This window comes from Camelina sativa, chromosome 9 (assembly GCF_030686135.1).
Source record: "Camelina sativa cultivar CO46 ecotype springtype chromosome 9, ASM3068613v1".
In the NCBI taxonomy this organism is placed as follows: domain Eukaryota; kingdom Viridiplantae; phylum Streptophyta; class Magnoliopsida; order Brassicales; family Brassicaceae; genus Camelina; species Camelina sativa.
In genome coordinates, this window is record NC_141888.1 from 6,294,450 (window position 1) to 6,363,324 (window position 68,875).

Here is a 68,875-nt window from a genome sequence, read left to right on the forward strand (position 1 = left end):
AATAGAGGCTGGTGGTGCCACGGGAAATTCAAACATGCAATCGATATCCAAATTAAGTTTGCAATCATAGCAATGACAAAGAAGGCGCTTTGTATTTTTACCGCAAATATGGTATTTCGGGTCGGTGTGATCAGGAGCTCCGGTTGTGAGAAGATTAAGACGATGTCCATCATGAGAAGGGTGGTAGAATATATATTGTAACTTGAGCAAAAATTCACATTTCAAGTGAATATTAAACTAGCAAGAACTGCATGAGTAGGCATCACCATACGATCAATCGCAAGCACTGTATTCCAAACCATCACGTTGCTCAACGACGGATAAATAATGTAAGTGACCTCCCAATTTATAAATATAATGAGCCATGGCGGTGCAGAGGTGGAGAGAAGACAAATTAGTGTTTTGGGTAATTGCACTTTGGTTTCGTGTAAACAATGGATCAATATAGTTGTTTCTTTATATACTTTAATTATACCAATGCTACTTGTACATTATCGACGCTGACAAATCTATAAGTCGTTAGTCTTTGTTTAATTTAAACACTTTTAGTCTTTGTTTAATTTGTATACGGCCAACCGAAGGAGGATGATGTGCTTTCGGCGAATGGAAAAAGACTGCAGGTTGAGGCGTGAGTATGGGAAAGTCCGGTGGAGTTTTTGTTGGTTCTCAGGGGGAGCCGGCAGAATCAAATCGGGAGTCGGGATATAATGTCCCGATTTTGATGGGTCCGTCGGGTACAGAGGAAGTCCGGTCAGCTCCGGTTGTGGCAGTTGTCATGTCGGATACAGAGGGAGTCCGGTCAGCTCCGGTTGTGGCAGTTGATATGTCGGGTTTGGAGATGGCCTAACGGTTGTCCCCGGTAGTTTGAATCAAATGTATACAATTTATCATGAATTGTCTTCTATGGAACTGCCGGTGGGCGAATAAACCCAACTTCCGAAGAGCGATTCGGTATTTATTGAAGAAGAATCCAACTGACATCTTGGCTTTGTTCGAAACACATGCTAGTGGCAATAGAGCGGGTCAAATCTGTCAAGGGTTAGGGTTCGAGAATTCATTTAGGGTGGATGCTGTGGATCATAGTGGGGGAATATGGCTCCTATGGCGGTCTGGAATTGGTGATATGGAAATAGTCGAATCAACGGATCAGTTTGTTGTTGCAAAACTCAGTGCCGAGACGGAGAGCGTGAATATGATCGTGGTTTATGCGGCTCCGTCGGTGAGTAGGCGCAGTGGTATATGGGATAAGTTAACTGCAGTTGTTCAGAATTTGGATGGCCCGTTATTTATCGGCGGTGACTTTAACACTATTGTACGATTAGATGAGAGGTCGGGGGGTAATGGTAGACTCTCACCGGATTCTTTGGCGTTCCGAGACTGGATCAATAATCTGTCTTTAATAGACATGGGGTTTCGCGGGAATAAATTTACCTGGAGACGAGGAAGAGTGGAGGATACATTTGTGGCCAAGATACTAGATAGAGTCTTGTGTTGCCCTCACGCTCGGCTAAAGTGGCAAGAGGCACGCGTGACTCATCTACCTTTTTTGGCATCCGATCATGCACCACTTTATGTCCAGATGTGCCCTGATGTTGCAAAGGATCCAGGGCGGAAACCTTTTTGTTTTGAGGCGGCTTGGTTGATGCAGCCAAGTTTTAAAGAGTTGTTAGTGGGTTCGTGGGATGTCAATCTAACCACTCCGGAAGCGTTGAATGCGTTGAGGCTCAAGCTTAAGAAGTGGAATAGAGATGTCTTTGGAGATATCCAAAAGCGTAAAGATGGCATTGTACGGGAACTTAAGATAGTGCAAGACGCACTTGATTTGGCGCCATCAGATGATATGCTGAGTCAAGAGGAGGTTTTGTTGAAACAGTTCGAGGAGGTGTTAGAACAAGAGGAAGTTTTGTGGTTCCAAAAATCAAGGGAGAAGTGGGTCGCGTTTGGGGACCGTAATACGAAGTACTTTTATATGTCGACTGTGATACGGAGACGACATAACCGGGTTGAAATGCTCCGAAATGAGGAGGACCAATGGATTTCGGAGGCACCAGAACTTGAAAACCTCGCAGTTCAATATTATAAGAGGTTATATTCGTTAGATGATGTGCCTATGGTTGTTGATAGACTCCCGCAAGAGGGTTTTGCTAGTCTGTTAAGGGAGAATCGCGAATGGTTGAGTCGAGCCTTCACTGCAACAGAGGTGGAAGAGGCGGTTCGCAGTATGGGGAAATTTAAAGCTCCAGGTCCAGATGGATATCAACTTGTTTTCTACCAAGAATGTTGGGAAGTGGTTCGTGACTCAATGGTGAGGTTTGTTCTTGACTTTTTTAACTCAGGGCAGTTGCCTCCTGAGACAAATGATGCCCTTGTCGTTCTTATACCGAAGGTTGCCACACCATAACGCATAGTCTAAATCCGCCCAATCAGTTTATGCAACGTCTTGTTTAAGACCATTACTAAGATGATGGTTCTCAGGCTGAAGCGTGTTATTGGAGGTTTGATTGGTCCTGCTCAGTCCAGCTTCATTCCTAGAAGGTTAAGTATTGATAACATCGTGGTTGTTCAAGAAGCTGTTCATTCAATGCGGAGGAAGAAAGGTCGTAAGGGGTGGATGCTTTTGAAGTTGGATTTGGAGAAGGCCTACGATAGGATTCGTTGGGATTTCCTGGAGGATACTTTGCGGGTTGCAGGGCTTGATAACTGTTGGATAAAGTGGATACTGGAGTGTGTTAAGGATCCGTCTATGACTATTTCATGGAATGGTGAGAAGACTGAGCCGTTCAAACCAACTCGTGGGCTGCGCCAGGGTGATCCTCTGTCGCCATATCTGTTCGTTTTGTGCCTCGAGAGACTGTGCCAAATGATCAAAAATTCTGTTGCAACTAAGGAATGGAAGCCCATAGCCTTATCTCGTGGGGGTCCCAAACTTTCCCATGTCTGTTTCGCTGATGATTTGATTCTGTTGGCTGAAGCTTCAGTATCACAGATTCGCGTGATACGTAGAGTGCTGGAGAAGTTTTGTGTAGCTTCAGGACAGAAGGTCAGTTTGGATAAGTCAAAAATCTACTTCTCTGAGAATGTGTCCCGGGAGTTGGGGAAATTAATCAGTGATGAGAGTGGGATAAAGCAAACACGAGATTTGGGCAAATACTTAGGCATGCCAGTATTGCATAAACGGATCAATAAAGAAACTTTTGAGGAAGTTTTGGAGCAAGTGTCCTCACGTCTGTCAGGCTGGAAAGGGCATTGTCTAAGCTTTGCAGGAAGGCTTACTTTGACCAAGTGTGTCTTAGCTTCCATTCCGGTCCACACGATGAGTACCTTATGTCTGCCAGCTTCGGTGTTGAATGGTCTGGATAAGGTGTCGAGGTCGTTTTTGTGGGGCAGTACTCCAGAAAAAAGGAAGATGCATTTGGTGGCTTGGGAAGGAGTATGCCTGCCAAAGAGTGAAGGAGGGCTTGGAATCATGGCGTCCAAGGAAATGAATAAGGCTTTAGTAGCTAAAGTGGGTTGGCGAGTTTTGAATGACTTCACAAGTTTGTGGTCCAGAGTTCTGCGCAGCAAATACAGGGTGGGTGGGATTCAGGATCATCGTTGGATTGTCGCAAAACGTCCAAAGTCAGCAGTGTGGCGAAGTGTACTTGTGGGGTTGACGGAGGTAGTTATGAGGGGAGCTAAATGGGTTGTTGGGAATGGTGCTGTTACACATTTTTGGGTAGACCGCTGGATATCCGATGTTCCCCTGCGAGACATGGTGAGTTCGGCTTTACCAGTTGGTTATGAGGAGCTCAGGGTGAAAGAATGTTGGCGTGATGGAGAGGGTTGGTTGTTGGATAGGATTATGCCTTATATACCACAACACATGCGTCTACAGTTGGCTGCGGTGGTCGTGGATAATGTGACCGGAGCGTGTGATCGACTTTCATGGGGTGAAACTGCTGACGGTGCTTTTACGGTGAATTCAGCTTATTCATTGTTAGTACAGAATCTACAGCCTAGACAAGATATGTCGAGTTTCTATGATCGGATCTGGCATGTTCTTAGTACCGAAAGAGTGAGGTTTTTATCTGGTCAGTGGGGCAGCAGGTTATAATGACGAATGCCGAACGTTTTCAACGGCATTTGGGAGATACTAGTATTTGTCAGGTTTGTAAAGGGGGTGAGGAAACAATAATGCACGTGTTACGTGATTGTCCCTCGATTGCAGGCTTATGGAATAGAATTGTGCCGGTACGTCAACGGCAACAATTTTTATAGTGATGCGTTACTTGTATGGTTGTACAGGAACTTGTCTATGAAGAATGAGGCTACTGTGTATGCTTGGTCCACCATTTTTGCTTTAGGTATCTGGTGGGGGTGGAAGTGGAGGTGTGGGTATGTGTTTGGCAAAGTTGGGAAATGTCGAGATAGAGTAAGGTTTATCAAGGAGCAGGCAATTGAAGTTACTCAAATACATAAGCGTCAGCATGTCAGGGATGGAGTAGGGAACCGTGTTCAGACTATGGTTAAGTGGCACAAGCCAACAGAGGGATGGATCAAACTGAATACTGATGGGGCTTCTCGTGGTAACCCGGGGTTAGCTACGGCTGGTGGTGCTTTGCGGGACTCGATGGGTCAATGGTGTGGAGGGTTTGCGGTTAATATTGGTATCTGTTCAGCACCGTTGGCCGAGTTGTGGGGGTGTATTATAGGCTTCATATTGCTTGGGGGAAGGGAATAGTACGTTTGGATTTGGAGGTTGATTCGGAGTTAGTGGTCGGGTTTCTTCAGACAGGGGTTAGTGAGACTCACCCGTTGTCGTTCCTGGTGCGTTTGTGCCAAGGCTTTTTCTCTCGGAACTGGATAGTCCGCATTTCACACATCTATAGGGAAGCTAACCGTCTTGCCGACGGGTTAGCCAACTATGCTTTTTTATTACCTTTAGGCTTCCATGTTTTAGATTCTGTGCCAATTGGTGTTGAGACGTTTATTGAGGATGATGTCCGAGGAACTACGTTTCCAAGGCATGTCCGGTTGTAGTTCTGTTTTTTTCAGTTTAATAAATTACAGGGAGGCTTGACTCCTTGTCCCTTACCAAAAAAGTTTAAACACTACTTAATACAATTGTCTGCCATGTTAGTTTTTATAACTTCTTTATTTACTATGCTAAGCAATAGTCATGATCTACTACTCCAAGCTATTAATAAAAGCAATGTACCATGGGAATTCGGATTTCGTATTTTTTAGATTCAGATAATTTGGGTAGAAGAGTTTATTATTTGTTCGAGTTTTATCTTTATTCAGTTTGGTTTCAGTTCAGTTCGCTTAAGTATCGGGTTCGTATCGGTTTCATATCGACTTTTGGGAAGAAATTTAAAAATTTGTTTAATTTTACATATTAGTATAACACCTTGATTTTATGAATCATGGTGGTGCATGAAGAAATCTTAAAATAATTGATTTAATTACATGTGTTATTAAAGTATACTTATTTATCGATCAAACCATCACAAAAGTATTTTAAAATTAAGCATGTTTGACGTGGAAGAATTTAAGGATGAGTGACCTACTAGAAAGTGATTATCGATCTTGTACGAGTGACAACTAGACATGAAAATATGATCATTTGGTGATTTGTATGATCGGTAAAGGAAAATACTTGGGTTGAACCGTTTTGTTCACCTCGTCATTTTTTTTAATTAATCAGATTATGCCATCTAATAATTGGAAAAAATTATAAATTTATTATTTTTTCTATTTTCAAAAAAAACTAATTATATTTTATTAAGTTTTTATTTAGAAGGTTATGTGTCGGTTTAGATTTATAAATAGTATTTATATTTTACAGTTAAATGATATATGTCAGTTTGAGTTTACAAAGAAAATTTATGGTTTAGATTTATAAATTAAAGAGGAGTTAGAGTTTAGATTTTATAATTAAAAAAAATTATATGTCGGTTTGGGTTGACAAATGAGAATTAGAGATTAGATTTTACAATTAAAATAGATTATTACATATCGGTTTGGGTTGACAAATGAGAATTAGAGTTTAGATTTTACAATAAAATAGATTATTACATATCAGTTTGAATTGACTAATGAGAATTAGAGTTTAGATTTTACAATTAAAATAAATTCTTACATGTCAATTTGAGTTGACAAATAAGAATTAGAATTTAGATTTTATACTAAATGAAGTTATATATTGGTTTGAGTTTATAAAAAAGAATTTAAGTTTAGATTTTATATTTAAACAAGATTATATGTCGGTTTGGTTTGACAAATAAGAATTAGAGTTTAGATTTTACATTTAAAATAAATTATTACATATCGGTTATTGGATTGACTAATGAGAATTAGAGTTTAGATTGCACATATTGTGACACTTGGGAAAGAGAAAACCCAATTAAAAGAGTTGAAGATTTGAGATACAAGGTTTTAGACCGTAACTCAATTAAAGGGGATTGTTAGTTTGTAATTGAGTTTGGTCTTATTATGTTCTATAATTAAATGAATCTATGTGTCTCTAGTTAGTGAAGTGGTGTGTATACACGAGAGTGTTATTAGATGTGTTGTTTCAAGTTGAAACGATCTGACTCGTTTTTTTAAAAAAATAATAAATAAATAATAATAATAATAATAATAATAATAATAATTAGTGGTCTCATACCCACTAGCCACCTAACCACAATCACAACCAACAACGGAAACTAAGGAATACCAATATTTAATAATAAACCAACATTATAACATAAGCAATATCCAAATACGAAACAACAGGAAACATAGAACCAGCAACCTAGCAATGTTTCTAAAGACCCAACTTTAGCAACCTAGCAATGCCAGACAACAACCAATCAAGTTCCTAGAACATCCTCCTCTTCATTGCCTTGATTCCACGATCACATTTTGCCTTTACCTGCACCACAAACACAAATTGAGATGCATGAGTATTTGATAAACACTCAGTGAGGCAATCCTCCCATCTACTGGACTATACACACAATCAATAAGATCTCCACATGCCAAAAATAACAAACAATACAAACAAACCAGGCAATATGCAAAGCAAACACGTCATCGTCGTAACTGAGGAAGGGTGTCGACCGACACCAAGTGATGTTGATCGACACTGACACGTGCTTGACAAACCCCAAAACCCTAGTGATGTCGACCGACACCTCCACATGGTGTCGATCGACACTCGCTAAAGTTATCGAGCCGTCCTCGCGTTGGTGTCGACCGACACCCCAACTGGTGTCGATCGACACCGATGCCGAGCATCGATTCCCTTTGATCAGAAACTCCGAATCTCACCTCCAAGCTCCTCCAATCTGCTCCAAGCATTCCCAGAAGCAAAACCCAGCCACAACAGTCACAAAAACCAAAAGGGAACTCAACAAAAACAATCACATAAGCGTAAAATCACAAAAAGCTAGAGATCTTAGCTTAGATAAGCCATGGTCATGCAGGAAGATTCTGACAAATAAGAACGAAAACAACCCTCCTAGCAAGCTTCTAGATCCTTCCTAGCTTCAAAACTCCTAAGAACAGCCAAGAAATCTCCCAATCTCTCTCTAGAACCTCAAAACACCTTTCTCACTTTTGTTTTTCTTAAAAACGGCGAGACAACACCCAAAAACACGACCTAGCTCGTTTTTCCCACTTAATAGTCCGGTCCTGTGGTTTTCCTTAAACCAAACCGACCAAAATCGCCAAATAAAACCATATGGTCGAACCAGACAGAATTGGTGTCGACCGACACCACCATGGTGTCGATCGACAACCTCCCCCAAAACGCACAATTTTGGTTTGCGGGTGTTACAATTCTCCCCCACCAACATAGATTTGTCCTCGAATCTCGAACAACCATCAGCCAAGGACTCCCGTGCAACCATCTCCACGGTCCGCACTCCTCCGACCAATCTACGAAAGGTCACCTCTAGGCGATAGACTCACGCTCCAGGCATTATTTTTTCTCGACTTTTGGACTTTCCTTTACTCACAGGCCTAAACCTTGAGTTTTTATTGCCTCCTCATCATGCCTAAGCTTGCATGCCATAATGATGGCTCCTCATCGGGCCTAAGCCCGCATGCCATAATATATAAGGAAAAATCCAATATTCGTCTCTCGGGTTGCCACCCTACAGCGTGCCTCCGGATCGTCATCCGAAGTCGATATACCAACCATACTCCCAAGCCACAAAGTCTCAGAATATGGCAGTACTAGGAGAACCTAAGTCCCTCAAGAGTCGCGAGCAAACAATTCTGAACACGTCTGAGTCCTATCCCTATCCAGGTTTCCTTCCCGTGGCTCGTGTAAGACAGAACAATGTCCTACCAACCACATATCCCCTCACTGGAATACCTCATGACCACACTAGGATCATATTTATGCCGCAAGGGCCGCCACAAATGCCAATCAAATGTCCTAAACAGGACCGCCACCAAGGCCAAACAAATGTCCTAAACAGGACCGCCACCAGGGCCAAACAAATGTCCTAAACAGGACCACCACCAAGGCCAAACAAATATCCTAAACAGGACCTCCACCAAGGCCACTCATCCCGAAGGACCGTCACAAAGACCAATTGTCCTGAAAGACCATCACAAAGACCAATTGTCCCGAAGGACCATCACAAAGATCAATTGTCCCGAAGGACCGTCACAAAGATCAATTGTCCCGAAGGACCGTCACAAAGACCACTTGTCCCGAAGGACCGCCTCAATAGGCACATTGGCTAAACAGCCCACCACAAAGGCCACACAATTGGCTAAACAGCCCGCCACAAAGGTCACACAATTGGCTAAACAGCCCGCCACAAAGACCACACAATGGCTAAACAGCCCGCCACAAAGGCCACACACAGCTAAACAGCCCACCACAAAGGCCACACAATGTCTCAAAACACCGCCTCACACGGGAACAATGACTCAAAAGTCCGCCACGAAGGCCACACAATGTCTCAAAAGACCACCACACCCGGGCCACAATGACTCAAAAGTCCGCCACGAAAGCCACACTAGCCCCTTCAAGGCTCACAACCACTAAAAATGGACAATTCTAATTCCCATAAAACTTTCCATTTTTAGAACTTTTCACTTTTGGAATCTTTCCTCTTTTAAAAACTTCTATTTCAGGAAACTTTCCCTCAACACCATCACAGTCCCAAAGGATCTCCTTCTTCCGAAGTTCCTTGATCCTCCTCCCGAGAACCCTCACTGGTCTCGCCTCCAAAGTCATGTTAGGCTGAAGATCTTCAGGAATCTTAGCCAACAACTAATCATCCTCACGGAGACACTTCCGCAATATAGAAACATGGAAAATCTTGTGGAACGCACATATAACCTCAAGCAACTCCACCCTATATGCTGTCGGTCCCACCCGCTCAATCACTCTGAACGGACCCATATACCTCGGACTCAACTTAGTCTCTGTCAATGACCTGTTCGGACCCCGCAACATGGCCATCTTGAGGTACACTCTGTCTCCTACCTGAAACTCAAGATCTCTTCTCCTCTTATCAGCATAACTCCTCTGCATATCCTGAGCCTCCTTCATGTTTAGCTTGAGAACCCGAATCTTCTCTAAGGTCTCCTGAACAAAATCTACCCCAAACATGCTCCTCTCCCCCACCTGAGTCTAGCATAACGGTGTACGGCATGACCTCCCATACAAAGCCTCATAAGGAGCCATCTTAATACTCGCCTGATAGATGTCGTTGTAAACAAACTCTACCAGGTTCAGGTGATCTGCCCAATGGCCACCCCAATCCAAGACACACATCCTCAGCATATCCTTCACCGTCTGGATCGTCCTCTCCGACTGTCCGTCTGTCTGGGGCTGATACTCTGCCTGAAACGCTCTCCAGAACACCGAAGTGAACTTAGAATCCCTATCAAACACAATCTTCGCAGGCACCCCATGCAATCTGACTATCTCCCTCAAATACTTCTTAGCCAAGACCGCTGCTCCATCAGTCTTCTTAATGGTCAGAAAATGTGTTGACTTGGTCAACCGGTCAACAATGACCTAAATAGCATCAAAAGTTTGAGACACTGGTAATCCTACCACGAAATCCATCGTGATCATATCCCACTTCCACTCTAGAATGGGTAAACTCCTCAGTAACCCGCCTGGAACCTGATACTCAGCCTTCACTAGCTGGCACACACCGCACCTCGCGACCCAACTAGCTACATCCTTCTTCATCTCGATCCAGTGTTAGTACCTCTTGAGATCACGGTACATCTTAGTCGCTCCTGGATGAATAGAAAACCTGCTCGCATGAGTCTCTCTCAGGATCTCCTGTCTCAACTCCTCATCCTTGGGCACACAAATCCGACCGTGCACCAAGATAGTACTATTATATGAGACCTGATACTCTGAATCTGCATCCTTTGAGGTATTCACCAGCCCCAAATCCTTCTCCTGAGCCATCCGCACCCTACTCAGAAGATCTGCTCTATCAGCTGCCTCCAAACCCAACGGTTTCTGTGACACCGCACACAACCTTAACGCACTAATCTCTCCTACTAGAGACTCCATCTCCTGCTCCTGAGCCGAAGCTACCCTCTTACGACTCAGAAACAGAAAATTTGCAATCGAGTTAGCCTTACCTGGGTGATAAGCTATATCCAAATCATAATCTGCCACAAGCTGCATCCACCGCCTCTGTCTCAAATTCAGCTAAGGCTGAGTGAATATATATTTCAGGCTCTTATGATCTGTAAACACATGTACCTTTGCACCATAAATATAAGATCTCCAAATCTTCAGGACAAAAACTACAGCAGCCATTTCCAAATTATTAGTGGAATTATTGCCTTCATGCTTGCGCAACTGCCGCAAAGCGTAAGCAATCACCTTCCCATGCTGCATCAACGCACACCACAAACCAACTCTAGATGCATCAGTATAAACTACATAGGGTTCTCCCTGCTCAGGCAAAGCCAACACTAGCGTAGTAGTCAACATCTCCTTCAGGCTTGCAAAGCCCTCCTCACACTCCTGTGACCAAACAAAAGGAACATCCTTCCCTGTCAACTTAGTCATAGGACGTGCTCTGCTCGCAAAACCTTGCACAAATCTCCTGTAGTAACCTGCCAAACCAAGGAACTCCTGATCTCTGTGGCATTCTGCAGTCTAGGCCAATCCTAGATAGCCTGAATCTTCTCCGGATCTACAGAAACCCCCTCTGTAGAAACAATGTGACCCAGAAAACCCATCTCACGCTGCCAGAAACTACACTTGCTCAACTTAGCAAACAACTTTTGCTCCCGCAGCTTCTTCAGAACTGCCCTCAAATGCACTGCATGCTCCTCAGGACTCTTAGAAAATGTCAGGATATCGTCGATGAAAATGATGACAGACACATCCAGAAACTCCTAAAACACACTGTTCATCAACCTCATAAATGTTGCCGGCGCGTTAGAAAATGCCATGATATCATCGATGAAAATGATGACAGACACATCCAGAAACTCCTGAAACACACTGTTCATCAACCTCATAAACGCTGTCGGCGCGTTAGTCAACCCGAAAGGCATCACCACGAACCCATAATGCCCATACCTCGTCCTGAATGCAGCCTTCCTCACATCTGCCTCATCTATCAGAATCAGATGATAACCCAAAGCCAGATCTATCTTGGAGAACCAAGTAGCACCTCTCAGCTGATCCAACAACTCATCGATCCTGGGAAAAGGGTACTTGTTCTTTGCAGTGACCCGGTTCAAACCCCATTAGTCAATACACAAGCGGAAACTCCCACCCTTCTTCTTAACAAATAACGCTGGCACTCTCCACGGTGATACACTAGGACAAATGAATCCCTTGCTCCATTAATCCTCTAGTTACTTTCTCAGCTCTACCAAACAAATACTCAAGTATGCCGACATCAACTCGCCGCCACCTGAATATCAACCCTCTTGTTCGTCCAAGAACCTCTAGTAACTTGCCTCTTAGGAAAACTTCCACAAGATAGCTTATTCCAGAAATAGCTTTTCCACTTGGCAATTCTCCACAGCAAATCATCAATACGAGCGTAATAAAACAAACAAGTACCATACGTTCGCATATTCTGATTCGCCACATCAAACGCCTTGCAAGCCGCCAACTTAACCTACTTGACTTGTTTCCCTCCAGCAAGCTTACCAAAACCTTGAATCTAGCAACCATGTCCATCTCCAAAGAACTTCATCCACCATCGTCGCAACGATTAGTTAATCCTGACATTAAGGCTTCTCGTGAATCTTATGTACCTGGCAACCATGCCCTTGCCGGTTCATACCTGCTGCAACTCTCCTTCCCGGGACTCCAGCACCACCGGCCACCCATTCCTAGCACATCAGCCACACATTCATGACCGCACCTGATGTGACCTGAGGACACGGTCACGCTACGACTTCGGTACGGTCGCGGCTTGAGCTCTCGGCCAACTTTCAAACAGTAGAACTTTCCTCGGCGAAGGTTCTGGACTTCGGATCCAGGAGAGAATCAAACGAGAGAAACGGAGTTTGAAGGAATTCAAACGAGCCATTTGGGAGATACGTCGAGAAGCCACGAACGGATCAATCAGACGGTACGGATGCGGAACGAGCAAGCGAACGGTGCGGTGGGAACGATGGTGGAGACGAGTTGAGATGATTTAGAGGAGAACTCGAGGGCTTATGGAAGAGGACTCGAGGTTGCGAAGGGGAAAGATGGGAAGCAAAGTGAGGGGAATTACGAATGGATCGAGAGACGACACAAGAGGTTTGACTCTCCTCTTGATACGGTCTCTAACAAGGTCGAGCCCGGTTCGAAGCTTGTTAGGATTTTCTCAATGTTCAATCCCAGATTGAAGAAAGAGAAGAGTGAGACAAGTTTCAAGAATCTCTCTTGAAGAAAAGTTTTATTTTCATACAAGTCTAAAGGAGGAACAAGGGCTTAAGGAGAGTTTAAATAGCTAGGTCTAGATAGGAGCTTAAGGACACACGGATTCATCTTGATCCGCACATCGTCCTTTTGACGTGTCCCTTTTACAAAGAGAACACATCGCCACCTTTTAACTAACACGCTTAGCCACAAACACTCTCCAACGTTCACAACACAAGGATAAAAAGAGAATATTCTCAAGTTCAAAATTAAACCAAAAATAAGAGGGAAAGAGAGATAACCGCCTTGGCCTTGCGCATGAAGCAACTTAGCCTTTAGGCGTTTTGCGTTTAGTTCCATGCCTCGTTAAAACCTTCTCCGGTAAACCCATTGGGACAAACCCGGAGTGAGGAAAAAGAGTACACTTCCTTGCTTAACGACTTGTTCGTCTTCACTCTTGGGTAAGAGTGAAGACTAAGCGGACTGAGCCTTCGGAGTCTTCATGGGATGGCTGGCGTTGGACGAAAGATCGGACAAATAGGTTGAGCCGCTGCTTGGACGCCATTGCTGAGCTCCTAGAACGTGTGGTGGCTCCGGAAAGGATTGTTGGAGCCTTGGCCGCGCCTGAAGAGGTTGCCCTGGTCGCGTCCGAAGCGTCTTGGTCAGGCGTCTCGGTCTCGTCCGGCGTGTCTTGGTCTGCACCGGTCATCTACAATTGTTCCATCCTCCTAACCTAAGATGGAAAGTCCTCAACATCTGCAGCCCTCGGCTGCACCCCGCCACATGCAGCACAACTGGAGCCTGCACTGGTACCCCCCCCCCCTCAGTAACCGCTCCAACAGCACGCCAACCGATCCGCCAAGCCATCATCTCGACCCTGGGCTCCACCTGCTGTAACCCCACACCTAGGTTTCCAGCATCTCCGGCACGCTCACCGGCTAACCCCTCTGGTCCCTACGGATACGCTTGCGACCCTCTGACGTACCTCCTTGTGGAACTTTGGACAACACACTCGCTGGCCTCGGGACCCGCCCGACCATGACCACGACCACGTCCTCGTACACGACCAACAACTCAAACACATTTAACCACTGCACTTCCAAGAACAGAGGCTAACAAGCAATCTTAACATAACACAAAAACACAAAAATCTAAACTCACCGTGGAATCACACAGTAGGCCCGAAGAGGATGTTCTAGGACTCCATGCCACACACAATTGACTAACTCACATAATCAATCAAAGCATGCAATCCCAATATCAACAACAGAAACCTAGTGAACCCAAACCTAGAACCGTAAGGGTTCTGATACCAAACTGAAACGACCCGACCCGTTTTTAAAAATAAATAAATAATAATAATAATAATAAAAGAAAAAAAAAAAAAAAAAAATAATAATAATAATAATAATAATAATAATAATAATAATAATAATAATAATAATAATAATAATAATAATAAATTAACTACAACTAGTGGTCTCATATCCACTAGCCACCTAACCACAATCACAACCAACAGCGGAAATTAAGCAATACCAATTTCCAATATATATCCAATAATAAACCAACATTATAACATAAACAATATCCAAATACCAAAAAACAGGAAACATAGAACCATGAACCTAGCAATGTTTCTAAAAACCCAACTCTAACAACCTAGCAATGCCAGACAACAACCAATCAAGTCCCTAGAACATCCTCCTCTTCATTGCCTTGATTCCACGATCACACTTTGCCTTTACCTGCACCACAAACACAAATTGAGATGCATGAGTATTTGATAAACACTCAGTGAGGCAATCCTCCCATCTACTGGGCTATACACACAAGCAATAAGATCTCTACATGCCACAAACAACAAACAATACAAACAAACCAGGCAATATGCAAAGCAAACACGTCATCGTCGTAACTGAGGAAGGGTGACGACTGACACCAAGTGGTGTCGATCGACACTGACACATGCTCGACAAACCCCAAAACCCTAGTGGTGTCGACAGACACCTCCACATGGTGTCGATTGACACTCGCTAAAGTTATCGAGCCTTCCTCGCGTTGGTGTCGACCGACACCCCAACTGGTGTCGATCGACACCGATGCCGAGCATCGATTCCCTTTGATCAGACACTCCGAATCTCGCCTCCAAGCTCTTCCAATCCGCTCCAAGCATTCCCAGAAGCAAAACCCAGCCACAACAGTCACGAAAACCAAAGGGAACTCAACAGAAACAATCACATAAGCACAAAATCACAAAAAGCTAGAGATCTTAGCTTAGATAAGCCATGGTCATGCACTCACCTCTCTGCAGGAAGATTCTGACAAATAAGAACGAAAACAACCCTCTTAGCAAGCCTCTAGATCCTTCCTAGCTTCAAATCTCCCAAGAACAGCCAAGAAATCTCCCAATCTCTCTCTAGAACCTCAAAACACCTTTCTCACTTTTGTTTTTTTCAGAAACGGCGAGACAACACCCAAACACACGACCTAGATCGTTTTCTCACTTAATAGTCTGGTCCTGTGGTTTTCCTCAAACCAAACTGACCAAAATCGCCAAATAAAACCATCTGGTCAAACCAGACAGAATTGGTGTCGACCAACACCACCATGGTGTCGATTGACACCCTCCCCCAAAACGCACAGTTTTGGTTTGTGGGTGTTACACAAGTTATCGGCTGTGAAAGGTTACGAATGGTTACGATCGTACGACTTATATATAAGTGTGGTGTATTGTAAAACATAAACATAAATGTAACAAGTTTCATGTAAATATCCCGTGTTGGTTTTATTCTCACCCCGCCCCCCATTTTTCCACCACTTTTTCAAAACCGCCTTTTTCAGATTTTCCCTCAAATTAACTATACTGCGGTTGCACGATTTCACCTATTTAACCAGTGTTGGAATCCCATTATTCCCAACTCAAATCCATCATCATATCATCTTCTGGTATTGATTCATACCCCTCTGACATTAACCATCATAATGGCTGATGCTTTTGAAATTTCGGCAAATCTATGTAATCAAGCGATGAGAGTCTCTCAATTTGAGTCTTCTTATTCGTCCGGCGAATCCCTAGTGACAAAATCTCTGCGCAATGATTCGCTTCTTTCCTCGCCTATGGGCGATGGATAACACGGTAACTGGCCGGGTTGTGGAACACGGTCGTTCACAATTTCTCTTCCCGTCTAATGAAGCCTTACAACTTGTGTATCGCCGGCTGGAGTTTCAATGAGTGGATGATGGCAATGGAACCATGGTACCCAAACGTACCTAATGACAACCCACTCTCGATTAATTTCTGGGTCCAAATCCGTGGTATCCCTGTGCAGTTCTTCACTCCACCAATGGTCCGCTACATTTTAGAGACTCTGGGACCTTTGGTTAATACAGAGATTGAAGATCTCGCTGGTGGCAATGTGGAGTTTGCTCGGGTATGCATCCAATGGCCTCTTGACCAACATGTGATATTTCAGCGCCGTTTTCGTTTTTGAACTGATTGGGCTATTGTCTCCTTCCGCTTTGAACAATTGAGGAATTACTGTTTCCGCTGCCATTCCTTACAACATGACATCTCAGAATGCACAGTACAAGTCCAAGATGATACTGAGGTTCAGAATTCACCACCAGCGCCATATGCTATAATCAATGCTCATGTGATGGGGGTTCAAAACCAATACAACCCATATCCTGTAATTGCTCCCCCTACAAATATCCAACTAGGACATCATGAACGCTTGGCTCTACCACCACTACAACAATCACAAGTGGCACTGACTGAACTTGTGCCGGTTAATGGCCAAATGATTTCCATAGGTGAACTACGTACGCTCTATCACAATTACACTGCAGTAGCTGATCCCTCAGAAGTAGAAGCACGTCGACGAGGCTTTATCTTAGCACTGGAACACACTGGAAACCAAATTCTAGAGGCAGTCATGCGTCCTCTTCCCTTCCTACCTTCTCCTTAGAGGAAACGTCGCAGAGTTTCACCCATGGATGCTAGTTCATCTTCAACTTCAAACAACGGAGGCGCGGCGGTCCCGGTTTCGCTAGATCCTCAATGAGGATAGCAAGCTGGAACTGTCAGGGAATGGGGAAGTTCCCTACAGTTCGACGCCTTAAGGAGATAACTCGTCAATATCTTCTGGATATCATCTTCCTCATTGAGACGAAACAACCGAAGGATTATATCTCGAACCTTGTTGTTTCCTTAGGTTTCCCTAATTATTGTATTCTACCGCCTCATGACCTCAGTGGTGAATTGGCTTTGCTTTGGAAAGTTTCTACTGATCTTACCATATTGTACCAAGATGCAAGACTTGTAGATTGCTCTATTACTAAAGAACAGCTGGGGAGATTTTTTTGATAACATTCCTGCACCAGTCACGGATGATATGAACAACCTTCTCACTAAAGAAGTGTCTGATGACAAAATATGACAAGCTGTATTTGAAATCAGAGGAGATAGAGCACCCGGCCCAGATGGAATGACAGGATATTTATATCACCAATTTTGGGAAATCCTAGGTACTGATATCACTAAAGAAATCAGGACTTTCTTTCAGACAAGTATCATACCACCTCAACTCAACCAAACTCATATCTGTCTTATCCCTAAGATAGAGCAACCGAGGCAGATGAGTGATTATCGACCCATTAGCCTCTGCAATGTCTCTTAAAAAATCATCTCCAAGATCCTCACCAGTCGACTGAAGACTATTCTCCCACACATAATCTCGATTGAACAAACAGCCTTTGTTCCTGGACGACATATCGCTGACAATATATTTGTGGCTCATGAGTTACTTACTCGCTTAAATCAAGGAAGCGTCAATCACAAAGCTATATGGCGATCAAGACTGACATCAGTAAAGCCTTTGATCGTGTCGGTTGGGAGTTTCTCGAGAAAACCATGGCTCATCTTGGTTTTAATCAAACATGGATTTCCTGGATCATGGAAATGGTTCGTTCGGTCTCCTACTCAGTGTTAGTTAATGGTAGTCCAACTGGTATGATCACCCCACAAAGAGGCATACGACAAGGTGACCTATTTCTCCCTACCTGTTTCTCTTTGTTGCTGAGATTTTAACACAAAAAATAAGACAAGAGGAATCCAAAAGGAACATTACATGCATGTCCATCAGTAATAATGGTCCAACGATTATGCATCTCCTCTTTGCGGATGACTCACTATTCCTTTGCAAAGCCAATTTACGGAATAGCAGATACCTTGCTCAAATTTTAAAACAGTAGGGAGACTTGTCAGGTCAACGTGTTAACCACAATAAGTCATCGATCACATTTGGTTCTCAAGTTGAGGAAGCAAATAAGAGGATAGTCATACGACATATCAATATCACAAATTTAGGAGGTTGTGGTAAGTATCTGGGATTGCTAGAGGAATTTTCAAGAAATAAATGCCAGATGTTTGAGTATATAGTTAAGCGTGTCTAGGAGAGAACAAAGAACTGGCATACCAAATATTTATCATAGGCTGGGATCATGCTGAAGTCTGTAGTTATGGTAATGCCTACACATGCTATGAGCTGTTTCAAACTCCCAGTTACTATCTGTCAGGAGATCACCTCTCTTCTATCACAGTTCTGGTGGGGTTCAGATGAGTCTAAAAGGCGAATATCATGCGTTGCTTGGAAACGTTTGAATTTTCCAAAGTCAGAAGGTGGCTTAGGTTTCAGAGACATTGAGAAATTCAATGATGCATTACTTGCAAAACAGGCATGGAGGATCTTAACATCACCTTACTGTCTCCTTGCCAGAGTTTTCAAAAGCATATATTTCTCATATTCTGATATACAACACGCTACTTTAGGCAGAAAACCATCCCACGGTTGGCGCTCAATTCTACATGGTCGTGATCTTTTAATCAAGGGACTCCGATATCAGATAGGCGATGGTACAAAAATAAACCCAGTTATCGACCCTTGGATACCAACTCATCCACCTAGGCCTGCAACACACCATAATTTGGGTCCTGATACGGCTCTCAAGGATTTATGGCAAGTTGGAGGACGTCAATGGGATGAAACAAAAATACAGCAACACCTTTCACATGAAGATGTAGCCCATTCCCGCAAAATATATCTCCCGCAATATCAATGTTCGAATAAGCTTATTTGGCATTACACAAAGGATGGAATCTATACCGTGAAGTCTGGATATTGGTTAAGCTTACATCTCCCGGATGATAATGAACACATCGATCCTCCACAAGGTAATCCTCTACTTAAATCTAAGCTTTGGAAAACATATATCCCTCCAAAACTTTATTTCTACTGGCGAGTGTTATCTTCTGCCTTTGGAACCGGTCATGAACTCAATCGTAGAGGCATCCCCATTGGTGTCACATGCCAACACAGTTGTCAAGATATTGAATCCATTAACCACCTACTATTCCAATGCCCTTATGCTTCAATGATATGGAGATTGTCTAACCTACCGGCTGGCCTAGTATTCTCCTCATCCCTTGAGGATAAAGTTGTTGCTCTTATGTCAATGTACAATTCTACAATGGATAAAGATAAGAAATATCTACCTTTCTGGATTGGATGGCAAATATGGAAATCCAGGAATGATCTTATCTTCAACAAAGTCATATGGGAAGCTGATTCGGTACTTACTAAGGCTATTGATGATGTGGTAGAATGGTTAGCCGCAACACAACCATCTACACAACGATCTCGTTGCAACTCTCCGGCAGTAAACTCCCCACCATCATCTCACTGGCAACCACCTCCAACAAACATAGTCAAAATAAACTATGATGGAAGTTACCAATATCATAATGGAAGCATAGGAGTTGGTTGGATAATCTGTGATGCTAAAGGAACATACCTTATTTCTGGAAGTTCAAAGCTCAAACAAGCATCTAATCTGCTAGAGACTGAAGGACTAACACTCTTACATGCTATTCAATCATCTTGGTGTCGTGGCTACCAAAAGATGATTATAGAAAGAAATTGTAAAGTTTTAGATAACCTTCTACATAAAAGAACCAAAAATATAATTATGGAAAATCTCTTAGTTGATGATATTGTCATCGTAAACAAAACAATATGAGTAAATGAAGTATACTGTAAGTACTATTTAGTGCGACATAAAACTTGCTCAGTTAAAGATCAATGAAGTATACTGTAATGACACTTGTATGACTGCGCGACGTCATACCCCACGCATCTACTGTCGGCAGCCGCGTAATACACTTAATTGTGTCATTGTGTATCTGATTTTTTTTTGTTTTTAAGTATTGTGTATCTGATCTGTAAGTATTATAAAAATACTAATATTGTACTATATACTTCCAAATTACACATCTATTTTGTTGGGGATCGATCGTATTATTAATTCGTTTCATTTTTCTCAGATCAAATACGAATATCAAAGGTCGATCTCATTACATACTTACATCAACGTAGAGTGTATACACGTACGTTCATTGTTGTTCTTTGTATGTCGTGTCCTTGATCGAATAAGTTTATGGGTAAGAGTAAGACCTACTAAAAAGAAAAGAATATACCTATAACACCTTTTTTTCTTTTCTTGGAGCTAGTTTAGATAACGGTGATTACTTTTTAATCTTGTCAAGTAGATAACGGTGATTACTAAACAAACTAAGTAACAACCCGCATTGTATGCGGGATAAATGGATTCAAATAAAATAATTATAAATAAAAGAGAAATTCTTTTAAATACCACTAAAAATGTTTTTTTCCAAAAATACCACATTTTAGTTTTTCTTTCCAAAAATACCACAAATTTTTTTTTTTCCAAAATTACCACTAACACAAAAAATTGAATTTTAAGAATGTAGAATTTTTTTTTTATGTTTGGGTTGACAAATTTAGTTTTAGGGTTTAGTTTTTAGGGGTAGGGTTTAGTATTTATAATTTAGGAATTAGTTTTTAGTATTAGAACTTTAGTTCAATTATGTGGTATTTTTGGAAAAAAATATATTTTAGTGGTAGTTTTGGAAAAAAAAAACTAAATTGTGGTATTTTTGGAATAAAAACCTATTTTAGTGGTATTTATGACAATTGCCCTAAATAAAATTATTATTTGGAATCTAAAGTGTCAAAATAATAACTTTACTCATATTATTTTGTTTTATTCAAATTTTCATTCAACTATTTTGTATAAAAATATGTTTCACCCGTGAAATGTTAGAAAAAAATTTAAACATGGTGGAAAATTTTTGATAAAATGTTATTAGTTATGGTATTCTGCTTTTTTGTGTTTTAAAAAATCAAATTCATATATTTTATATTTCACATTATTATCTAGATTGATATGCCATTAAATAGATAAGACAATGTTGTTAGAATAATCAATTTAAACTAATTCTAAGTTTAAAAATATCATCAGAAAATATATTAAAATGGTAACATAATAATAATAAAAAAATGTAGTACTGGTGAAAATTTATAGAAAAAAATGAATGTCTGAGGTTTTCAAAACATTTTGTATCATGTTAAGATTGCTTATCACCATTTATATTAAATTATTAAAAAGTCAATATCTTATTATTATGATTATTGTGGTAGTTATTTTTTGATAAAAAAAATTAATATAATTGAATTGCAATTTTTTAATAGGACACAGATTTTTTGTTTTTCAAAATTTTAATTGGTGAATAAATTAAAAATTGTTTATGAAATGTTATTTATTTTTAAGATTATTGTGATAATTAATTTTTTAAATATACTTGAATAGTCATCATATTTTCTTTTTAAAATCGGAGAATAATTTTTGCATTTCAAAACGTTTAATAAATGAATAAGTTTTTAATAGTTTGTGAGTGTAATTTACTTATAATTAAAGATGTTATGAAATTAATAATTAAATATTTAACTATATATTATGGTTTTAAGTCTTTCAGTTTTAAAAATTCAAAAAAGGTGGAAAGATTGGGGGATACGTACTAATAGAAATAAACATTACCTTATATATTCCAATGGGATATTTATGTATATAATAATAAAATAAATATTTACTTATATATTTTAATGGCACATTTAATAAATCAAAAGGCTTGTTTTTGTAAATATGTTTATCTTAACATGCGTAATTGCAATTAAATTTCCAAATCGCTCTGGCGATGACACATCAGTATTTTCAGCAAAATGCTTCTCTATTAATATATAGGGGATAAGCTACACATTTTCGAAATATATTAAATATTATTTACAAATGCAGCATGTATAATATATCTTCAACTACTTTCTTATTTCTTCATTTAAAGGGAACTTCTTTCCATGAAGTTGTGAAAGGATTTAAGGCTCAGGTATCTGCGGTGGTGATTTTGGAGATGAGAATTTTACACTTAAACATGATAGAGCTGGATTGCTTTCCATGGCAAATCGTGGTCCAAAGACCAACAGCAATGGATCTCAATTCTTCATGCTCTTTGAAAAAGAACCACACCTTGATGAGTAATAACCTTTCTGCTCCTAGATTGTTGTTTTTGTTTTTGTTGTTTCGAGACTTGATGCAATTCTCTCTCAATCAGTAAACATGTAGTATTCGGCGAAGTGGTTGAAGGATGGTCAACATTCAACCAAATGCAAAGGGTGGGGACCCTTGAAGGGAAACCTATTAGGCCAGTTAAAATTACGGACTATGGTGAATTGAGAGAAAAAGGTAATAAAGTAAATTTTTGAATGTTAAGTTTCTACATTAATGATGTAGATTCAGTCATACATTAATATTTCTGATCGTGAAGCTAAGGAGAATAAGTGAAAAAGAAGTTACCGTGATGGGAATGAGAAGAGTAGGGAGAGGAGACACACTGATATTTAGCATTGATCTTAAAACGTTATATTTTGAACTTGACAACTTTAATTATCCTGAGATTTATCAACAAAAAAAAAACAACTTCTGCACCGTTTTCTCCCAAAAATATTTTCACCAATCAGAATGATGAAGATTCACTGGAACTAGAGAATAAGTGGATCCCACTAAAGGTAGTCGAGGTTGTTACTAATAATTTTTTGCAAATTGTATAATTTTAACAAATATAACTGAAACAATTCTAATATCAGAGATTTTTGTTATTTAGTATTTTTGGATATAAATTATAACTAATATGTTTGGATATATATAATTGCATTTCATAGAATTCAGACAAAATAATTCATTACCCTGAGAAGATAAAAAAAATTTACTTGATTTCGTTGTATCATTCGAGATACTGAAACCAAAACTCTACAAATCAAGAGAATCAAAGATTTTAATTGGATGACTAATAATCTACCATTGATAATTTATATATATAAAGTTAACTTTTCTCATTTCTCTTTCCTCCACATCAGCATCCACTTAATCAATTTTTTATTTTTTGCATAAAAAATACTATTTTTAATATTCATCTATTGCATATTTATTACTTATAATTAATAATAGTAATAAATAAATAAAAGACGAATTTACTAAAATTAATTAAATTTTAAAATAGTATAAACAATAATATATTTTTTTAGTAAATAATAAAAATAATAACTATCTAAAAATGAATAAAGTAAAATAAATGAAAATTTTAAAATAGTAAAAATAATACTATAAATTTTTTTTAGTAATAATGTTATTATTAAAATTATAACCAAAAAAATGATTATATTCCAAAATTTAGAATGGGTTAATGAGTTTTAGAAAGTAAGTAAGATTTTAATGCATGGTGGAGTAAAAAAACAAGTTATGTAATTGTATTTATAAAAATCTAAACATGAAAATAAAATTGAAGTAAAACATTAGTTTCTAAGAAACATATACCATAAAGATTTATTATGAAATTTCACTTATAAAAAAATAAAAGATTAATTACTTAACTTAACTAAAAAGTTTTGATCTAAAACAAAAACATTGTAAGGAGCACACTTTCTTTTGGGAAAACTATGAAAAAAAATTTTGAAAAAATAATCTATATAAAAAAAAAAACAAAATCAATGGTCAGAAAAATATAGAAAAATGATATGTAAACCGTTACAAAAAGTGGCATGTGATTTGTGTAGCATATCTCATAAGGTGTATTATCAACTGGAGGTACAATTTTATAATATGATGTATAACATATATGACAAATATAATATATATATATATATATTATCAAATGCTTTTAACCCAAAATATTGGCAAAAACAACATATTTAAAGTACACTATGTTTTTTTAGAAGACTAAGTTGGGGTTGCATCAAAAAATTAACATCTGCAAATAACATATGAGATTTTAGAAAAATATATAACTTGGATTAGTGAATAGATATTCATTGTGAGGTTTAAACGTTTCATCATTTAAGCATTCTTGACTTAGTCGGAAATTCTATTATGGCAGATGATGCATTTGGACAACCTCATTGTAGCGGCATAACATTAAACTGTTCATGAAACTTTGTATATTCACATTTAATATAGGATATCGATATGTGTAAATGGTCTCTATAATTAAGTCAACGATCGACATTGACGTTAAAACTTTTAAAATTATATTTTCATGGGATATGAATATGAACTTCTTTAAAGATAAAAGGCCAGAAAATTGTCGACAATATTGTTTACTCTTTCAGTAAGATTCTTAAGTCATTTTTTGTTACCACATGATATATTGTTGATTGCTATAAAATATTATTGCGATACTAGAAAATATATATTATATATTGATTATTAAAATAAGTATGATATTTATATAGATTTATCTTTTAATGTTCAAATTATATTCATATTCAATGATTCTTATTAATAAAAAAATTTAACTAAAATTACATGTAAAATCGCAAATATATATAACAAAGAAATATTATTTTCAAAAATATATATGTTGTATATCACTCAGTAAAGCAAGTTTATTATTTATATAGATTTATACTCAAAAGTTGGAATGATTATATTTGAGCTCAACAATTTCTATTGATAAATAATATTTTAAATTAAAATCTCGCGTATGCGCGGATATAAATCCTAGTAATTATATAATACAAGACTGACTTTTTTTTTAATTAAAATTTTAAATCATAGTAGTAAATTAATAATATGATCAATCGGTATATTTCCACTCTCTTGTGGGCCTAACTAAATTAGTTGGGCCTTTAGTATTTAGCTAATGGCTCCTTATTATTTTTATTGATATCCCCCAGTTTTGACAATTTGAAGATGATGTATTATTGATCTTGCAAAATCAAATCTTTCAATTTCGAGATCCAGAAAAAGTCCATCTTCACCTTTTCTCAAATTCGCTCTACTCAGCTATTTTTTTCCCGCTCCACCGCATCTCTACGGCGAATGGACTCACCAATTCAGCCGTCAGCGAGTGCCATAGAAGAAGACGAAGATTTCGAACGTTTCCACGACAATGGCTTCGTTTACAAACGAAAAAAACGATGCTGTATCGCCGACGCTGAAGAAACCTCAAAACCGCCGGATCCAGAATTAGATCGGGTGGTAGAGGAGAGAAATCTAAGGATACGGAAGAATAGAACACTGAAGAAGCTCAAAAGGAAGCAACAGAGTGAGATCGAGCTGTGGTTGATTTTATCGAACAGTTCGAATGCAATGCAAGAGAAAGCAGATCGGTTTCGAACGACGCAACGAGGAGAAGAGAGGTTAAACGCGGACGAAACGATGTCGTTTCCTGAGTCCTCTACAACAGAAGGAGCTCGAGAATTTGGCGGAGGAGATGCTTCTGCGCCGTCGTCTATGCTCGACGAACTTCTGTTTATGGTAATTAGGGTTTTTTTTTTTTTACTCCAATTCAGTTAAAATTTTGAAATTGGTTCGATTTTGAAAATTTGAAAAATTTTGCAGGCGGAAGCACAAGAAGCGGTGATCAACCACTACTTGAAACAGTGTGAAGTTGCAGAGAACTTATGTAGAATTGAAGAAGAAGAGAAGAAACAGTCCTTCTTTGATCTTCCCATATGGAGCTCACCAACGGATCTAATGACGTCGCTTTGTGATACTGATTAAACCCTTAAATTAGTCATCTTTTGTGGTTTATCTGAGCTCTCTCTCTCTCTCTACCTTACGTTACTTTTGTACAATGCGTTGTGTTGCAATTGTAGAGTGATTCTCTGTCTTAGGCTTAATTAGGGGGTGTTCTGTGTTCAGTCTATGATTAGGTTTCGGTTTTGGCATTTTCGTCAGTTATTATATCCTCTTAATTTTCATAAAAGCTTTGCTTCGTTTCAGGTTCGGGGTTTGGATATGGAAAATTGTGAATCCATTTAATATATGGTATGTCTTTTTGATTTTGGTTATTTGGGTTCAGGTTAGTTCGTCTCTTTAGATTGAATACCCTCTCGGAAGCTCAACAATTATGTATCTATTTTTGCCTTTGCCTCGAGATGTTTGATCACAATGTTTTAAGGAAAACACAAGTAATTATATATAACAGCTGTTACTACTTGTTTGATTGTTTCAACAAAATATGAAAATATATATTATATATAACAGCTGCAGTATCTTAAAATCACATTTGTGTTTCAATGTTAAAATGTAATATGAATCTGCAAAAGTAAGACAATGTTTAATAACATGTTTCAAGCAATCTAAATTGATAATAAATTTAAGAGTTATAACTAAAAGATTAAGCAACGACAATTGGTAAACATCAGATTCAGAATAAACCACCCAGGACTGTACAAGTTCCATTGCCTGATGAGAGAGCATTTTAGAGGACTCAGATCTCTACAACAACTTGTCTCAATGGTCAGTCTTCTTCAGATTCCGCTTGAGCTTCTGACTCGTCCCCAATATCCTCTAAAAGCTTATCAACATCAACTCCTAATTCTATCAGCCTTGCGCTTAGCTTCTCGACTTTGCTCTCTTCTTGCCCCAAACATACTAACAGGTCGTTTAATTCGTCTTCGCTCTCTTTCTGAGCTTCTTTTCTCACCTCTTCCTTTATGGCTTCTATATCAGGAACCTCCATGGGATCTCCTCCTTTCAAGGATTTCACTTCTTTTTCCAGATGGTAATTTGCCTGTTCTAGACTGTTGTATGCGTCCGATAGGCTTTTTAGGTCTGACTCGAGTTTCGCAGCCATGTTCTTGTAACTTGATGCCTCGGATTCCATCTTGGCTTTTTCGGCTTTCGCTGTCTCTAAACGCTGAGACGTTTCTTGGAGTTCGCGTCTGATGCTTTCCATCTGAACCTTGTCCATTACTGTACTTGTTCTTTGCTCTGATCCTTCAGATTGCTCATTCCTGCCAGAACTGGCCAAGTCTTCTGCCAAACCAGCATTTCGAGCAAGAAGGTTCTGGAAAACACAGAGGTCACAACAACAATAAACTCTGTCAGGCACAGCTGATTTTGAGATTTCTTTTTTCATCGGTTAGCCTCAACATATATTTATCACATGAACTTAGAGACCTATTGTATGAACTGTTGTTTGATATCCCGCTGAGAACAAAAGACCCAATTCTTCATAATCCCACATCTTGAAAGAAACTTAGTGCTTCCTATATTCCGTTTTAGCAATGCTTCCTAATCCCCATATTTTAGCAGGAACCCCTTAACTTCTCATCTATTTTTAAATAGCATGTTACTAGCGAAGACTCAAGATTTTTCTTCTTTTAATGGCAATAAAGCACCAAAAACTGTTTTATTATACTCAGTAGCATAGACAGTTGAGAAGAGGCACATACCTGAATCTCCGAGCACTGTTTCTCTATAAAGGCTTTCAAACGGTTGACGTAGTCTTTCTCATTTTCTCCGCTCTTCTGCTCCAAATCCGCTGGTACTACAGACACCTCACTTTTTGGCCGACTATACACATCCACGATTCTCTCCCTGATGTTACCTTCAAGGCTCTTCACTAAGCCTATGAAACTAGCATCAAACAAAGACAAGAGCATTGGGTGATCCTCATTCCCTTTAACCATCTCATCTGCCTCATCCCCCTCATTAATCTCGGCTTCACTAGGCGTGGCTGTTCTTGTCAACGGTTTATTACCCTGTGGAGGTTTCTTGGAGGGGGAGAAGATGAAGCTGTTCTGCATCTCTTCAAACTTCGAGAAGTATGATGTAAGCCCCATCTTCTGGCCCACAGCATCAACTACAGCAAAAGCATCTTTACCATTCTCAACTGATTTATTGTAAATGACGCATTCTCCCAATAGAATAGACGCCAATCCCCTTATGCAAACTGTTGCAGCTGGGTCTGTTACCAGACCAAGTAAAAATGTCAGGTGGTGGCGTGAATCTAAAAAGCACTGAACTGCAGCAGGGCAATCAACAGTCCATGTCACAAGCAGTTTTAAAATGATCTGTTGAATATATGATTTCCCCAGTGTGCTTGATTTATCTTTGCTTTTCAGGGAAGAAGCAACGGCCAGGTATCTGACAATCCTCTGAAACAGAGGCTCTGGAGTTCCCATGGAAGGCATAGGTGATTCAAGTACGATTTTCAAAGCCTATAGAGTATCCCAAAAAGTCAGCCAATGCAGGACAACAAAATACTGCGGATAGAACATAAGGTAAAGTGATGATTTCATTACCTTTTCCTTGCACCGAAGGTTGTCCTTCACAACATGAGAAAGAATGCTCGCAGCTCTGCAACACGTCTGTTTTCAAAAGAAAAAATAGATTTAAGTTCTGGAATGCTTTTCCATTAATGTCCAACAGGGAGAATCACTTTTACCTCAAGATCACCATCAGCTTCACCAGAACAAAGGCCTCGTAACAACATACTGACACACAAATAAAAGTTGGACAAGTTTTAGCACAAGAGCAGTAGCTCAAAATTGAAAGACCATGCAAACTCGCAATGAGAATGAAGAGTGAGATCCCTTCAAAACAAAACTGTGGAGGCTGCAGAAGAAAGAGAAAAAAAAGATGATACCTTCCAAATGACATGTGAACATCATCTTCTAGAGGATCTCGGGCTTTGGGATGTGGTTGAGGTATCAACGTCGAAGCTAACATTGTTTGACCCTCAGGATTTTTCTGAAAATGTATTGTGAATGAGATTGTAGATAAAGATGCAATCACTATATCAGAATATGCAATCTCACATTAGACTATGAACTAAAAAATTGTAAGACAAAAAGTTTCAAACCTCACAGAACATCTTGAAAACGTAATCAGCTGCAACAAACTCTTGAATACTGGGCGTCTGTAAAATGATCCGGAGGATGGAATTTAGTGCAGGCTCTACTTGCCGATCTTCACCAAGAACTTTGCTAGCAAGGATATCACGGTTCTTGGGATGTCCATCAATCAGATCTCCAATGCATTTAAATGTCTAGCAGCAAAGAATCACCAAGTAAAAGACCCATTAGAAAAGAAACATCAATAAAAGACTTGGACGACAGACAATCTCTAGAAGAAAAAAACTGCTAATAGATCACTGTAAGCATAACAGTTCCATGGTCAACCTAGAACAAGGTTCAACAGTTAAATTCTAGAATCTAAGTGAAACTATTTGAACTTGTTGTCAGTTATGCAAATCAGCAAAGTAATTTTGATATACAATGCAATATCAATGATAACAAAAAAAAAAATAAGAAAGGGAAGGGATAAAAGGACAAGAATTTACTAAAGAATATTCGCTTACCATGCACCGAACAGCAACAGGGGCCCATTGGCTTTCAACACCCAACATAAGTAGGTGGTCTAGCAGTTTTTTCTGTTGTTGGATCAAATACGATAGGATAAGAAACATATTCGATCGAGTCCACAAAGAGGAAGCACAACGTTCGTATATAATAACAAACCTGAACTAAAACTGTTCTATTTGCCAGCTTGTTTGACTCTTTTCCAGGGTCCGTGTCTGCACCTCCCATGATTAGCATATTGATTGTCTCCAGTGCACTAAGTAGATTAACAGTCTACTGGGATTTTGTTCATTCAGAAGGACAAAGATTAACAAAATTGCACGAGCTGGTATTTAATCCGATATGGGCGAAGCACTCTATAATCTAACCTTTTGCTGGGTGAACTTATATGTAATCCCTCGCAGTTTTAGAATTGAAATGATCGGTTCAAAACCCATGGTCTCCCTTAGTAGTATCTGTACAAGTTCAAATATCAGCCTGTGATCGGATCTAGTAAATTAATCAGAAAAAATAAGACCAGAAACAAAGCTTCAAAACCTGATTTGATGAACTGCTGCGAAGAAGATTGTTCAACAACTCCAGACAGTCCTGTAATTAAAGAAAAATTTAGTGCAAGTGCATGGGCAAGGAACTCAAAGTTAAGCATAAGCAAGTAATGCCAAAGCATTGGGAAAGTGCTCGCATAAAAAATTCAGGAAGACAACATATTGAATGTAAGTTCCAATAAATGTTTAGTCCTAAATTCGGAGAAGTGGCTTCTTCAATTTTCCTTTTTAAATGCCAAATTTATAACAGAATATAAGTGCTATAAAGATTTTTAAAAGAGCTACTGGTCACCTGCACAACCACATCACCATCTGAACCCCCTTCCTCCTTAATAATGCTAAAAATCTTTTCAAATGCACCTTCAAAGACAACAATTTTTTGGATTTCCTACAAGTGGTAAGGTCAATCAATCAATGGCTGGCTCAGCTCAAGGCATAAGAAAAGGAACAGTTACAAAGATAACCAGGAAGTCTCACCTCTGCTTCACGGGTCAAGTGTGTAAGAAGCAACAAAGCCTCATTCCGGATTACCTGTAAGTCATACACAACAAAAATAAGTTTACAAATACGATATTAACCCCGTGCAGAGTTCACGGTCTCATAACCTCCTATCTGAGGTTTACCGTTCACAGGAGGTTAATGAGATCAGACTCTTCTGCAGATTAGTAGCAAGATCACACATATCCAAGATATTTAGTAGTTGTTTACCTCTCTATCCATTAGCATATCCATGAGTCGAGTTATACCGCGAGGAGTGGTCAAAATAGCTTCCTGCAACCTGAAGAGATAGTCAGCAAAAGTCTCTATAGCATATAGATAGAAAAATGACACACACACAGTACACCTTGAGATATATACCTGTTTTGAGAATTCATAAGCAGAGCTGTCAAAATCTGAAGAGTGTAATATCGAACATAGAAGTCTTCTTCCTCCTGTCATACCACCAGGAAAACAAGCCATGTGATGCATATATATAAAACGAACAAAACAAAAATAACTTTTCTACTTCAAAAATATAGAGTAAACTCTAACCAGCAAACTTAAAAGAAGAGTTATATTTTCAGCTTCACGGGAGAGCAAGTCAGAGTTCATAAGAGCTGCATGGACTTCAGTCTTCGGTGCCCTTGCATGATCAATTGGCGTTAGAGCACCAAGAAGAGTTTCTAAGGCACCTCGAGCCTGGATAGACAACAAATCTATGAGTTGAAGAATAGCACTAAACAGTAACATCAACAAGAAATTTTATTAAATACAGTGTAAAACAAAAAGACATTTACATGTCCAAATTTAAGAATCTCTGGATAAAACAAAATCAATGAAAAAAACTTGCAACATGTTCCATTTCCACCTCCTTTTTCTTATTGATTTGTTCCCTGGACTGGTGGACCTATTCTGATTCTAAATCATCTGTGGCTACACAGTTTGCAAGGACTACGAAAATCAAATTAAAAATGCTAATCTCCCAAATCTACTTAGTTTGAAAAAAGAGAAAATAAATCTATATTTCCCAAACATTGCTTCAACAAACGATACCACATTTTCCATAAAGTGAGGGAAAGAGAATGCGCTAGGATCTAAGGACAAACTGCAGTATGCACAAACTAAGCGAGAACAGAAGAAATACGGAAAGGAAAAAAAAAAGGGTACAGCACCATTTCAACATCATCTCGTTGGTCCTTTAAGATGCCCATTATTACAGGAAATCCTGAAATGACAGAATGTAAAATCCAACTTTGGATTAAAATCTCACAATCAATCAGAACGCATGACAGAGAAAAAGAAAGACACCTACCGGCTGCTCCAAAAGATAATTGAGCAGCATTACTTTCTGCTACAACAGACTGAAGTTCTACAATAGCAGTTCTCCTATCGTCAGGCAAGGTACCATTACTTATACGATCCAGCAGGCGTTGAATGTAACTAGAAAAATACACCAAATAAAAAATCCAATCGTCATTAATTAATTTCTCAGAACACTTACAGGCCATAATAGATACGACGTCCACGTTAAATAAAGGAACTTGCTACATCTCTCCACTCGCAGTACATAAAAGAGAAGAAACCATACCTGTCTTCATTTGAAGATTGATTGTCGCCAAAAACCATTCCAACAACCCCCTGCACAATTTTGTAAAACAAGTTAAGAACAAGCATAAAGACCGGAAATTTTTTGGCAATGCAGCCGTTAAACAACATGTCATTAATTACAAATATCTTATGAAGCTCTCTGCCACCTTCATAAATTAGCACACTATCACTCACTCTTTATACCTTTGAGAAACTATTAAAAATCATATCGAATTCGACACCAAGCCAATGCAAAACAGACTCCTCTTAAAAATTGCAGCTATTACGATCCAAAACAAAAAAAAGCTTAACAGCTGAATGAAGCTCACAATCAGAGAAAATATTCACCTTATAACGGGAAGCCAAATCCATATCTCGTTAGCCACGAATAAATTACCTGAAAACGATAGAAATTGAGATAATTCAACCAGAGTTAAAGAAGCAGCATTGTAAAAACAATACAGAAACGAAGAATCAGACTATTAAACCCTAGAACTCTGAAATTAATCACAGAGATGAGAACAAAACTGAAAATGGCGAGAATCGAACAGCTTACACAGACTATCCGAACAAACAAGATCGAAACAAGGAAGACGAATCCTCAAGCCAATGAACCGTGATAGATCGCTTCGATCTCTTCTTCACAGAGCTTCTCTCTCTTTTTTTTTATTTACCTGACCGATCTGTTCAAGCAAAGTCAGAAGAGCTGATAAACCGTACGATCGTCACGATGAAATTGTTTTTTATCTTTAATTGGTGAAAGACGAAGATCGATGATGTATTGTACTCACGCCCGCACCTGATATTAGCTCCTGTGAGATTATTGACATTATACGATTGTCGTATATGGGCCCATTTAGGTCCAGTGGGCTCTAAGCCTAACCAGTTCAGGACAACTGTGGAGGTTCTTTTGGTGGATCGTCTTCTCTTAGGCATGCCGCATGCCGTTTCAGTTCGCTTTACTTTTCAGGATTTTTGGATTTTTAAAAAAATAGGTCTATTTGGAAAATAATTTTATTTTAGTTTGGTTTTTTTCGGTTTGTTGCTTTTCAGGTTATAGAAATGATTTGATCTATGGAATGACAATAAACTTTAGCCCAAAACAAAAAAAAAAAGAAAAACAAAAGATTCTAAAAAATAAGTCACATTCAGGGTCAAATTATTGGTTTAGTTTGGTTTTTGTCAAATAGATTATAGAAAGAAAAAAAAAAAATTACTGATTTTAATTAAAATTGTGGTATTTTAATATATTTATATACATTTAGCTAAAAAAAATAGTTTTCTATAATTGAGTTTTAGTTAGTTTGGTTTTGGTTTTCTACAATTCGAGTTCAAATCGCTTCAGGATCAGAAAATTTGGTGTATAAAAGAGTCGTTTTGTAATTTGTTTCAGTATGGGTTGAGAATTTTGACTCGGTTCGGGATTTTTTCCATCCTAGTCTTATGTTTGTAGTATTTCAACTCAAAATCTTGGCAAATATCAGTATCTAATCAATAGACAATACACTACTCAATAGTATATAAAATCCACCTATAGAGTTGACAAAGTATAAAAACATTTACGTCACTCAAGTAGCATGGTTAACAAAATTCAATGGTCAGAAAACAAGATTTGAATTGAACCAATCAATAAAAGTTGGAGTTAAATTTTATACACTCTCTTACTTCTGTTGTAATACAAGTAAGAAAAACTAATATAAAAATAATAAGTACTACTATCTAATAAGACATCGTTAATCCGCGTCCGCGTTGTAATGGTGAGGATCCGAATATTATAGGTTAAGAGCTCATAGAGATTTTAGATTCGATTCCACTTCGAACAAAGTTGATGTCGTGTACCCATTGGAGTTTTTTAAGTTTTTTGGTCAAATATTTTAGTTTTGAGCCAAATGAGTTTCTTCACTCTTGGATTAGTTCGATTTGATCCAAACGTTCGTGATTTGTGTTAATAGAAGAAAAATAAAAATAAAGAAGCCATCGATCGTTAGTGACAGAGAGACTTTACAAAAGACATATATAGAAACTTGTGTTTACCTTTAGCATGTAAAGTCTATGATTACGTATTTGTATCCTATGCGTCACAATACATGTTGTGAGTCGATGGGACGAATGGTGGATTGCTGGTCGATCGAAACATAAAAAAATGGTTGACGTGAAAAAGTTATTATATCCCTACGATTCATGGTTGACAAGGCTAATAGTCATTTTTAATGTATGATAAAGATTCATTCTATAGCGAGCGATGGGCTTAATTACGTTAGTCTATAACACATAAACAATGAGAAACTGTTCAATTGCATAAATACAGAATCTTGAGATTTTAAAATTTACTAGTTTATGTTTATGCATCTTTTATCCACTTTATTGTAAGTGAGACCTATGAAGCTTCGAGCTCTTTGGCAATTGATCTCTCGATTACTTGTAAATCCCGGTTTGCTGAGATTAATATAAGGTTGAACCAAGAAAATAGTTAAAAACTAATACTAGTTTATAGCTTCCAATTTTTAACGTATTTTGAAATTTATAAACTTTATAGAGTTTGGATGCAGACATGGCGACATTAATGAAAGAAAGTTAAGAGTTTGGAACTTTTCTAGGCCAAACCTAATAACGAAAACAATCACCACAACTAAATAATAATTGCGACGGGAATAAACGAATATGCTTTGAAAATGAAGTGTCCAAATAAAAATCCAATATGAGTGGTGGTACTACATTTTTGGGGATGAGGCATGTTCGTTGCACGTCTTGGAGTCTCTTTTATTATTTACTAGAATTTGAACCCGCGCACGCGCGGGATTTTAATTTAAAATATTTTTTATCAATATAAATTTTTGAGCTCAAATATATTTATTGAAATTTTTGAGTATAAATCTATATAAACACTAAACTTATTTACTAAGTAACATACAACATATATATTATTGAAGATAATGTTTATTTGTTATATTTATTTGCGAGGGATTTTAGTTTAAATTTTTTAGGAATAAAAATTATTGAATATAAATATAATTAGTCATTTAAAGTTTAAAAGATAAATCCAAATAAAAGTCATACTTATTTTACTAATATATAATATATATATATATATTGTCTAGTGTCGCAGTAATATTTTTCTGGTAAATCAATAATATATAACGTAGTAACAAAAAATGATTTAAAGAATCTCCCTCGAAGAGTACATTTCATATTTATATCCAATGAAAACATCATTTTAAAATTTCTAACACCGAAGGTCGATCATTGACCTAATTATAGAAATCATTTAAATATATCGATATCCCACATTAAATGCAAATATACAAAGTTTGATGAACATTTTTACTGTTATGTCACTACAACGGAGTTATCCAAGTGCATCGCCTGTCATAATAGAATTTCCGACCAAGTCAAGAATGCGTAAATGGTGAAATGATTAAACCCGACATCCGTTCACTAATCCAAGTTACATATATGTCTAAAACCCTTCATATGTTATTTTCATATGTTAATTTTGTGATGCAACCTCAGCTTCGTCTTTTATAAAAAACATGGTGTACTTTAGTAATATGTTATTTCTGGCAATGTTTTTGGTTAAAAGCATTTGATCATAAATTGATAAAATCTCAAGCATGTTTTATATATATTTTTATTTATCATGTTATAGAATTTTAGCTCCGGTTGATAATATGCATTTTGAGATATACTATACATGTCACTTTTTAATAACGACTTACATATCATTTTCTCTATATATTGTGACCATTGATTTTGTGTTTTTTTAGATGGATTAATTTTTCAAGATTCTTTTTCATAGTTTTTCCCAAAAAAAAATTGTGACTCTTACAATATCTTTGTTTTAGATCAAAACGTTTAAGTTGAGTTAAATAATTAATCTTTTATTTTTCTATAAGTGAAATTGTTTCTTAGAAACTAATATTTCACTTCAATTTTATTTTTATGTTTAGAATTTTATAAATACAATTACATAAATTGTTTTTTACTCCACATGTATTAAAATCTTACTTATATTCTAAAACTTAGTAACTCATTCTAAATTTTGGAATATGATCATTTTTGGTTAAAATTTGAATAATAATATTATTACTAAAATAAATCAATAGTATTATTTTTACTATTTTAAAATATTCATTTATTTAAAACATTTGGGTTTAATATGAGCTTTTAAATTGTTATGAATGAATGGATTAGAAGCTACATAGTAGATTAGTGTTTAGGATTAGGTCCAAATAAAAAGAATGAGTTGCTGATGTGGAGTGAGGAAAGGTAACTTTATATATATAGATAATTAATAATTATCAAGAAGATACACTTTGAAAATAGTATAAAGTTACATCATCATTCATCCACATGTGTAACTGGATTATTTAGATTAGTTCTATATATATGCTTTTACTTTTCATCAGTTAGGCCATAAGCGACGACAAGATTGCACATGTCTATTGCACATATTCGACTTTAGTTAAGAACTTGTACCACACAAATGTGCGTGATGTTCAGTTTGGTGGATTTTCATATTTAGAGTCCCTGTCTACATAATGATGACAAACTCGGTTTTGTATTAACGACCCCCCGTCTATATACATGTTTAATCCGGATATAAAAAAAACTGTGACGTTTTTGAGTTAAGTAAAGACTTAAGATCGTAAACACGGCTCGGTCGTCACTGACGATGCGCTGGCGGCACTTAAGCTTTGAATGGGAGAACAGAAAAATAGCAGATCATCCTTTAATGTAATTCTCCTATCACTAAGTTACTATTCAAAAAAATTTTTGTTTTTAAAAATTAATGCAGATGAACTGTGTGTAGTTCATATTTTTTTGTCTTTTTATGGTAAATGCAGGAGAAATATGTGCAGATATGGTCTACAGCTTTTTTGATGCTGTTCACCCTTGATCTGCATTTGAACTGCCAAATTTTTGATATACTTTTATTCTGCTTGATCTGCTTGAACCACTTGATCTGCTTTGCATTACCTGCTTTCTCCATTCATGGCCTTAACCGTTAAAATACACATATCATTCAGACAAGACAGTAGTAAAACGGTCTGAGTCACGGTTTTGTAACACAGCCCCACGCGTCTCAACCGTAGGATTTGATTACTTCATCCAACGGTTTTAAACGCGTTTTCTAAAATAATCCGTAAACGCTGAAACTGAAAGTTTCTTCGTAAAGTCGAAACCTTTTTTTATATAAATAAAAGAACTTTTTAGAAAGAAAAAAACTCCGAATTATATTTTTAAATTCTTTTTTAGGTTGTTTTTCTTTTAACTCCTTTTTTCTTGTGGAGAACATTAAAAACGAAATCTAGCGATTATTTATCGCCTTTTGTCTCTTTGGATTATCAGATTCCCCAATTACTTGAAAAAAGCTTCTATAATTCGATTCTTTTTTTTGTTCCTTCGACAGAGATTGGGAAAAGAAAAGAAAAAAAAATCGTAAGGAGTTCGAAATTTCCTATATCTCCGTTTCTGGGGCTTTTTTTTCTTCAATTTACGATTGGTCTTTTTTTTTTGGTCTGGGTATTTTAATTTGGGGATTAAACGTTTTGCATTAGACGTGAAAAAAAAAACCATGTCCGATGGATACTACAATTCGAAGAAGACTGATGATCTTTGCGAACATGTTTGTGGACAGGTTTGTTTCTTATGTGTGTTTTTCTCCATTACATACTCCAAAAATTAGATATATTTTTTCATATTGAATTCGATTTCTGTAAAATTCGTCATGCACTCTGATTTTTTTTTTTTTTTTTGTGTGTAAATTGTCTCGAAGAACCTAATCGTGTTTATAAATTCATAGTTTTTCTCGAAAAAAGATTGAAAATTGTAATACTTTTTTATATTAATCGTATCGAATCTCTGATGATAAATTATGAAAGCCCTTTTTTTTTTTTTTTGGTATGTAATAAAGTTAGTTTTTTTTTAAAAAGGTCAGCTTGTTTTCTGTGGCTTGAAAAGATCTTTGAATTTTTCCTACAATTATTATATATAAAAGTAACAATTTTTTTTTAAATTTGATTTGTCTTTCTTTGAGTTTTTTTTGTTAATTTTGTGTTTCTTTTCTTATGAATTTGTTGTAGGGATCAAAAGCAGCAAAAACAATCTCAAGGCTTAAATGTGTTCTGAAAGGTTTTGATTTAAGAACATACTTGCTCCTCTTTGTGTTGATGCCGTTTGCTATCTTAGCAATCTATTTACACGGCCAAAAGTTCACTTATTTCTTCAGACCTCTTTGGGAATCACCTCCTAAGCCCTTTCAGACCATTCCTCATTACTACAATGAGAATGTTACTTTGGAAGCTCTCTGTAGTCTTCACGGTTGGGGAATCAGAGAGTCTCCCAGACGTGTTTTTGATGCTGTTCTGTTTAGTAACGAGAAGGATCTTTTAACTGTTAGGTGGAATGAGCTTTACCCTTTTGTGACTCAGTTTGTGCTTCTTGAATCGAACTCTACGTTTACGGGTTTGCCTAAACCTTTGGTTTTTAAGAGCAATAAGGATCAGTTTAAGTTTGTGGAGCCGAGGCTTACTTATGGGACAGTTGGAGGACGGTTTAGGAAAGGTGAGAATCCGTTTGTTGAAGAAGCTTATCAGCGTGTCGCCTTGGATCAGCTTCTTAGGATAGCTGGCATTGAAGAGGATGATTTGTTGATTATGTCTGATGTTGATGAGATACCAAGTGCTCACACGATCAATCTTTTGAGATGGTGTGATGATATTCCTCAGGTTCTTCACCTTCAGTTGAAGAATTACTTGTATTCTTTCGAGTACTACGTCGATAGCAAAAGCTGGAGAGCGTCTATACATCGTTACAGTCCAGGGAAAACACGGTATGCTCATTTCCGTCAGAGTAATGTCCTGTTAGCTGATTCTGGTTGGCACTGCAGCTTCTGTTTCCGTTATATAAGCGAGTTTGTATTCAAGATGAAAGCTTACAGTCACTCGGACCGTGTCAGATTCTCTCATTACCTGAATCCAAAGAGGATTCAAGATGTTATTTGCAAAGGAACTGATTTGTTTGATATGTTACCAGAGGAATATACATTTAAGGAGATTATTGGCAAAATGGGACCTGTGCCTCGGTCTTATTCAGCTGTTCATCTTCCTTCATACCTGCTGGATAATGCTGAGCAATACGAATACTTGTTGCCTGGTAATTGCATAAGAGAAAAACAGACAGGGTTTATGTGGTGAGCACATTGAAGGTGTTCTTGTATAGTCTTAAACTTCAGGGCCTTAGCATCATTCTTGAGAGGAAAGGTGCAATCTTTTTGCCTAAAAGAGAAGAAATGGAAGAAAGTAATTTGATACTTTGCCGAGACACGTATATAACCTAAATGCTGGATTCAGTTGGTGGATTCTGAGGATTTTTTTCCATCAGTTTCATTTGATACAGGAGGGTTTGTGAGAAAAAAAGGAGGTTACTTTGAGTTAGAGCTGCACAACACTTCCCAGGTTTTTTCAACAATGGGAACATATGTTGTTGCCGAAGGCTGATTGATTTAGTAGTATAGCAGTTTCAGGATCCATTTGTTTATATAAATAACATTTTCTTCATTATTCTGAGTTCAGTTCTGGTTATTTGCAGTTTCCTTCTATCTATTAATGCCTTCTTTGCTCTGATCAATTTTGACTTAGCATGACACAACAAACATCAGCTTCTTGCTTATACTTCTTGGTTGCAAAAAGTTATGTTCTTTTCAAGTTTAAGCAGTGTTGTATTGTGGTTGTCAGATTCTGGATTGTTCTGAGCTTATCTCTTTCTTTAAGGGTATTTTTGGGGTCAAGCAATGCTCAGAAGACGCTGATGCGTTACTTTTGAATGCCAACTTAGCAATGAATTAAGATGCGAAAAGGGCATATAGAATCCTTTGCTTTCAAGTTAAAAATTTAAAATGTGTTATCTTCAGAAGCAATCTTGCACTAATCTTCCATGTGTCTATGTTTATTCATGAAACTGCTTTGAACATATGCTCTGTTAACTTCAGAGAGGAGGTTACCCTGTTGTATACGTATAGTGTCATAAAGCCAATCTCAAAAGTGGACTTCTACAATTACGTAAAGCAGCTGGAGAAATTGGTCAAATGCTGAAATTTACTGTTTCTTTTGATACAAATCATCTTAATTTGCTTCTGTAATACCAGAATCTGAATTACAAATGCGAAGAACAGAGTTTGGCGTATCATGTTCTTTGTCTTTCACAAAACTATCAGAAACTGAACTTAACAATAGATAGATCAGCCTTCAATATTCAGACCAGAGTTTAACATCTCTCAGTTTCTCATTTGATAATTAGGCACCAATGAAGACAAAAAACAATATCAGAAACTCTGTGATCTTGTAGTCTTCGTTTCTAATCACTATCCCAATCCTCATCCCTCTGTTTTCCACTTTTAGTCTTTGAATTGTTGATTGAATTACTGTTCCTGAATCTTGGTTGTTTAGATGCTGATATTGTTCTGTTTTCATCCTCGTCATCATCACTGCTTGAAATATAATTAGCCGGTGGTGCATCTTCTTCATCTTCTGATTCCCACATTGTGTTATCAAGATCACTTAATACATCTTCATCACTCCTCACTTGACGTTGAGGTCGAGGATCGGGGCTTCTTCTCTTAAAATCCTCTCTCGGCCTTCTTGTGTTTGTGTTTGATGATGATCTTGCTCTATCAAATCTCTTTGGAATTTCATCATCATCATCAGAATCCATTTCCCCGTCATCATCTTCATCACTATCGCTGGGCCTCCTCTGGCTACTACGTGTATCCCTTTCATTTCTTCTAAAGCCATGACTTGAATCTCCATAACTACGCAATTCAGGTGTTCTGCTTCTCCCTGCAAACTCCTCTCGGTTCCAGTACCTTATCCGACCAGATTCTTCTTGCTCAGCAGCTTCCTCTTCCTCCCACTCCTTGTCTGCTGCTTCTTCTATCTCAGCTATGAATCTGTCTAGCTCCTCCTGGTCACTATCTTCATCCCCCGGTTCTGATTCTTCTGTATTTTCAACACCACTGCCTCGTTCTGATTGTTTATCTCCATGGAAGACATAAGGGCTTCCTTCCTTTTTGTCGATTGCATTGAAGAATGTTGAGGCAACTCTCTGGATACTAGCCATGGCAACCGGATCTTCAGGGTTAACACCCATTCTCCGTAGCTGCTGTTCTGTTTTCTTTATGTTCAGCTTCTGAGACTCAAGCGCTTGTTCAAATCTCGCTTTGAATAAAGCCTGCAAAACATAAATACTTGTTCATACCATACCACTACATAACACTTGTTGAGCAAGCCACACTTCAATGATTCATAAATCCTAAACCTAAAGATTGTCTGACCCAAGGATGTCGTTAACATAACTAAAGATTCCTGACACAGATAGATCGACCTAAGTTCAATTCTTAAGACTGATATCAACTAACCACATGATCCTCAACTTTTAAGGATGAAATCAAGAACCTGAAACTTTATATCCAAAGATTTATACCTTCCGCTTTGTGAGGGTGTTAACAGGGATTAAGTTCTTGGGCTGCCGGTAGTTTCTACCACGGAACATAATAATAGTTTTCACATTATGTATGTTAATGACTATCCCGCCGCTCAGTCTTGCTATCATGCTTGCCATCTCTTTAATCTTTTCCTTAGGGAAATTATCACAACAAACTTGGACAGTCTCATGAAACTTCCAGTGCATATGCATATTTTGCACCACTCCTCCAAAGACTCCACGAACACCAACAGGAACATAGTTTTTATTCTTGAATCCGATTTTCTTGAACGCTTGTATCTGCTCGGATGTGAAAAGCTCGGGATCATGGACCGGAGATGGTAGCTCAGGAAGATCATACTTCTTAAGCTTTTGCAACAAAAGCGCCACTTTCTTCTTCGCCTGCATCAAAGAGAGACAGCATCAAAATTCAACCCTCTCATACACTTCCCCGTGTAACAACCATCAAATACAAGTTTTCACAACAAGCAATACCACATAAAAAGTCTCAAACTTTAACAAAAATATGAATGCAAACACAACACAGAAGACAAATTCATGGATAAGTATCAATCAATATTTACCCTTTTGAGGTTGTAAATGAGCCGTTCTTCATCAGTCATGAGTTTCTTCTTCAACTTCTTAGCTCTCCTAATCTCTCTTAAGGTCTTACCAGACTCTTTACGCATTCTACTCTCAACTTTGCTCCTCATACTCCTTCCTCTCGATGTTGACATACCTCGAGACCATCCTTTAAACACTTGATTCATCAATGGCTGAAACAAATTGATAGAACCTTCACTTGAGTTACCAATACTCGTATCAGGACTCGATGACAAAACCCGATTCCTTCAAGATCAAAATCGAATTATAAAGTTATAAACTTTACAGAAATTAAACGAATCTAGGAGATGGGTATTGAGTAAATCTCAGTAATCAGCGAGAAGAGAGGATCAGAAGTGGAGTTAGAAATAGAATCTGAACTTACCTAATACATGAATCGGATTGAAGGAGGGAAGATAAAGACCATTTACAAGTTCTCGAGCAGTGTCTCGAGAGACTCCTCGTGACGAACATTTCGCTTCTGCAAAACGAAAAATGGCAAATATTTCGAACAAGAGCGAACGAATCTGTCTGTAAAGCTCCTCGCAAAGGGTTTGAGGGTTTTAGAAGACGATCCAAAATTATTATCATATAAATAAGTTATTTGTCTAAATCGAACAACAAATGTCGTTGTAGTATAGTGGTAAGTATTCCCGCCTGTCACGCGGGTGACCCGGGTTCGATCCCCGGCAACGGCGTATTTTTAAAATTTTTATTCCTTTTTGACATTTATGTCAAATTTACTTAACACTAGAAAAAAGTCTTTAAAAGTACACTGAACGATAAATTTTCTTGTTACTGTGATCTAACTTCTAAGGCTTAATACATTATACTTTTCATCATAAACACTTTTCTCCTCTCCTTTTCTTTACAGATTACAACCAATACAATATATAAATTGATCATCATCATCTATGAGCAGCAGAAGAAGAAGCTTCCTTTAGTTTGTTTCTCTGATGAATCAGCTGTGTTAACGGTTTGACGAGAGGCATCTCCGTCTTTGACAGACATCAGAGAGCAGGTTCCGGGAGATTCAGGAGATAAAACTATGTTTTCTGAAGAGAAAACTCGTCGGTTCGGTGGAGGAATGATCTGTGGCGCTGAAACAGTGGTAAGGTAACGGAGGAGCATTTGAATTATCTCAGTGAAATTTGGCCGTTCGTTAGGATCTTCTTTCCAGCATGATGTGACAATCATCTCTAAATCTCCTGGTAAATCCTCTGCACTTGGCCTCAAGTTCTATTGAAAAACAAACACAAAATTAGTCACAATGGCGGTTTCAATACCTTATCGTTGCTATTGAATCAAATTCTTATCCAAGACACGACCAACATTGCCACAAGAATCCAGGGATCTTTCAAACAAGTAAAGACCAAATGCAGAGAGACCATCAGAGATACAAGGTTCAATCTTACTTTCAGTCTAGTTTCTATTTTGACCTTTTCAAACTTTCCATTTGTGAAAAAATAGAAACTATAGTAAAACTTAGCTAAGTGTAGTTATAATTCAGTTTTTAAACAAATATCTATCACCTTAAACAAACCATAATCGGATTGGTTACCGGTTTCAAACTCCAAAATCTGAAACCAAAACGGTTTTTTTTTATGTGATCAAACCAAACCAGACCAAGCTCAGATCAGTTATTTCAGTTACCATTTTATATGTATTAAGAGGTGTGTTATTTACCTTGAATGCAGCAGCATAGGCTGCTTGTAGATTGGACATGCCTTCAAATGGTAACTTGTTGAGAATAAGTTCCCACAAGACAATGGCAAAGCTGTAAGCATCTACTTTATGATTATAGTGTTTCTTCTCTCCTTGCCTTAACGTAACCGTACTGTAAAGCTGTTTCATTCAATTACCAGGTGTCAAATAAGACAATCGCAAAAAGGATGAAAAAATTCCGGGGTAAGTATTAAAATAATTACCTCGGGGGCCATCCATCGGTATGTACCAGTCTCTGCGGTCATCATCTCGGTTAATGATTCTTCTCTAGCTAAACCAAAATCAGCGAGTTTCACTGTCTTATGATCCGCTGATAAGATCAAATTCTCTGCAAATGCAAATAAGATCATATAAGTTTTTCCATATAAACTATAGAAGTAACGGTTTTTTTATTTTCAGACCTTTTAAATTTCTTTACATTTACCTGGTTTAAGATCGCGGTGAATGATTCCGTGGGAATGTAAACATTCCATTGCGCGAGCAATGTCAAGAGCAAACCCTACAGCCAAACGAATGTCTAAGAGCTTTGGCCGCAAGCTGACTAGATATTTACGCAATGTGCCGCCTAGTAGAAGCTCGGTAACTATAACCATCATGGGTTCTTTGCACGCTCCAATGAACTATACAAAAAAAAAAACCATTTTCCCACACGTTTTTGATTACAACCCAATACTTGTTTAGCCAAAATGAACAGGGTTTGGGAATCATAAACAGAAAGAAAAACAAAAATACTAAACCTTGACCAAATTCTTGTGCTGGACTTTAGACAACATAGCAATCTCTCTAGCAAAACGGTTATCCCTTTTAGCAATCTCTTCAGGGGATTCACCTCTTTTAATAATCTTAATCGCCACTGTTTGGTTTCTATACCTAAAACAAAAAGAAAACACACTTTTCAATCCATCAAACATCTTCTTCAATCATCAACCATCTATAGAAACAGAGAATCTACAAGAAACCAATTGTAACATTAATAATGATTCATGAGTAACACAAACATAAATAGTTCTCTAATCAGAATAAAAGGTTCTCTTGTGCTTCACATATGCAAAGATTCAAACTTTTTTCTCAAGCCCAAGTTCTTCTTATTCATACACTATTCTTCTTCAATCCAACAGTTGAAAGAAAACTCAAAACAAAAGTTCTGAAATTTTGCTCTGTAGCAAAGCAATGATTGAACGGATTTTTTTTAAAAAAAAAATACAGTTTTTATTGGAAGTCAAAGCTTACTTTCCCTCATAAACTTTGGCATGAGCACCTTCACCGATCTTAGGACCAACAAAGAGATGACGAGGATCAACAAGCCATTTAGGATCCAATTCGAACTCTTCATTTGAGTAAAACCCACTTGCAGATCCCATTTCTTCCCCCACAAAAATCAAAACCCAAAACAAAACAAAACAAAAACCCTAGCAGCTAGCTCTAGAGAGAGATGATATGTCAAAGCTGGGGCCTTTTTGATTGATTAATCATTCTGTTTTTGGTTTTATGGAATTGAGAACTATTACAATCAGATAAGAAACAAAGATGCCTTTTTTCTTTTCTTTTGGTGGTGAATCAAAGGTTCCACATAAGAAAAACAGAGAACATAGAAGAATAAAAGAAAGAAGAGACAACAATCAAAATCACAAATCGTCAACTACAAAAAAAAAAAAAAAAAAAAAAAAAAAAAAAACTGCACGAGAAAGAAGGGAATTTGAGAGAGCGATATGAAAGAGAGAGATGATGGAGAAGAAGAAAAATGGAAGAACTGAAGTTGACACTGGAACTGATGGAAGAATTGGTCAAAATTTCGATGATTCGTGTTTGATTTGGTTAAAGATTTCTTTTATAAAAACAAAAGTTTTTGGGTTTTTGATTGTGAAGAAGAAAAAAAAAAAAAAAAAAAAGAAGAGTAAAGAAATCGAAAGTGGTTTGCTTTTTCCGCGTAGGCGTCAGAGTGAGAAGAGAGGTGACAAGAAATCTCCTCTTACTTTCTCTGTCCAAAGACAAAAACACTTATTACAGACGCGGAAGCACACACCCACGGGTCTTTTTCACCACTTTTGCTTATTTTTGTATTTAGTTTTTTTTTTTTTGCTCTTTGTTTCAAATCATTTATGCATATATGTGTTTGAACATGACAAATGTCAAAAATTTGTAATTTATAAGATTGTACACGACTGATTTTAAAAAAAAAATATATCTGAAAGTTTGTTTGTTGATTTAGGGATTCAAGTCGATGATTATTTTTTGAAGATCATGTAGTTTGTATTTTGATATAGAAGGAATTGCGTAGACATCTAACATTCTGAATTAATTTGATCTTTAATGTGTCATTTACGAAATTTCTTTAGTGTATTCTTAGTTGATAATTTTGTATGTTTAAAAACTAAAAATGATTTATTTACATATTTCCTGAATAAATTTTCAAATATGAACTGATTAATGTATCAAAGATTCTACTTAGTGAGTGGTTTAAGCTAACTTTATAGATCGTTTTTTAGAACTTTTGATATATAAATTAACTTATGATAGTGAAGAAAAAAAAGAAAAGAGAAATAAAAAGGAAGACCAAAACTGAAAAGTGAATAGAAAAATCTCGTCGGTGTCTCGGTGAGGTAAACAAACCAAAAAAGAATGAGGTTAGGTGAGATCCATTTACCTATAGCTTACGAACTGTCCTTGTGTGTACCTTGCAGATATATAGTATTTTTTTCACTTTTCAAAAATCATTTTCAATTTATTATATCATCTCTTCTTTTGTCTATTATGATGAAAATTACACATGGATGTTTGTATTGTTTCTTTCTTTAAATAGCTTTTCTGATCTAAATTCAAGTTATAATCAAAACCGAACTAAAAACCTAAACCAAAATTGTATCATTCGAGAACCAAATCCTAAACGGCTTTAATAAATTGGTTCCAGTTTCTATACAACTAACATAAACAAAAAGTAAACTGGACTGCCTTGAACTCATAACTGTGACTTTTTTGATTGCCTCAATGCTTAGGCCGGATGATAATATTGATGTATAAACTGTATATCCATGTCAATATAACAAGATAACCAAACTAAACCGAGTCAAAGGCTTATTACATTACCATTTCGGTATTTGCCATAATGATGTATAAATTGTATATCCATTCATAAAGTCAAAGGCTGCTCCCAAGAGAACCTCTTCTTTCCCCATCGATCTCAACCAGTTTAGCTTCATGCATCCTTCTTCTTTCTTCACTGGCTCTGGAGCTTGGTCTTGGCAACATGAAACTCCGTTTCCACCTTGGCAACAACCTCCTGTGAATCCCTTCTGCTCCACAGGTTTGCGTGGTTCCACTATGCCGTTACCGTTTGGGATTTTATGCTCATCCTCTTTTGCAGCTTCCTCACCTTCTGCTCTGAGTCTCATCCCTCCCTGAAAACGGAAATTATCAGGGTTAAACAAAGTGTTGAATGAACCTAAGCATTCGAGAAATCAGAAAAAGGTAGGAACCTTTAAGGTCCCTTGGCAATGTTTTTCATAAAAGAATAAAAACCTCAACCAGAGTACACATTACAGGTTACTTTTTGCTGTCACTATGCAGAAACTTGGCAACTGTTGTAGCTATTACACTGTAGTATCAGATAGTCATACTAGTTAAGACATAATACGGACTTGTAACATCCACTAGCAAACAAAAGTTTTTATATGTTGAAAAACAGTTGTGATTCCAAGATCTAACACGAGGTTATACATCTTACTTAGAAGCATTGATCTCGGTATACAATTAATACTGGACCCGAGGAAATGTAATAACAAAGACATATCTACAACTAGCTAGAACGCAGAAGTTTGGAAACAGACCTGGAAATCAAAGAATCATGTTGATGCTTGATATCTCGCCATAACTCTTTCCGGTCTGCTACAAGATTAGAAGCATAGACAAAAGAACAGAGAAAATCCTCCTCGAGACTTGGGAGTTGAATGAGACATGTGATCAACTGTCCACTTTTAAAAAGTACCTGATAAGGACTGAGTTACAGTTCCCAATCACCTATCACACTGTAACAGAGTCGCAGCTCTGATCTAACAAACTCACACAATTTTGATCACGCATGATGAGTCTTTACAATAGACTCTCCTAACTATTTATACTCTCTAAAGTTTGTTACGACTTAGAGATAACTTCTTCTTCACTCAAGCTTCCTTCTCACGTGCATTACCACTTGCACGTGTTCTCTTTTGCCTCTCATATACTCTTATGAGCTTATCAATACTCCCCCCTTTGAAATGCCGCTTGCCCTCAAGCGTTTGAAAAACAAAACGGCTTGCTGCGCAATTTATGATCAGCAGCAGAGAAGGATGCTTTGCCTCTTGTAATATCTGCAGTCGAGAAGAAGATGTACTCACTTGATCACCAAGTCTCCAACGATGCCAGCAAGAAGATTCGTCTTGAAGTGCACGCCCAGTTGCAAAGACAGAAACTGCACTCTCCTACACAAGTCAGTAACAAGCTGAAAGACTTCAACTATCAACTCCTCAAGAGCTTGTAGTGGCATTGAGCATAAGATTTTGCAGCCCCCAAAAGTCTTTCTCTGTTTCCTCTGACAAAGCACTATGGCTGCATCTTTTTTCTTTTCTTTTGCTCTTCCAACGGTGCCAAACAGAACAGAGTGATTTGCCAATAGCAAACACTGATAAGATCAGACATTTCTCTATGTCGCCATGCCCAGGAGCTTTGGATAAATCGATGGACCCACCTGACGAAACAGCCTTTGTATGCTCCATTTCAAGACATGAGAGAGTAGCTGGCTTCTGCAAAATATGTCGAACTCCCCAGAGGAAGTTAATGATCTGCAGTTTCTTCTGTTTCCAACAATGCCACACAGAAAAATAAACACTCTTGTTCACAAGTGCTGGGTAACCTCTGCAGAGATTGACACATAATGAGCCATGAAGATCCAATCCATGTTTGTGTTGAAAGTGCAACGTCTCAGCAATCTTTGGATAAGCTTCCCAAACACTGTCCCCTTGAAACATCTTCTCTAACAGAGTCTTTAGCCCAGAGTCTGCAGTCAAATCTCTCCCTTGAAAAGTTACTGGTAACTTTGCCGAAATCACTCCACTGTTATGCAGCATAAAATCAGCCCACACACAAATAAGTCCCAGCCAACTCGCAGACGCAACAATGAAACCAGCAAATATGATGCCACCATAAAAAAATTTGCAGTAGAGACCACTCGCCAATCCATGTGAGGGAGGACAAGAAATAGAAGCTTGTCCAAAACAATCTGCTACACGAGTAGACTTATTAAAGCTCTCTGCAACTTCTGCTCCAAGCAGCATATTAGCGTCATCTAGAGCCACAAGTGTATGTAATCCTCCACAAAGAAGCTGTGGGATGCCTTGTGAATCCCATCTCAACATCCGTTTGAATCTCAACCTTGACATGTGTGACTTGTTCCTCATTCCCATTCTCATATTGTGTTGCAGATTTCTGGTTCTGAACTTAAACATCCAGGTTTTGGGAGACAAACTCAACTTCCTCTGTTGATTTAATCTTTTGCTTCTCACACACAATCCATCGAACACATGGTGTGTATGTTGCTTGCCATCGACACATTCAAGACCATATAGTGACTGAGCACTAGTTTTCCTCATACTAGCAGATGGAAAACGCTCAAGAACACCTAGATAATCACTTCGACTTCTATGGCTGGGTTCCAAAGTAGAGATTGGTACTTGAAGATGTGAAAACGCCACAATCTGGTGAGATAATTGTGTAATCGAGTCCTCGTGAGTAGCTCCGTCATTCTGGATTGAAGTCTTCTCCATACTCACGTTCGTGACCACATCTGCTAAATTGACTTCCCTGAGATCATTGTTTCCCAATTTCTCAGGATCAGAAACATTACTAATCAATATCGCATCTGCAGCCAAGTTGCTTTCCAAGAATAACGCGTCTTGCAATAGCGTTACGTCCTGCGGTAGCGTTTCTAGAATCGATTTTAGCTCTGAACCAATCGGTTTAACACAAATATCTAACACCTTCGACGATCCTTTCTTCTCACCAGAGATTGCAGCAACGTGATTCATCGAATCATCGGTGATTTCCAGATGAATATGAGCTCGCGTCACTGAAATCGGTTGGTTATGCTCAGAACATTGTTGTCGAGATGATCGCTTCTTCTGAAACGAGTGTTGGAACTCCTCCCATCGTCATTCTCGCTCCAATTCAAAGGCGATTCTCTCAGGATCGTCATCGGAACCAAAAGCACACAACAATGATTCCTTCATCGCGATCCAACTCTGGTAAGGACTCACCGCTTCTACATCTTGAAAAAAATCGTTTGCATCGCCTTCAATGAAGCCATGTGCAAGATGCAATTTCTCAAATTCTGTGTAAGCTCCCAACGCAAAATGATTCTCCATCCAATCAAGCCAAGAACGCAAATCAGATCTTGCACCTGTGAAAACTAGAATTGCAACGAGATCCATGGCGTTAGAGACGATCCGAGCACACGAACGCACCATTTGATAAGGACTGAGTTACAGTTCCCAATCACCTATCACACTGTAACAAAGTCGCAGCTCTGATCTAACAAACTCACACAATTCTAATCACGCATGATGAGTCTTTACAATAGACTCTCCTAACTATTTATACTCTCTAAAGTTTGTTACGACTTAGAGATAACTTCTTCTTCACTCAAGCTTCCTTCTCACGTGCATTACCACTTGCACGTGTTCTCTTTTGCCTCTCATATACTCTTATGAGCTTATCAGTACCTGCAGCTTCACTTTGTTGCTCCAGACCACCCAGATCCGACCCAATCTACTAAACTCATAGTTTGAAACAACACTCCAATTACCAAAAACTTTTTTAACAGTCAAAGGAACTCTACCTTCCTTCACCTTAGTTTCCAACAAACAACCAACTTCAAAACCTGACTTAGACCTCAACCAATCACTAACCACCAACTGCTTACTTTCCTTGTTAAATCCCCGAATATTCCAGAAAAATCCAGACATTTAACGTTTGTCTATTTATAAATTGGTTAGTTCTGTTTGTTTCCAGCCCAATTGTATCATATTAGCTATATCCCCTGCTAACCAAGACATAGCCACATCAGATGCAATTAAGCTCGCCAAAGATGTCGATCCAACAGGTTTGTTTGCTCTTCTGTTGCGAATGATTTAAATATTTAGCAGGAGGTATTGTCTTTTGTTTAATCGTCTCAGGTGAGAGAGGACATTTGGTGTTCTTACCAAGTTAGACTTGATGGACAAAGGAACTAATGCATTAGCAGTAAGTACCTTTTTATCTCTTCTTGGTTCATGTGTCATGGTCTAGTTTGATGATTGTACATGACTGATATCATAGTTGGTAAGCCCATCTAGGGATGATGCAATGCAAGTAATTAAATCTACAGAACTGATTTAGGCATGACTGATATTACAAATTTTAATTTAGAAATATTTATCTAACGTACAAAACTGCTTGCCTTAATAAGGTTCTTGAAGGAAGATCATACAAGCTGCAACATCCTTGTGTTGGGATAGTGAACCGTTCATAAGCAGATAACAATAAGAATGTCGATATGATGCTTGCGAGACACAAGGAACGAGAATATTTTGACATTTAACGAGAGTACATTTAAGGGAAACTATGTCTCTTTAATGAAGTCTTACATTTTTAGCTATTGGCTAAATCTGTTGGTTTCATTCTCAGGCTCAACTATACACTATATTAGAGATGTGCCGTGCATTTGATAAGATATTCAAGGAACATCTGGATGGCGGGTAAACATCGTTACTCATCTTCCTGTGGAAATCTTTAGGCTTAAGTTATTGGTTTTTCTTTGGTTAACCTCATATTATTTACATTTTAAGGCGTCTATCGTATCTATGTAGTTTTCGACAATCAACTTCCAGCTGCACTCAAAATGCTTCCTTTTGTTCGCCATCTTTCTCTACAAAGCGTTAAGATAATCTTGTCCGAGGCAGATGGCTATTAACCTCACTTGATTGTACCTGAACAGGGTTATCGCCATCTTATTGAAGGGTCGCTGGGCTACTTTAGAGGTCCAGCCGAAGCTTCTGTGGATGCTGTAAGTTCTTCTGAAGTGTATCTTCACTTCACTCTTATACATATACAAGATCGTAATGAGTTTGACGCGTATGCAGCAGGTTCACTTTGTCTTGAAAGAGCTTGTGAGGAAGTCAATATCAGAAACTGAGGTGAGACACTTATTGTGAACTGCTCTCTGCAATTCGTAGAAGTGTATGAGAAATCCACTCAATCCAGAGCATTATTTTGTCGATGCTTTTATCCTTTTTTATCAAATCTCTCCAGTAAGAAAAATATATCCTTTGGTTTCTTTGAGTTGTCGGCAAATATAGAAGCCAGCTCATCAAAAGTATCGGTAAACATAGCAAGCAAGACCTTCCCTTTGAATTTATTGGAGCTGAAACTTTTATCCTCTTCGAGAAAAGGGCAGTTTAAAGCACACAAAACTTTCAAGTTCTGTGATGATTTCAACAACCGTTTAACTGCAATATGGTCAATGGTGGTTCTGGAGACATCCAAACAGGTTAGTGTTGGTAGCCTCTCCCAATTATCTAATGCAACTTTCCACTTTATGTTTGATGTCCCGGCAACAGAGAGGTAGCGAACAGACACAACTTTTCCCAGTGCTTCTTCGTTGATGTTCAGACAATCTAAGAATCCAAGATCACTGAGCTGTGGGCAATGTTTGGCCAAAGATTCTATAGCCTCAGAACTAACATCCCTCAATGCCAGAAACCCGTAGCTTTTTCAGTTTAGGACAACAAAATGCTATAACTCTTATAGCATCACTAGTGATCTCCTCGCAGAAGTCAGGTCCAAGTTGAAGGCTCTCAAGAGCTTCATGGCGTACCGCAAGTTTAGACAATGTAGCATCTGTAATCTTCCTGCAATAGTCGCCGCTAACTTCAAGCAGATTCCTTGCTCTGAGATGAATGATGGCATCAGCAGAGTCAACGCCAAGAAACCTAATCTTCTGAAGATGAGTATAACTTGGTGAATCAAGCTTGTTCTTTCCTTTCTCCTCCACTCTCTTCCGCACCCTACGACTCATATCTTTGATTAGATGTATACACACTCTAATGAGAAATCCCTCTAGCAGCTACCAAAATTAAACCACTTTGGTTACTTTAATAGTTAGGGATTGGATTCAAAATCTGAATTCGTACCAAATCATGTATATTTTAAAATCCCATTACTTTTTTCTCTCTCCCACATAAATCGAAAAAGTTTTTTAAGAAATCGAAGACCAAAATAAGTAAGATTAACAACAGTCGTTTAGAGTAAGACCAAAATCGAAGACTAACAACAGTCGTTTAGAGTAAGATTTGCACATTTTAAGTAAAAGCCAAATTAAAAGAGAAAAGTGCACATTAACTATTGCTATTAGTAAACAGTCTCTTTTTGTAACGAGAACTTTATGTTAAGAGGGCAAAACATTCAAAGTCTTCAAATCTTCGATATCATAACTATTTTGGCTCCATGTGTTTCAATTTCGTCAATCCCATTAGCAAACTTTTCCAGATATGCAACAAGAAAGTTTAAAAGTAAACAAAAAATGTCCCATCTAACGTTTGCAGGGAAGGGAGATCAAAAACTTATAATTAAAACTCTGCTTTTCTTCAACGCTTTCTATCGGCCCGCCTAGGCCTGGGCATTCGGGTACCCGTTCGGGTTCGGTTCGGGTATTTCAGGTTTTCGGGTTTTCGGGTTTAGAGATATAGGACTCGTTCGGGTATTTCTACACTTCGGGTTCGGATCGGATTCGGTTCGGGTATTTCGGTTTGGATTCGGATTATCCGAAGTTCACAAAACTCAAAATTTTAGTATCTAATTTAATCTAAATTATTCAATAATACGTAATATATCTAAAAATTTAGAGTATTTTCTACCCAAATTTACTAATAAACAGTTTAAATACTTCAAATTGTCAAAAATATCTAAAAATCTGAATATTTTGAACACTTATATTATTAAAATTATAAATATTACTAATATATTACTACTATATATTAATAATGTTGGTATATTCGGATACCCGTTCAGATTTTGGTTCGGATCGGGTTCGAATTCGGATTTTCGGATTTAGAGATTTAGAACCCGTTTGAGTATTTTACAATTTCGGATACGGATTCGGATCGGGTTTTTTGGATCGGATTCGGATCGGATATTCGGATCCGGGTATTTTAATCAGGCCTAGGCCCGCCATTTGTATACCGGTTTGCCATTTGGATTGAGTATCTCGTCTTCACGCAGCTTACGTTTGCGACCCTTTTTCTGTCCATTTAAAAATCCTCTTAATCAGAGATTGTTCTACTTCTTGTTGCATTAAAAATTATAAAGAAACAGTTATTTCTTTGGAGACTGATGATGGGCCTGTTCGTTTGCCTGTCGCCAGCGACAGAAACGAGCAACAGCGACAGAAAGTTGTTCGTTTACCTGTCGCTAGTTTAGCAACCAGTCGCAGCGACTATCGCCAGCGATCAGTGACCGTAATTTTCAGTCGTTAAAATTTTCAGCGACTGTTGCCAACGATCAGCGATCAGTCGCTGGATCCAGCGACAGGCAAACGAACAACATAGCGACCAAGAAATAAAAAAATAAAAATTGATAAATTAAATATGATCAAAATTAAAATTAGTTAAGTAAAAATATAATTATGTATAGTTATTAAAATTAAACTAAATCTAAGTAAATAAAATAAAAAATTAATTTGAATATATTTAAATAAAATTCTAAAAATATCAGTTATACACAAACTAAATTTAACAATATTAAAAATAAATAAATTAAAAATAAAATTCAAATTATTTATTTAAAAATATGTAAATATGATGATTGTCAAAAAAAGAAAAAAAATGTAAATATGTTTTTAATTTATTTTCATGGCTATATGTAAATTTTTTTTAAATAAAAATAAAAATTATCAAAAATTAAGTTTTATTAATTTCTTTTAAAAATATATGGTATTTAGTCGCAGCGACAGGCAAACGAACAATTTAACGAGTCGCTAGCGAAGACAAACGAACAACATATGCTGTCGCTGAAATCTGTAGCTGGTCGCTGTCGCTGGATCTAGCGACAAGAAAATGAACAGGGCCGATATTATTACCTGTAATTCCTTCTGCATTGACATATCCGCGTATAACTTTTCCAAATTATTAGCCCTGCTCCTCCGTGCCTCAAGGTCTCTATAGGACCTATCCATTTTCCTGTTTCAAGAAATAGAAGATGATGAGTATTGCTTATCTGTATGATACCCTTGGAAACATCTAATGCATTTCGGAGACATACTTTTGAATATCTCTCGGGATCCCTCTCGCAGAGATATCACTTCTGCTTCTACTTTCTGACTCCAGTTCTCTAGCCTCCTCTCTGATAAAGAAGGACCAGCGTTACAGATCATAAGACAACATGATTAACGTGGTAACGTTAATGTCTTTTGAATCTTGTAGGAAACGAGGTTTTCCAGTGTCGAATATGAACAATCACATTGAAAGAGAAAAAGTATGAAAAAGCTGCACCAAGTAAGAAAGGACTAAAAAACGTTGGGATTAACCTGTCTTCTGCATAGTAAACATGTCTACGGCTTGACTGACCCTCAGTACATTGCAGTGATGAAGTAAGCTTGTCAATTTTCTACAAAAGATAAAGAGAAAAATGGATGAATATGATTGTAAGCAGAAAGCTCTCGGGATGTGAACGAGGAAAGACTACATACGTTTTTCTCACTCTGCCATTTTTGGAACACATATCCTATATCTTGGGTCTTCATTATCATGAGCTCTTCCGCACAGTATTTATTTACCTCATCCCTGAAAACAATATCTTTGTCACATTGACAGACCAAGGAGAAAAGGAGGAACCATGAGAGTGAAAACGACAAAATTAGATATGCTTACTTTGGTCTATGATTTCCACGATCTGTTTTACTATTGATCATCTTAAAGTTGAATTCATCTGGCTTCTTGAATGCCGCCTTCTGCCTAAGTATCTACAGTAAAATTAAGAATAAAAACGGCGTTAGAGAAGCTGAACTCTACAACACAAGCTAGCTAAGAATAATGCCTTGAATGGTTTTTGAGTTTCTTTAGCTATCTCACAGATATAAACCAGTCAATCAATCCCTTAAACCAACAAATGTCTATACATACTTGAAAGACTACATTCTGCTAAAACCTGGGATCTCTCAACAGCAGAATCATAACAGAGATACAATTGTAAACAGAGAGAGTGTGTAAGTGGTACCTTTAAAGTATCCTGCTTTTTGTGATAAGCTTTAGCTCGGATAACATAATCCTTATGCTTCTCGAGGAGACCAAACTTCTTTCTCGCTTGCCTGATACATATAAAAATCCAAACTTTAATTAAAAAAAAAAGAAGAGAAATTTGGCAAAACAAAAAGGAAGAAAGAAGAAGAGCAAATCCCCAAACTTACGGCTGAGATCGCTCCTTATGAGCAGGCCGTGGAACACAATTACGCAGCGACGACATGTTTGAACTCTGCAAATACAGTCACGAAAACTCTAGGATTAAGAGAGCTTAAACATCAAACCTACTCCAGTTCATGAGCTTAATGAATTTGAAACTAAAACCTAATCACAAGTCTGAACATCCTGACGTTTAAACCAAACTATGAACTGTAGCTGACTGAATTGAGAAAAAAAAAGGAAAAGGGGAAAAAGCCAAAGTCTCTCACGTGAAATACAGGGGAACCCTAGAAGAAGCAACCGCCGGGATTACAACAATTTCACCAGTGACCTTGAAACTCGATTTCTGGAGACGAGTAGAGAAGTCGGCGAGTCTAAAGGTTCTGAAACCGAAAATTGAAAATTGAAACCGAAACATTCTGGCTGAATCTAAAGGTTAGATTTAATGGGGGCGAATTACGATTACTTATCTACTTACCTTTTTAATCAAAACTAGGCACGTATGCGCGGTATTACTTTTGCGTAAATTTTTAACACGTAAACCTCTATTCAAACCTACATGGTTGATATTTATAAGGAAAAATTAAAATATAATATAGTTAACTGGTATTATATTTATATTATTCTAAACTAATCTAAACATTTTCAACAATTTGTTTAGGTATGTTAAATCAAATTTGGATTTGATCCCAAACGTTTGTACGAGATTATATTTGTCGATATAATTATTTAATATAACATTGAAATAATAATAGTTTCATCAAAAAATCCGGATGACATGACAACAGATTCAGATTAAATGTGAATCGAATTAGTAATTAATTAGATTTTTGTTAAATCCATAAACTATGAACCGGATAAAAAATACCAAAAATTAAAAATTTCCGATCATATGACCCAAAATGTCAAGTTGGTCAAACACTTTCTGATAGACTTGTCTCATAATGAAGTTTATATTTTTTTACCCATAGTAAAATTTTTATTAAACTTGTAAATTATTAAATTTGTAAAGAGAGCTTCAATCACCTACCCCCTTTGCACGGTACATTATATATTACTAATTACCACTCCTCTTTTCTTTTTCTTTTTCTTTTTCTTTTTACTTTTTTTCAAAGTTAATTAAGATTTTTTATTTAATGTTACCATTTCTTTTGAATATTTTTGATATATGTTATTTTTGCTTTTTTTTGTTTGACTAGTGTTCTAAAATGTGGTAAATCTTCTTATTTTCTTTTTGTATTTTATTTGACATCGTTTATACTGGAAATTTTGTTTTTATATTATTGTATATGTGAATTGTTTGCAAATGGATAATTATATATGAAGGGAAAGCTAAAAAAAAATGTATTTGAATCGATCAGTTTGTCCCAATTTTTTAATAGAGTAGTCTTCATTATATTTATTCATTTTAAGGTATTTTATTATACTCTCTCACTTCTTTAGGTTGTGTACTTTTGTTATACAATTTTTAAATCAGAATTTTTTTTATTATAGTAGTTTTTACCAATTTTATATTATTACATATTTAAATTTATACACATAAATTCTCTTTGTTTTTAAATTAATGAACTATGCACCATGTTAAAATCAATATAATAACACTAAATTTATACCAAAACAAATTATGTGCTAATAACCTTTATGCATACTGAAAATATATGATTCGTTAATTAATACAAATTTTTCTTTGAATAAAATTTTAATACAATAATATTTTAAAATAAAAAATATTGTTTATCTTACACACAATAATTACGCAGTGTATAAAAAATTACAAATAATATTTCTGAGATTATATACTTTACTAAATTGATCATTACCTTATACTGATAACTAGGTATTAGTCCACGCAATGCGTGGTTGTATGCATAATATTGGTTTTATTATATTTCTGAATATTTATAAAAAAATATTTTGTTTTTTTCCTGGTAACAATAACATAATCAAATAAGAGATTTTTTTCTTAAAATTGTATTATAGTAAAATTGTATCAAACAAAATTATCAAAAAAAATAATAACTATATATAAAAATATTATGTATAAATATTCATCATTTCAAAGTTTCAGGAAATATAAATAGAAGATATATATATATATATATATATATATATATATATCATATAACTAAAAATATAGCTAATAAAAATAAAAAAATATGAAAATTTAACCAAAGACATTTTATCTTGAAAGATAAAAAAATTAGTGGGAGAATGAAATTTATAATAATTATTGGGTAGGAGTTACATTTGAATATAGAATTACACATGACGTTAAATGTGAGTTAATTAGAAATAATTTTTTAATTTGTTTTATGTTTTTTATAAAAGGAATACCAAGTGGTCAAATGAAATTTTAAACTTACACATGATTTGTTTTTTTTGTTGGTATAAACTCATACATATTTAAATTCATATTATTTTGTAAGTGACAAACTAATTTAGTTTTCGTATAACATCATATGAACTTCAATCTAAATAATTTTAAAAATTTCCAAGGAAAACTTTTATCTTTTTGGTTTCTTTTTCTAAATTTTCACTCATCAATATAAATTATAGTGCTAGATTTCATACTAATGGTTTCATCTTTAGAGGGTTTAATTAGATGGTATATTTTAAAAATTATATTCTTTTTCTATATATTACTCTATTTAAATTTGAGTGCTAGAAGAGAATAGAGAATTAGACATGGATATTTTCAACCTCATGAACTTGTGGAGTGAATATAGTAGAATATTAAAAAAAAATTACTTATAAGATGATAATCTAAAATAGACAATGGAGATAAACCTTTTAAACATCAAAAACAATGTAATATATATATATATATATATATACCTTACAAACTCGAAAACTATAATTTAGAATTAAGCTTTTACAATGATATTTGAATTGATGTTTTAACCCACACAACAACAACAACAAAAAAACACAAAACAAAACAAAACAAAAAGATTTGAAGTATAGTAAAAGAGGATGAGAGAATGAATGAATGAGAGAATAAGAGAATGAGTATTTATAGGAATAGAAGTGATGTAGAATTATATTTAGAAAAATAGGAGTTACAATTCTAAGTTATTATGTGTTTTACTAATATTATTTTTCTATATTTTACTCTATTTAAATTTGAGTATTAGAAGAGAATACAGAATTAGACATAGATCTTTTCAACCTCATGACCTTGTGGGGTGAACATAGTAAAAGAGTATAAAAAATGATTACTTACAAGATGATAATCTAAAATAGACAATGCAGATAAACCTTTTAAAATATCAAAAACTATGAAGATAAACTTTTTAAAAAATCAAAAACTATGTATTAACAACAACAACAAAATTTGAGATATAGTTGAAGAGGATGAGAGAATGAAAGAACGAGAGAATGAGTATTTATAGGAATAGAAGTGCTGTAAAATTCTAATTTATTATGTGTTTTAATACAATTAAGTGGAGAAATATAGATAAGAGTTACAATTCTAATTTATTATGTGTTTTAATACAATTGAGTGGAGAAATATAGTTAATGCATACTTTATATAATTTCTATTTTATATTAAAATGTGAGTTAAATTTCATGATTAAATATTTTTCATTTGTGGATTAAAAATAATAATTTTCTTAATTGTATTGCCAAGTGGACCAATAAGGAGAGACTGAAATCTTACTTTTATGTATATGATTGTTTACAAAATTCTAAAAATTAATTACTTACACCATATATTCATGTATTTATTTTAAACATTAATGCTGTTTACTTATTATTTTATTCAAATTCATAATAATTTGAGATTTTATCTCTTTTATAATTGTAACATCCGCGAACCAATTTTTTATGGTTTTGGTGTGGGTGTCGATCGACACCCTTGGTGTATCGATCGACACCATGTTTTCTGGTTTGGTCCGGTTTGTTTTAATTGCTGTTTGGTTCGGTTTGGTTCAATTAAAATCCCTAATCGTGTTTATAACTGCTAAACGACAAATTGAGGGTTTTGGGAAAGAGTTGTGTTGCCGTTGAGTGAGAAAAGAGAGAAAAATGAGAGAAATCGTTTCTGTGAATTTTTGGGCTTGTTCTTGGTGTTTTGGGAGAGATCTGAGGCTGTAGAAGGGATAGCTGTTGCTGGGAACGAAGAAGAAGCTCCTGGAGGTGTTGTTCCATCGATTTCTCAACCCCAATCTTCTGTTCTTGAGGTGAGTGCTTGACCATGGTTGATCTAAGCATGAGATCTCTCTTGTTTGGGTGTTTTCTTTGTTGTTTGTGTTGTTTTGTTGCTTGGGTTCGTTGCTTTTGTGATTCCCAGTGATTTTCGAGGTAATTGGGTGAGTTTGGGACGGATTCGAGATGATTTGGAAGGAGAGTTCGACGTTCGGGTTCGCGCAGATCGTGTCTACAGAGGAGGCATCGATCGACACTCTAGGAGCATCGGTCGACACCATTTGGTGGAGCATCGGTCGACACCCTTGTGGCATCGGTCGACACCTTTTGGTTGAGCATCGGTCGACACTCTCTTGTAGCATCGGTCAACACTAGTCTCAACCGAGACTTGTTTTTCCTGGTTTGATGTATTGCTTGTGTTTTGTTTGCTTGCTTAACTTGAGGGTCTCATATGCTTGTGTGTATAACCTAGTAGATGGGAGGACGGCCTCACTAAGTATTTATGATAATACTTACGCATCTTAATTGTTGTTTGTGGTGTGCAGGTAAAGGAAAAGTGTGATCGTGGAATCAAAGGCGATGAGGAGGAGGATGTTCTAGAGGCTTGATTGATTGTGGTCTAGCTATTGTTAGGTTGCTAGTTTTGAGAGGATAGAATATTGTAGGATGTTGGAACCTTGCTATTTCATTGTTGGTTGGATTATTGCATTATTGATTATTGGTTTATTTATGTTGGATTTCTTATTGGATTAATGGAATGGTTTCTTTGGTTATCTGCGGTTGTTAATTGTTGTTAGGATGTTAGTGGATATGGGACCACTAGTGAATTATATTATATATAAGAAGAAGGATGGGAGTTTTCGGTTGTGTATTGACTATCGGGGTTTGAACCGAGTTACTGTGAAGAACAAGTACCCTCTCCCAAGGATTGATGAGTTGTAGGATCAGTTGAGGGGTGCTATTTGGTTCTCCAAGATCGACTTTGCATCAGGTTATCATCAGATTCCGATACATGAGGCAGATGTGAGGAAGACAGCTTTCAGGACGAGATATGGGCATTATGAGTTTGTAGTGATGCCTTTCGGGTTGACTAAAGCACCAGCTGCATTTATGAGATTGATGAACAGCGTGTTTCAGGAGTTTCTGGACGAGTCAGTCATCATTTTCATCGACGACAATTCTGGTATTTTCCAAGAGTTCTGAGGAGCATGCAGTACATCTGAGAGCAGTTCTGGAGAAGCTGCGGGAACAGAAGTTGTTTGCTAAGCTGAGTAAGTGCAGTTTCTGGCAGCGTGAGATGGGGTTCTTGGGTCATATTGTTTCAGCTGAGGGAGTTTCAGTGGATCCAGAGAAGATTCAGTCCATCAGGGAGTGGCCGAGGCTGCAGAGTGCCACTTAGATTCGGAGTTTCCTAGAGTTAGCAGGTTACTATAGGAGGTTTGTTCGGGGTTTTGCGAGTATGGCACAGCCGATGACTAAGCTTACAGGGAAGGATGTTCCATTTGTATGGTCACCGGAGTGTGAGGCGAGTTTTGCAAGCCTCAAGCAGATGTAGACTACCACACCGGTGTTAGCACTGCCTGAGCAGGACGAGCCTTATGTTGTGTATACAGATGCTTCTGGAGTGGGGTTGGGTTGTGTGGTTATGCAGCAGGGGAAGGTTATAGCCTATGCTTCGCGGCAGTTGCGGAAGCATGAAGCTAATTATCCTACTCATAATTTGGAGATGGCAGCAGTGATTTTTGCTCTGCAGATTTGGAGATCTTATCTGTATGGTGGGAAGGTACAGGTATTTACAGATCACAAGAGTCTGAAGTACATTTTTACTCAGCCTGTGCTAAATTTGAGGCAGAGGCGTTGGATGGAGTTAGTAGCGGATTATGATTTGGACATAGCTTACCATCCTGGTAAAGCTAACCTAGTTGCAGATGCCTTGAGTCGGAAGCGGGCGGCTTCGGCCCAGGAACAGGATATGGAGGCGTTGGTAGGTGAGATTAGTGCATTGCGTTTGTGTGCTATCTCACAGGATCCTTTGGGTTTGGAGGCAGCTGATCGAGCGGATTTGTTGAGCAGAGTGCGGTTAGCTCAGGGGAGCGATGAGGGGCTGGTGAATGCCTCTAAGGCTGCGGGTTCAGAGTATCAGGTTTCTGCTAATGGTACTATCCTTGTGCATGGTCGGGTTTGTGTGCCCAAGGGTGAGGATTTGAGGCAGGAAATACTGAGAGAGGCTCATTCGAGCAAGTTCTCTATTCATCCAGGGGCTACCAAGATGTACCATGACCTCAAGCGGTATTATCACTGGGTCGGGATGAAGAAGGACGTAGCTGACTGGGTGGCGAAGTGTGATACTTGCCAGCTGGTGAAGGCGGAGCATCAGGTTCCTGGTGGTTTATTACAGAGTTTGCCCATTCTAGAGTGGAAGTGGGATTTGATCACGATGGACTTCGTGGTGGGTTTGCCTGTGTCGAGGACGTTTGATGCGATATGGGTCATTGTGGACCGTTTGACTAAGTCTGCGCATTTTCTGGCCATTAAGAAAACTGATGGAGCAACAGTTTTGGCCAAGAAGTACGTGAGGGAGATAGTCAGATTGCATGGGGTGCCTGCTAGTATTGTGTCTGATAGAGATTCCAAGTTCACTTCGGTGTTCTGGAGGGTGTTTCAGGCAGAGATGGGCACGAATGTGCATATGAGTACAACCTACCATCCTCAGACGGACGGTCAGTCAGAGAGGACAATCCAGATTCTGGAGGATTTACTGAGGATGTGTGTGTTGGACTGGGGGGGTCATTGGGCAGATCATTTGAGCTTGGTGGAGTTTGCTTACAACAACAGCTACCAGGCTAGTATTAGGATGGCTCCTTATGAAGCTTTGTATGGGAGGTCGTGTCGTACACCGTTATGTTGGACTCATGTGGGGGAGAGGAGCATATATGGTGCGGATTTTGTTCAGGAGACCTCGGAGAAGATTCAGGTTCTGCGGCTGAACATGAAGGAGGCTCAGGATCGGCAGAAGAGTTATGCTGATAGGAGGATAAAGGATCTTGAGTTTCAGGTTGGTGATAGAGTGTATCTCAAGATGGCCATGTTGCGGGGTCCGAACAGGTCATTGACAGAGACTAAGTTGAGTCCGAGGTACATGGGTCCGTTCAGAGTGGTTGAGCGGGTGGGACCAGTGGCATACCGGCTGGAGTTGCCTGAGGTTATGTGTGCGTTCCACAAGGTATTTCATGTGTCGATGCTGAGGAAGTGTCTTCACGAGGGTGATCGGTTGTTGGCTAAGATTCCTGAGGATCTTCAGCCCAACATGACCTTGGAGGCGAGACCGTTGAGGGTACTCGGGAGGAGAGTCAAGGAACTTCGGAAGAAGAAGATTCCTTTGATGAGAGTCCTGTGGGACTGTGATGGAGTAGAGGAGCAGACTTGGGAGCCCGAGGCGAGGATGAAGGCAAGGTTTAAGAAGTGGTTTGAGAAGCAGGCCGCGACTTGAGCTTGTCTAGCCGGGTCCGAGTTGTAGTCCGTGGCTGGAGCGGGTACGGAGTATTCCAGCCCATCTCTCTTGATACTTGGTCGCTTAGGGGTGGTTGGTTGTGCGAGTAAGTACCAAGATGAGGTGGTGCTCGGTATGCGGATTGATGAATTGGATTGTTGTATCTTATTTTTTCTATTGTATTTTCGTTGAGGTTGTAACGATTATGACATTTTTTTGAGATTAATAAGATGAGTATTTTTCTTTATGTTAACTGTTGTTGTCATGGGAAGAAGAGAAATAGCTCGGGTTTCTATTTTTGGAAGTTTCCATAAATAGAAAGTTTCCACAAAAGGAAGATTTCCAGAATTAAAAAGTTTCTAAACGGATGGACGATGTTGCGGGATTTGAGGACAAATCCTTGTTGGTGGGGGAGAATTGTAACATCCGCGAACCAATTTTTTATGGTTTTGGTGTGGTTGTCGATCAACACCCTTGGTGTATCGATCGACACCATGTTTTCCGGTTTGGTTCGGTTTGTTTTAATTGCGGTTTGGTTCAATTAAAATCCCTAATCGTGTTTATAAGTGCTGAACAACAAATTGAGGGTTTTGGGAAAGAGTTGTGTCGCCGTTGAGTGAGAAAAGAGAGAAAAAGGAGAGAAATCGTTTCTGTGAATTTCTGGGCTTGTTCTTGGTGTTTTGGGTGAGATCTGAGGCTGTAGAAGGGATAGATGTTGCTGGGAACGAAGAAGAAGCTCCTGGAGGTGTTGTTCCATCGATTTCTCAACCCCAATCTTCTGTTCTTGAGGTGAGTGCTTGACCATGGTTGATCTAAGCATGAGAACTCTCTTGTTTGGGTGTTTTCTTTGTTGTTTGTGTTGTTTTGTTGCTTGGGTTCGTTGCTTTTGTGATTCCCAAATCCCGCAACAGATCTCAGTGATTTCCAAATCCCAGTGATTTCCGAGGTAATTGGGTGAGTTTGGGACGGATTGAAGATGATTTGGAAGGAGAGTTCGACGTTCGGGTTCGCGCAGATCGTGTCTGCAGAAGAGGTATCGATCGACACTCAAGGAGCATCGGTCGACACCATTTGGTGGAGCATTGGTCGACACCCTTGTGGCATCGGTCGACACCTTTTGGTTGAGCATCGGTCGACACTCTCTTGTAGCATCGGTCGACACTCTCTTGTAGCATCGGTCAACACTAGTCTCAACCGAGACTTGTTTTTCCTGGTTTGATTTATTGCTTGTGTTTTGTTTGCGTGCTTAACTTGAGGGTCTCATATGCTTGTGTGTATAACCTAGTAGATGGGAGGACGGCCTCACTAAGTATTTATGATAATACTTACGCATCTCAATTGTTGTTTGTGGTGTGCAGGTAAAGGAAAAGTGTGATCGTGGAATCAAAGGCGATGAGGAGGAGGATGTTCTAGAGGCTTGATTGATCGTGGTCTAGCTATTGTTAGGTTGCTAGTTTTGAGAGGATAGAACATTGTAGGATGTTGGAACCTTGTTATTTCATTGTTGGTTGGATTATTGCATTATTGATTATTGGTTTATTTATGTTGGATTTCTTATTGGATTAATGGAATGGTTTCTTTGGTTATCCGCGGTTGTTAATTGTTGTAAGGATGTTAGTGGGTATGGGACCACTAGTGAATTATATTATATATAAAACTCATATTATTACCATTTACTCAGATTTTATTGTATTAAAACTCATAATATTACCATTTACTCAGATTTTTTTTCATCTACTATTTTATCTCAATTTATTACAAAAATATATTATTCACCGTAAAGAAATAAAAATATAATATATTATAATCCGTTATGAATTGTATGTATTTGTAAATATTTCCCTGCGCTGTAGCGTGGATCCCGTCCTAGTAAAAAATTAAAATATCAATGAGTTCAAAAACGATCCAACTCTATCTCAATGAGTTCATTTATCTCAGAGTGCTCCTCCAGTGTCCTTCGTATTTCCTCCGGTACCAGCACCAAGAGACGACGTAACTCGTCATCGAAGTGGTCCTCGTCTTCTAAATTCCAGAATACGAAGGGAGAAGGAGTTTAGTGTGGACGACTTGGTGAACAGAAGAGACCTGAAACAATCTGACCCGTTTTTTTTTTTAATAATAATAAATATAATATATAATTAAGCATCTCATACTACTTAATTAAACCAACTCAAACCACAACTCATCATTAAACCAGCAATAACCATTAAGCACAGCGAAAACATATCAATAATACAAACCAATAACTCAGCAATACAATAACATTCCTAACCATTCTATCCAGCAATCTAGCATAACTCTATCCAAAGTTCCAACATAAACAATACAACAACACACAAACGACACCCTAGATCATCCTCCTCATCGCCATGATTCCACGTCACATACCTGCACACCACAAACAACAATTGAGATGCTTAAGTATTATCACAAATACTTAGTGAGGCAATCCTCCCATCTTACTGGGCTATACACACAAGCAACTGAGTTTCCAATATTTAACGAACAACAAATAAACACAACAAACCAGGAAAACACGAATCAAGCAAGTTGGTGTCAACCGACACCAGGTAGATGTCGATCAACACTGGCCTAAACATGGTGTTGACCAACACCCACTTGGTGTCGATCGACACCGACCCCGCAGACACGTTCTGCTCAAAGCCGATTGTCGAATCTCCGTTTCCAATCATCTCCAATCCGTTCCAAACTCACCCAAAAGCTTCAAAAACCTATCAGAACCATAACACAACCACCACAAGCAAGAACAACAACACAAACACAACAAATCAAGCAAACAAAGGATTCTCAGGCTTAGATAAGCCATGGTCATGCACTCACCTCTTTGTAGGAAGATTCTGACCCAACAACGACGAATCCAACCCTTAGAAGCCTTCTCCTTTGTTCCTAGCAAAAAATCTCCACTCCACAAGAACAGATCTCACCAAAACAGCTTAGAATCTCCAAATCCCCTCAATAACACTCTCTCTTTTCTCTTTTCCCTTTAGAACGGCCAAGACAATTCTTTTCACGACCTAGGTCGAGTTTTCCCTTAAATACTTAGTTTAGACAACCCAAATAAATCAAACCAAACCAGAATCGACAATTAAAACAATCTGGTCGAACCAGAATTCATTGGTGTCGATCGACACTCCTCTTGGTGTCGATCGACACCCAGTCCCCAATTTGGTTCGTGGATGTTACAATTATCCCCCTCTAACAAAAGATTCGTCCTCGAATCTGAACACACCGCCACTCATCTGCAAAACTCATCAAACCACCGTTGCAACGGTTCGCACCATCCACCCATCTGGTCTACCGCAACCAGGACACCACTGGTCCAAACCACCCTGACCCCACTGGTCAACACAATTAGACCCCATCGGTCATACCAAACCAGAATCTACCGGTCAACTCAAACTAGACTCTCTCAACCATCACAACTCTAGTCCGCCGACCAGCATCCACATGACCCTCCCGGTCCACACACATCAACCCCGAGATTGAACCCCCATCAATCCTGATATCCCGCACCTGATCTCAACCCGAACCTGAGATTGAACCCTCATCAATCTCCTAAATCCAAATCCGGTCACAATAGAAAAATCTGAGATTGAACCCCCATCAATCTCCTTAATCCATTTCCGGTTACAATGAAAAATCTGAGATTTAACCCCCATCAATCTCCTTAATCCACTTCCGGTTACAATGCTTATCCCCACATCCTTGACACTTTTGCCACCAATTCATCTGCTCTTAGGTTGCAACCTCCAAGCCATACCGATCACACTCCCAGACCCCCCGTCTTTGAGCACACTCTCAGACCCCCCGTCTTCAAGCCATACCATCTCACCCTCGGGTCGTCACCCTCAAGATCTCGGTACCAGGAGAACCCCCATCTCCTCTGCCACCATAAGGACCGCAGTCCCTTGAGCTATCGGTATCTAGGGAACCCCCCCCCCAATTCCCTCAGGAGAACCCCCATCTCCTCATGAGTTGTTCAGGACCCCCCGTCCCTATAGCAAACTGTCATAAAGTGTATAAGCATTTCTCTAACCGGAACCACCCCCGTGATCCTTGTAGAACATCTCAATGTCCTACCAACACCATATTCTCTCCCAGTATATCACCACTACCATGGCCACCCGCAGGCCTCACTCCTATCATCTCAAACACTTTGGATGTCCCCCCGCACCCTTTTCAAAAATGGACAAGTTCTACCTCCCAAAAAACTTTCCATTTTTAGAAACTTTCCATCTATGGAAACTTTCCAATTTTAGAAGTCCCGCGCAAATTTCTTTCCATAAGACACAAAAGTCAAAAATCCAAAAGAACTTCATTTGCAAAACATCCACTCCCACCAATCACCGCCAACGGTATTTCCCAATACCGGCGTGATCCACCACTTTCCAACAACTTTCAATAGCCAACTGCACCTCCCGCACAGAAGCTAAAAACACTACACAACTAACAACACACAAAATCACTTACCGTGGAATTTCAGTGAAGGCTCGAAGAGGATGATATAGGACTCCATACCACATGCAGATTGACTAACTACTCATAATCAGTTTCCATCTCACAACAACATGTATCAAGCAACAGGAAAATAATACACCCAATTAAATTCCTAACTGCTCTAACCATCCACTTAACCATCCTAGAACCGTAAAGGCTCTGATACCAAATTGAAACGACCTAACCCGTTTTTTTTTAATAATAATAAATACAATATATAATTAAGCATCCCATACTACTTAATTAAACCAACTCAAACCACAACTCATCATTAAACCAACAATAACCATTAAGCACAGCGGAAACATATCAATAATACAAAACCAATAACTTAGCAATACAATAACATTCCTAACCATTCTATCAAGCAACCTAGCATAACTCTATCCAAGGTTCCAACATAAACAATACAACAACACACAAACGAGACCCTATATCAT

At 37.8% G+C, this 68,875-nt stretch overlaps 7 protein-coding genes and 1 non-coding gene across 10 annotated transcripts in view; 3 read left to right on the top strand and 5 right to left on the bottom strand.

The window, feature by feature from the left end:
* Positions 1–366, bottom strand: part of LOC104715055 (uncharacterized) — a 15,006-nt gene extending 14,640 nt beyond the window's left edge. The window contains exon 1 of the mRNA XM_087465271.1: positions 1–366. This exon is cut by the window's left edge and continues 1,229 nt beyond it. Coding sequence (XP_087321397.1) covers positions 1–173 — 173 coding nt within the window. The 5' untranslated portion in view covers positions 174–366.
* Positions 367–24,969: 24,603 nt separating this feature from the next.
* Positions 24,970–26,248, top strand: LOC104710593 (uncharacterized). The gene is made up of 2 exons (XM_010427225.3): positions 24,970–25,564; positions 25,649–26,248. Exons 1-2 carry the CDS (start codon positions 25,127–25,129, stop codon positions 25,808–25,810), a joined length of 600 nt encoding a protein of 199 aa, XP_010425527.1. The 5' UTR covers positions 24,970–25,126; the 3' UTR covers positions 25,811–26,248.
* Positions 26,249–26,317: 69 nt separating this feature from the next.
* On the bottom strand, positions 26,318–32,813 carry LOC104710594 (golgin candidate 6). The gene is made up of 20 exons (XM_010427228.3): positions 32,569–32,813; positions 32,361–32,409; positions 32,014–32,063; positions 31,738–31,865; positions 31,598–31,650; positions 30,978–31,124; positions 30,804–30,877; positions 30,654–30,723; positions 30,423–30,476; positions 30,238–30,333; positions 29,938–29,988; positions 29,769–29,855; positions 29,560–29,673; positions 29,400–29,471; positions 28,902–29,087; positions 28,686–28,789; positions 28,485–28,533; positions 28,342–28,407; positions 27,490–28,257; positions 26,318–27,101 (listed from the first exon to the last, which is right to left on the bottom strand). The coding sequence occupies exons 2-20, from the start codon at positions 32,382–32,384 to the stop codon at positions 26,553–26,555; spliced, it is 2,742 nt and encodes a 913-aa protein (XP_010425530.2). The 5' UTR covers positions 32,385–32,409; positions 32,569–32,813; the 3' UTR covers positions 26,318–26,552.
* Positions 32,814–37,157: 4,344 nt separating this feature from the next.
* Positions 37,158–39,595, top strand: LOC104710595 (uncharacterized). The gene is made up of 2 exons (XM_010427229.2): positions 37,158–37,650; positions 38,096–39,595. The coding sequence occupies exons 1-2, from the start codon at positions 37,588–37,590 to the stop codon at positions 39,206–39,208; spliced, it is 1,176 nt and encodes a 391-aa protein (XP_010425531.1). The 5' UTR covers positions 37,158–37,587; the 3' UTR covers positions 39,209–39,595.
* Positions 39,596–40,114: 519 nt separating this feature from the next.
* On the bottom strand, positions 40,115–42,639 carry LOC104710596 (CRM-domain containing factor CFM9, mitochondrial). Of its 2 annotated transcripts, none has more exons than XM_010427230.3 (4): positions 42,481–42,639; positions 42,077–42,341; positions 41,493–41,894; positions 40,115–41,240 (listed from the first exon to the last, which is right to left on the bottom strand). In XM_010427230.3, exons 1-4 carry the CDS (start codon positions 42,567–42,569, stop codon positions 40,368–40,370), a joined length of 1,629 nt encoding a protein of 542 aa, XP_010425532.2. In that variant the 5' UTR covers positions 42,570–42,639; the 3' UTR covers positions 40,115–40,367. The 2 variants fall into 2 exon arrangements, with proteins under 2 accessions (XP_010425532.2, XP_087320237.1); XM_087464111.1 differs by having other exon boundaries at positions 42,077–42,268; positions 42,481–42,630.
* Positions 42,640–42,721: 82 nt separating this feature from the next.
* TRNAD-GUC (transfer RNA aspartic acid (anticodon GUC)) lies at positions 42,722–42,793 on the top strand. Its single transcript has one exon. It is a non-coding gene; the product is annotated as a tRNA-Asp (tRNA).
* A 78-nt stretch (positions 42,794–42,871) lies between these two features.
* LOC104710597 (serine/threonine-protein kinase STY13-like) lies at positions 42,872–45,791 on the bottom strand. The gene is made up of 6 exons (XM_087464112.1): positions 45,051–45,791; positions 44,558–44,690; positions 44,245–44,440; positions 44,024–44,148; positions 43,782–43,940; positions 42,872–43,334 (listed from the first exon to the last, which is right to left on the bottom strand). Exons 1-6 carry the CDS (start codon positions 45,179–45,181, stop codon positions 43,008–43,010), a joined length of 1,071 nt encoding a protein of 356 aa, XP_087320238.1. The 5' UTR covers positions 45,182–45,791; the 3' UTR covers positions 42,872–43,007.
* A 5,425-nt stretch (positions 45,792–51,216) lies between these two features.
* Positions 51,217–57,198, bottom strand: LOC104710599 (putative U3 small nucleolar RNA-associated protein 11). 2 transcript variants are annotated; one of them, XM_087464113.1, is made up of 9 exons: positions 56,548–57,198; positions 56,287–56,351; positions 56,097–56,187; positions 55,751–55,842; positions 55,570–55,663; positions 55,408–55,487; positions 55,143–55,223; positions 54,961–55,060; positions 51,217–52,891 (listed from the first exon to the last, which is right to left on the bottom strand). In XM_087464113.1, the coding sequence occupies exons 2-9, from the start codon at positions 56,340–56,342 to the stop codon at positions 52,850–52,852; spliced, it is 636 nt and encodes a 211-aa protein (XP_087320239.1). In that variant the 5' UTR covers positions 56,343–56,351; positions 56,548–57,198; the 3' UTR covers positions 51,217–52,849. The 2 variants fall into 2 exon arrangements, with proteins under 2 accessions (XP_087320239.1, XP_010425534.2); XM_010427232.3 differs by lacking the exon at positions 51,217–52,891 and adding an exon at positions 53,802–54,125.
* Between the last annotated feature and the right edge of the window lie 11,677 nt (positions 57,199–68,875).

Coding starts and splice junctions, on each gene's coding strand:
- LOC104710593 (XM_010427225.3), top strand. CDS start 25,127: ATGGACTCACCAATTCAGCCGTCAGCGAGTGCCATAGAAGAAGACGAA. Junction 25,565..25,648: donor TCGACGAACTTCTGTTTATG/GTAATTAGGGTT, acceptor AAAATTTTGCAG/GCGGAAGCACAAGAAGCGGT.
- LOC104710594 (XM_010427228.3), bottom strand. CDS start 32,384: ATGGATTTGGCTTCCCGTTATAAG. Junction 29,674..29,768: donor ATAAGTTCACCCAGCAAAAG/GTTAGATTATAG, acceptor AAATCCCAGTAG/ACTGTTAATCTACTTAGTGC. Junction 28,258..28,341: donor ACCTTCGGTGCAAGGAAAAG/GTAATGAAATCA, acceptor GATACTCTATAG/GCTTTGAAAATCGTACTTGA.
- LOC104710595 (XM_010427229.2), top strand. CDS start 37,588: ATGTCCGATGGATACTACAATTCGAAGAAGACTGATGATCTTTGCGAA. Junction 37,651..38,095: donor GCGAACATGTTTGTGGACAG/GTTTGTTTCTTA, acceptor AATTTGTTGTAG/GGATCAAAAGCAGCAAAAAC.
- LOC104710596 (XM_010427230.3), bottom strand. CDS start 42,569: ATGTTCGTCACGAGGAGTCTCTCGAGACACTGCTCGAGAACTTGTAAA. Junction 42,342..42,480: donor CAATCCGATTCATGTATTAG/GTAAGTTCAGAT, acceptor TTGATCTTGAAG/GAATCGGGTTTTGTCATCGA. Junction 41,895..42,076: donor TCATTTACAACCTCAAAAGG/GTAAATATTGAT, acceptor TCTTTGATGCAG/GCGAAGAAGAAAGTGGCGCT.
- LOC104710597 (XM_087464112.1), bottom strand. CDS start 45,181: ATGGGATCTGCAAGTGGGTTTTACTCAAATGAAGAGTTCGAATTGGAT. Junction 44,691..45,050: donor GCCAAAGTTTATGAGGGAAA/GTAAGCTTTGAC, acceptor TTTTTGTTTTAG/GTATAGAAACCAAACAGTGG. Junction 44,149..44,244: donor TCACCGCGATCTTAAACCAG/GTAAATGTAAAG, acceptor TTGCATTTGCAG/AGAATTTGATCTTATCAGCG.
- LOC104710599 (XM_010427232.3), bottom strand. CDS start 56,342: ATGTCGTCGCTGCGTAATTGTGTTCCACGGCCTGCTCATAAGGAGCGA. Junction 55,664..55,750: donor CGTGGAAATCATAGACCAAA/GTAAGCATATCT, acceptor TATTGTTTTCAG/GGATGAGGTAAATAAATACT. Junction 54,126..54,960: donor CAATGCAGAAGGAATTACAG/GTAATAATATCG, acceptor TTAAATGGACAG/AAAAAGGGTCGCAAACGTAA.